General features: G+C 30.0%; 1 protein-coding gene across 2 annotated transcripts; it reads left to right on the top strand.

Annotated features, from left to right (window-relative positions):
- The first annotated feature begins 24,571 nt into the window (after nucleotides 1–24,571).
- Nucleotides 24,572–60,336, top strand: LOC129002817 (diuretic hormone receptor-like). Of its 2 annotated transcripts, none has more exons than XM_054430894.1 (12): nucleotides 24,572–24,660; nucleotides 39,219–39,293; nucleotides 40,295–40,469; nucleotides 42,858–43,050; nucleotides 51,274–51,367; nucleotides 53,142–53,235; nucleotides 54,301–54,381; nucleotides 55,181–55,251; nucleotides 56,870–56,989; nucleotides 57,729–57,908; nucleotides 58,215–58,372; nucleotides 59,114–60,336. In XM_054430894.1, the coding sequence occupies exons 1-12, from the start codon at nucleotides 24,658–24,660 to the stop codon at nucleotides 59,292–59,294; spliced, it is 1,425 nt and encodes a 474-aa protein (XP_054286869.1). In that variant the 5' UTR covers nucleotides 24,572–24,657; the 3' UTR covers nucleotides 59,295–60,336. The 2 variants fall into 2 exon arrangements, with proteins under 2 accessions (XP_054286869.1, XP_054286868.1); XM_054430893.1 differs by having other exon boundaries at nucleotides 59,105–60,336.
- Nucleotides 60,337–72,089: the final 11,753 nt, after the last annotated feature.

The following is a 72,089-nucleotide window of genomic DNA, read 5'->3' as shown; positions in this document are numbered from 1 at the left end:
TATATCATTACAAATAGCATAGATATAATACAATATCTTCACACACCACCTTTACTTATGAAATTTAATAGTTTAAAAGTAGACTTTAATCAATATTAATAATTAATATGGCTTAAAATAAATTGATAGAAACCAGTTAAATTCGCTAAACTAATATTCTTTACATCATCTACAAAGCTAGAGCACCCCAGCCTAATAAATAGTAAAGTGATACAAATAAAAGCTTCAGCAACCTGTGGTTATGGAAAATTAGATAAGAAAAACTTCAGAATACTTAATCTATAAAATTGAGAAAAACATTTTGTAAATGAACTGAAACAATTTGTGGAACAGGTAACGATATCAATCTTTCCCGTGAAAGAAAATTCCCTGTAATCTCGTTTTTGATGAAAAGGATCAAACCCTAAGGACCTGGTTTAACGTTCTAGGCTTCTGATATTGAATTTATAATTCACAAAAAAAAAATAGATAGGAATACATTTTGAAGACGTTTTTTAGATGTTTAACTATAGCATTGTGAGTTTAACAGAGGTTCACCTAATATACAGAACAATACAACTGAAAAAAAACGTATATTTGATACAGTAACGTATTTTTATGTTTGGGAGATATATTTGATGATGATCCAACCAAATTTGTACAAAGTCCAGTATAAACTGGTTACTCTTAAATTATGGACGTGTTATCTTTATTCGTTGGCTACACGTTTAATATTTTAGATTAGGAATTTGAAGTCAATTATCGTTATGTGTTTATTGTATATCAATAAAGTGACCTATTACTTCGGAAAATTAAAATAGTGATTTCATTCGAAGTAGTGCTTCAAGTGGGCTCACAATAGTGGGCTCAAATCCCGCCTATCGCCACTGGATTTTATCCTAGTAATAATGCTACAACCACTGGGCTTATCACGTTACGTTAAAAATCCCCGGCTACAGCCTACTTTAAATAAATATTCGTTTTATGCACATATCAATAAATTCAATTTATTGATAAAAGTATTTAATTACAGTTTTAATTAAAGATACAGTATAATGTAACCAGTCTTATATACGTTTTATGAAATAGTTCAGTAATTAACATAGGGAATGTCTGTTCGATTAACTCTTTCAAGGGAAACCTCAAGACCGACGCTCTCCAATTGACTTTAATCTCCCGAGACTTAATTGCTTCCTAATGTCTGTTGTTCGCAACTTCTATAGGGAAACTATTGTTTAAAATTAATAAGAGGAATTTATACTTTTAAATTTACTTTGTTTATTTTTGGTACATATTGTTGTTGTTGATTGCTTGATAGACATTTCAAGTTTGTCTATAACTGACAACAGAACCTGTGTCTTAAACATTTCTCGTATACATAAATATAGTAAAATATATGCTGCAAAGCTTTATTTTAGATTTGAAATGCAGAATCCTTGAGCATAAATCGAAACATCAGTTGTAATACAAAAAACGCATTATCTTAAAAATGTACAAATTAAAAGATAAAAATCACACCCGACCTACAGATTAACACTGTCCATTCAAAAGTAAATTATTGAAATACTACCCATAAAATCTCGTGTACGTATATTTATGGATACAACTTACCTATTTAATGCGTAAATCAAGACACCAATCAGTAAGCAGAGAAGTTAAAGAAATATAAACCCTCATTAAATTTTTTTTTTTACGGAGAAAGGGTATTGAAAAACAACATATTAATATTCAAATACATTGAATTCATGCCTGATATACGATGGTTTGATTTTTCCACAGTAAACTGATTCACCAAGATTCGATATTCTGGAAAGGTTTTAGCAATAGCTTGTTTGAAACCAACGCGCTAACGGGAAAAATATAGTTGAACAGTTGGATATTCGACGTATTGAACCGAGCCACTTCAAATTGAGTGTTTGTAGAATAGTATCGTCAACAATACCAACAGGGCGCTTCTCTCTGTGGATATTTGTTAGCAAAGGTCGAATACAATAGGCGAATATTTACCAATATTTTCACTGTTGTAACTGAGACATTATATTTTAGAAATAAAAATTATCAGTGTAAGCTTTTATATTATTCCAAACATTGATAAGATAATTTCTCATTAGATTAGTAAATCAATAACATATATTCTTTATATATTTGTTCATCAGTTTCTTTTTTACCTTTTCCTTTTGGTATATTCTATGAGATGCAAAAATATTTGAATGCAGAATTATCTTTTGTTTCTCATTTTAAAAAGCTACAGTCTATACTCTGACAATTATGAATGATTCACTTAATATGTTTTTACTATCGTGATATAGTTAACTTCTAACATAGTACATAACTTCTTTTGCAGTGCCCAGGATAGAGTGGTTGTTACTACAGTTGTCTACACAGTCATAAAGCATCCCCTACACCACGCCATAAACCACCCTTATGGACGACACTCTGAGCTTGATAACACCCTTAAATCCCATCCTAAACTTGACTAGAGTTGATAAATATTTCCTTAGTTGTCCCCACAACTACAGTCTGTTATCCCCATAAGACTTAGGGCATGAATTTTTGTCAAGCATGTTTTGAACATAATGGGTGAGGTGAATAAAAGGTAGTATTTGGTAGTACGTACATCTTTTCGAAGTATTTACTCGGTTTTCGGTGAATAAACATGCTAGTTGGTACTAGCCCCTAGTACAAACTACGACTTGCAGGTGAATAAAATGCTAGTTCGTACTACCCCTAGTACATACTACATCACTTAGGGAATAGTTATTTGTGCAACTAGTGAGAAAAGTGAGCAATTGACTCACTCGAGAGAAATCCCTACTCACGAGCCGTAGGCGAGTGAGGAATGGTTTCTCGAGTGAGGCAATTGTACTTTGAACTCGAGTTGCACATTATACTTTTCCTACAGTTAACATAAAACAAATAAATTTATGAAGAAACATAACCTATTTTTGCACAGATTTGAACTTTTAATATAACATTTAATGTGAAGTGACAAATACAACAGTACAACAGCTGACCAGCTGATTTACAGCCAGTGCTGCCAACGTATTTAGCGCGCATACGACGTTGCCTGCATGATACGCGCTCACTATTTCGCGCCTTCACGTTGCAAATCTGGAGTGAGACAAAGTAATTAGAGTGAACACTGATGAGCGAATTGGCCACTTTGCTTTCTCAAATGAGTGAGAGAACATGTACATTGTTAGGTAACTGTAGGAAAAGTAGTATTTACTAGGCTTTTTCGGTGAATAAAAACCAGTCCGCATAGTAGTTACTTCATTTTTATGTAGTACGCTCAAGGACATGCTTCAGTTTGGTCGTTTGCGAATATGGCGATGTTTTTACAAGTCCGTAACAGGAAAACATACCTTGAACGAAGAAATATTGGTAACTGTAAGCAATTACTGCGATTTGAGAATGATAGTGTTGATTTTTTTGACCAACGAGTTTTTGCCTGGCAATGGTGAAGTTGGGAGAAAAGGAGGGGTACTGTCATCTCGACAGAAAATTGAAGTTTTATTTTGTTATTTTGGTGATCCAGGTAAGTTGAACTATTTTTAGTACAAATTAAAATACCTTCTTATCGGTCGTAAATAAGATTTAATTATATAATAACAAAGTGATTTAAATAAACGATATTTTTAACTGGATTGAATATTAATTGCATATTAGGAATTATGTAAAATTGCAAATTAATTGTTTTTTTTTCTCGATAGGATTGTTGCGTTTTGTTATTTTCTCTTTTTAGCGAATTTCCCTATAAGGAAGTAGCTATTACTGTAGGTGGCATGGTAAGACCTAGGCCCGGGATCGATTTACTTTTTCATTTTGATGTCCCCAGAGGCCAAAAACACCACCATTCGTTCAAATTTGTAGCAATGCTACTTACTAGTCACTCAACTAGTAACTATGTGTCATACAACTGCAGGCGCTGTCGGGAATGACCAACAGAATAACGACAAACAGCTGATTATCGCCACGCACCTGTTTTGGCTTGTTTATTAGTGAATCACTCTAGTAAGTACTAGGGGGTAGTACGTACTAGGCAGGTAGTACTTACTACATCACATAGGGAACCCCTAGTACTTACTACCTAGTTCTAGCTAATTCTTATTCACTTCGATTTGAGCAAGTGTAACTATGTAGTACGAACTATGTAGTATGTACTACATTTTATTCACCTCACCCAATATTCAATAATCTGTGCTGTCGTGTTACGAAAACAATTTTAGGTGTTTTGTGTGTTTTTGTCTTAGAGGTTGTATCCAAAAGCTTTTGAAACAACGGGGTTAATTATGTACAGTAATATACGGGACTTTTGCACTTATTTCAACAGGTTTCACCGTTTTCGTTGAAACGAATTTAATGCGATCACCTTTTACCTTTCAATGAATATGCTTGTTTAAGACAGTAGTTATTTGAATAATACTACTGTTTTAAAATAAATGCCGTATACTGTACGGTGAATAAAAATACTAATTTGAATATGTTATATATACACTAAAGAGTGGTTTGCCTACCTCAATCAGTGACAATGATCAAAACAGTAGCCTATTACAGTATATCCATTTTCATTAACTGATTAGTCTCATGATTACAATCTGCCTGTGGTTAAGCATTCAACTGAAGGATATGCTATCATATTGAACCCGTTTAAAACAATTAGGTCAGCGTCACTGGATCTTTCAAAGCGAGTCTCTTAAAGGATTTAAATGCCAAGGTAGTAATGAATTGAAATTGCCTTAACACTTAAATGAAATTACCTTTTTCGTTACCATTCGTCCCTACGCCAGTTAATAAATTACCCACCAAACGTATACATCGGTTATGCAGAACGGCTTTAAAAGTGGCGTAACTGAAAAAATCCTAGCTATATGGATGAAAAAGTAGATCGATATAATATCGATATTTTCTAATATTTGAAATTTATGGTTTCTTTAAATGTAAATATTAACATGTATAGTATCAAATACCATCCACTTAAAACGTAAACATATCCAGCCAAGAGGCTTCTAACACCTTTTAGTTTAACGAAGTATTCGATTATAGGTGCTCAAAACAGGAAATTAAATAACTTTGTATCCAATACTTTAAAAAAGAAATTCCAATTATTATAGTAATACTTAGGTGAGAAGTTTCACCTCTGTAGTCAATGACTGGTGAACCACAAGACTGCAGTCACGCCATGTCGAGCCTATATAATTAATTACAAGAGGTTTTGTGGGTTGGTTCCAGAGTATCTAACGCACCTCTAACCTCTTACATAAAAACTTTACAAACAATCTACGCGGGCATTTTAATTTATTTTTAATAAGGTTTGCACAAGACGATTGCTACACTATCAAATGTCCTTTTTCAGAACACTTAGAACTTATGATAATTAATTCGGTTTGTGATAGTAAAACCAAACTCATAGACACTTGTATATTAAAATTATAATTCTGTAAACAATGTGATAAAACACGTTCCACAAACATTAAAACAACATACAGTTTTATAATATTATAATCTATTCTATTCCAAGTCAAGTGCTCCTTGAGACAAAAAATATGTTTACTCATTATGCAACTACTTGTAATGACCACAACACAATAGATGTGTATTTACGTAAAGAACTATTTTACTTTGGATTTATATGTTTAAGAGCTCAATATTTCCACATAAATATAAACTCTTGGTAGAAATCTCGATTTGATTGAAATCTAATATTATCGTCTTGATGGTAGCGTATCGCACGGTCCTAATTTAGTGTCTCCAGGCAATATTGTTCTCGAGGCTTCAATTTGAGGGAAAGTGGCTGAGATAACTGCTTATTTTCATCTCAATATTGTTGCCTTGGTAAAGCATATTAAAGTTACCTCAGAAAGTGGAAATACAAAAATATAATGGTAATTCTATGTCCACCCTTATAAAATGTGATGTTGCTTTGTATTAATGTCAGCAAGTTAAAATTACAATGATTTTGCATTAGCATACAATAAATATACTAGAACGCCTATACATAACATATTGTGGGCAAAACAAGGCAATGAACCCAGTAAAATCATTCAAATTGTTGTAGCAACGAATTATGAAAATAAAATACGTATAGATTTATAAATAAATATCATCAACCCCTTTTTGTAATACGCCTCAAGAAATCCACCGTATTTCTGGAATTTGATTAAAGGGATAACAATAGGTAATGGAATCCATTGTTCCCCTTTGGTATTGGTGTGAAATTTTCAAATTATAATTAGAACTAACTGGTTTAAGTAGTCGAAATTCCTACTATTTTTAAATAATTATTCAACCACACTTTTCTTTTTTAATTTTATTCTACCCAATCAGACCATCATAAAGTGAAAAACACAAATTCCAGTGAATTAAGAAAATAATTATAACGCTTGGATGGAATTTTAAATTTCAGCTAATTCAATTTATTAGTAGAGCTCGTTCAAAGACTTTATTATCAGAAAAACCTTTTTTTAGGAAATTAATATTAGCAAATGTATTATGTGTAAATACATTAGGCTAGTTTGGTTTTAGTTTTGTCTTCAGCTAGCTTCAGAATGTAATTTGTACATGCTACTATATTGTAAAGACCTTTTTTATTTATTTTTTGTCAATTATACATAGATGAAAGAAAAAAAATTTAAACCCACAAGTGATTTTAGCGATAAAGAGTTTATCGAAAAACTGTAACTTTTCATTATAGTTTGACTTATCAATCATTTGTTCTATTTAAAAACATGTTGATTTGCCATTGGTTGTTATTTTAGAACTCTATAATTATAATTGTTTAAAAGAGAAATAGTTAATATAATATTAATATAGTTATAATAAGTTTTAATATAATAATATAATAATTTAATAAGTTAGTAAAACTGTGATCCAGCTTTAATGCAGCCAACCAATGTGCAATGATGGTAAGCAATAACCTGTTTATTAATTAACTGGTAAAGTTAGGTTATTGCTTGGTCATGGAATTTCAACAACAATTAATTAATTTACTGCAGCGGTCCAGTAAACCTGATATTGAAATATTCCATTTATTATTATATTTCACGTAAACAATCGATCGATGTTTTAACATTTTAGGTTATGTCGAGTAAATTGGTGAAAAAACTAGGCTCTATTAAAATTTGATGACATACACGCTGATAGCATTTGGCTCTTAAAATTGGGTAACAGTGCCTATGATAAACATTTGATTGAAAAATCTATTCCTCGTTCTTATTCCCGTGAGTAAATCCGTTCTTTGTATACTTACGTACTGTTAATATGATATGGCTGGGTTCTAATGGCATATTAAACTACATCATGTTGTGGTATTTTCAACATAAAAATGTAATTGCAAATGGATTTTAAACACGGTGAAATGGTTTGGGAGGAGACAATAAGAGATGTGAGCATATAATTTAGCATCAGACTTGAGTAGTAACAAATGTTATGTTTAGGAAGATATTTTACCTTTAAATATTATCTTCCTTGTATAAATCTTGAGATGTATTGAGTTTTAAATTTAGAGTTATTAAGAACAGTTCTAGTGTAAAGAGAGGAAAAATTTCTTAAATAGTTTGAGAGAGAAAAAACTACTTAAAATTATCAAGAGCAAAAATAATTAAGTACAAAAGTTTTATATCTCTTTAACATGAACACAGTACAATAAAACCAATAATAATACAAATGTACATGGAGACAGACTAAAGGCAAAATAAATTATTAGAATACTTAGCACTCGTGCCATCCCGGATAAATCATTATTTCCACGAAAATAAAAAAATAAAAAAATTTACTTTCTACTTTAAAGTCTAAGATAAAGCTTGACATTGTTTGATTAACAATAAAAAAAAACATCAAAACCGGACCAAGTCGTACGAAACTTTCAAATAATTCGTAGCTTTCATATCCAAGCATTCTCGATGCATTTATAATCTGTTTTTAATGAGTGTTCTAAACATTCTTGTCTTGGTGTTCGGATCAACAATAGAACTAGAAATATTACTTGTAGTTTACTCTACCCTTTATAATTTAATATTATAAAATCATATTTTTTTTAAGTTATTTTAAAACATACTTCAACAATATTTTTAATAAAAATAAACTGTTTTTCTCATACTTTTTTTACATTTAGTACTTAAGTACTAATGTTATATGTTTGAAGATTCGTTACATACTATTTATCATGGTATTTATACTTTTACATAATCATATACTATAGTTTACCAAGTGATAATAAAGTATGATATTTAATTTCAAACGTAGTTTAGTAAATAACTACATAAAATAGACTCAACAAAACATAAGAGCTTATTTTAATCTAAATTGCTCAGGAATAAATATTTTAAGTTACCAAAGGCGAGTAATTTATATACAATTTAAAAGTGAAAGTGACACTTGTACAATTATTTTAATATTAAGGTTATTTTGAATTTTTAACGATGATCTCGTATTACGAAATACACTGTTGAGTTATTGTGTAAATGAACATCAGTTAAAAGTATTGACTTTTTAAATTGTTTTTATAGTCATTCAACTCAATTCACAGCCTATTGGGAAAACTAGGGCATTGAGTTTTTGTCAGAAACGTTCTGGAAGTCGACAGCTGTCTAAAAGTTCAACTCTGTTTTTAATTGAGTTGGGTTCTTTTATTTCCTTACTTACGATTTTATTTTTATTCAAATACAGCATCATATACCAAAATGCTGTTGTATATCCATGTATGCCAACTTAATACGATATTTATACTAAAGTAAATATGATGTTTAGACTATAAAAACAAACAAACGGTAGGAGATTATAATTTTTGAACGTATTCTTTAGCTTAAAGAGAAGTGTTTCTTATTTGTATGTAACACTAATATGTGGTTAGGTTGTGTGATTGTTACAAGTTTATCTGTCAAATGATGCAAACCATGTAGATATCACCTTACTGACTCTTACAAAGGTTTACTGTTCACCCTCATCAATAACACTTAACGTCAACGACTTGATGATTATTGATTGGTTCAGTGTTAGGTTTAAGACATAGAACTAAATTAGACAACTTGCTTTCAAAACTAAGCTGTGATGTTATCAGCAAAACATGGCATTTGCAGATAGTAATATAAGGTTCTAATTGTTGATTGGAAATTCTTTAAAACCAGTTTCATTTTATTTGAACAGCTAACAAAGTATGATAAATAATTAAATTTAAAAAAACCGCGATTTAAACATAAGTTATATGAAAGGTATTTTTTAACATTTCTATTAGTTTAAAGATGATATCACAAATCTTAAATAAAACTCTAATAACTAAGAGTCCACGTAAAATGGAAACAGCTAATCGTCCAAACCTTAGTTTTATAGCTACTGTTAAACAAATGATTTTTAATGAATGGCTTAATGTATTGGTTACTAATTTTTCTTCTGTGTTCGTTGAGCTGTTGTATGCTGGTTTTTAATTATAAAATACTGTAGCAGGGTAGCCGTCCTTCGTACGGGGCTGGGGTAAAGGTAAAATGTCCTAGTAAAATCCTGTTAGTTAAGATGTATATAATGTTACACGTTTTAAATCTTACTATATAATGCAGAGTAGTTATGTATGGCCCATAAATCTGTAGAGTTACTCCATGGAGGTTGACGATTAAAGTAGCATAGTTGCAATAAAAATATCTACACAGGCTTAATTTATACAATGTCAAATTTTGATTTCAACGCCAATCACATGAAACTAAATACATTTAAATTTACAACAATATTCAATGAACTTCTCCAAAAAAAGCCTTCAACATTATTAGTGCACATCAATAAAAACTATCGATTCTAATTTATGAAAGAATATAGTCCTAAAAAGGTACAAAGTACCAAACAAACAAATCACTTCAATTCCCATACGTAAAATAAATGCAGGTCGTTTGCGAATTCGGCAATCTCATTGTACTCCATTTTACAGGTAATGTATTCCATTTCCTTTCCCAACTCTGTATTTCTCTTCTTATATTCATGAGATTGAAGAAACTCAATCCTACAGGTTGACACATTCACCTTAGAGAGTGTGAAAAGTAGAACTGACATATTTATACAACTAGGGAATATTGTTACTCCAACTCAGAAGATTCTTAAAGCCAATTAGTACCTCCATTTTTTTTTTTTTTTTTTTTTTGAACGGACTTTTATAACATCTTTACCCATTTCAGTCATTGCTAGTAATAGTATATTTCACTACTGTGACGAGTATTGTATTTTAATGTAAAATTAAGCTGTTTGTAACTTTGTTCATGTTAGGCAAAGTATTGTTTGTATAGCGAAAGTAATGTACATGTAGCGAAAGTTATGTTTAAGTCAGGAAAAGTCAGCTGATAACTATTTTCATTTTGGTATATGGCGATTGAAGATTTTTGAAGATCTCAGCTGTACGGAAATGGGCTATTTTCGAATACAGAGTGATGAAAACTATGAGTTAATTTAGTGATTTCAGTACCACAATGTAGGTTTAAATTTATTCACTTGTTGAGGAAAGGGTGATTAGCAAAGTTGAGCGTAAACATGAGGTTGGAATAATCTAGGTGCAGAAAGTAAATTTTATATGTCTCATAACACTTATATTTTACAATAATACTTTTGACTCACAACACGTTGAATACATATAAAATATGGTAAGTAATGGTCGATTTTGATAGGACAATCCAATCATTGTCAAATTCAATATGGGATTGTTATATATTTCAAATTTAATTAGACGTATTTTTAATTTACTTTCTGTAGATATGATTTCACGTACAATGTTGATGTAGAGGTCATTTATCTAGGTAAAAAAATAATTAAATAAACAAAAATATCGCTTAAAACCTCGTTTTTGGCATAAAACCTCAAACAGTTCAAAAAACTTTAATTCCACCTCTATATTAACACCCTCCCTTAACCCCTGCTTCGTATTAACCTTTACCGTAACATGATCGTAACCATTACGAAAACAATAAACTATAAACACAATAATTATTGTTTAAAATTTTTTTAACAAAAATCAAAAAGCCAAACTCCTGAAAATTTTCTTATGCATCAATGTAAAACCAAAATTATCACTGTTAAAAAAATAGATCTCGCTATCGATATATCCACCTTTTTGGATTTTATTTTTGTATTTATATTTATATATTTAAAGATTAAAGATATCTCTAACAAAGACACAAGACATAACAAAGTAACACGTAACAAGTACATGTAAAGTAACAAAGACATCTAAAACAATAAACAAACCTTTTATTGCAAGACAAATAATCACGAAAAAAGGCATATTTGACTAATTGTTTGTTTACATCAGTTTAATATATTTTTGATTACGTGCTAATATGGTATGGAGTTTTGCATCTACAGTATATGAATATTTAAAACGATTAATTAATTAACTAATCACCTGGTCTTAAAATCATAATTCGACTTATAAACAAGATGATACATTGACATTTAGGATTTATTTGATTATTTTTTTTTTGAAATAAAATTGTGGAACGTAGATAATTGCTGTCTTGAGCTCGAAGGATCAATACAAATCGTTAGGTGTTATTTTCATCATAAATATTGGTTTTCCGTCACACCAAAGACTTTTCTCATAACTTAGTGTTGAAATTAATCATCTATAAGAAATCAACTATAATTCCAACTCCATAGCCAAACGTTCGGTATTAACAAAATCACGATACATTACTAATAATGAAGGGTAAGAAATTCATTTTTGATAACATGAAGCTTATCTATATTGAAATATATTGTACTTCAGTTTACTGAACAACATGAGGAAGCGCCATGATGCTGTTCGCACAACGACTGATATAAATTTAGATAGTATCTCCAGAACATTAAAGACAAAAATTTTAAATATATTTGCCAATCCGCCATAAACATATTTTCATTGAATTGAGATTTCCACATATTAATAGAATCTGAGTAGATGTCAGATCAACTCATTCCTAATTTTCCAGACTGTCAATTGCTAATCTGCTCAAGAAAACCTAGACTAAATTTACAGATATTTTATATTATATTTATTGCCTGTTCAGTTCTCCAGCTACTACATGTATTTAAGGACGTACGATTTAGTAGCCACTAAATGTAATAGTTTATATCATAATATTTAGCACAAGTATAGCATATTTTTACACGTAAGTATTAAAAACTAATACTTTTTATCGTACATATAATTTTATTGTACACCCTACCTAAAAGTGGTTTGGCATAACATTCACAAGTCAAACCTCGAAACCTGTAAAACTGTGAAATTTATTTCCCTGCCAAATCAAAATTAATAGGCCTATGATAAACATCTTTATTTTAAATACTACCAAATGTGTTTTAAATTTTCATTAATTTGTAATTCTTTAAAATTTTGCATTCATATTCATGAAATATTTTGTTATTTATTTTTATTTTTATTTTTTAAATACGAATTTACAAACAATGATTGTGTTTGTTTAACTTAGAATAAAAACGTTTTCACAATATTACATTTGACCTTGCAAAACGTATTCTCTGAAATATTCTTGATTAAAGTGAAAGCTTGGCTTTGTCCGGCAATCCGACTGTCTTTCAGCTGTAAACGACTTTCATCCACGAAAGCACTTTTGTGTCGACAAACAAATCAGAATAAAAAAAATCTAATCTTATTATGTGTAACCATACGCAATGTGCTAATTTTAGAACAAGATTTATTATTCATTTATAATTTAGTTAATTTACAGTTGAATTTCAACGCCAATTGCTGATGTCTATGTTATTAAGCTTTATTTCACATTCCAATTTCGATACTTTAAATTGCCCCGCTTGTTTAAGCTATGTGAGAGGAGTTTAAATCTCGGCAGTAGCTCTATAAATGTAAATACAGTAGTATAATTCGATAAAGTGGGTAATTAGTTTTGAAACTTGGACTACCATAATATATATCGTAGAGGCCAAATTTAGTGAGCGTCCTCAAAATTAGTAATACCTGTAACAAGGTATCTCAGGTTCAAGAGCTTGAATAATATTAAGAAAAATATTACCTATTTTGTTTTTTGAATTCTTTAGTCGTGGTTCTTATTACCTTTGACTATTGATAGGGTTTTGATAAACGATGGTTGATATCCCTTTATCCACACCAAGAAAAAAACATCCATATTACGAAGATTCTACCTTCACAAGCAAAATGTACTTAGGGTAGTATAGAACTAATACACACAAGAAAATACGAACAATTAAACAGTTACTTTAATATACAACTGTGAGTAACAGGTGTATTGTTTTCTAAAAATTGTTAATATAATTCAGAATGTTATATCTAAAAAATAACTCCATATGAAAACTACTTTTTGCAAGCATTACCAGCATATTTTAGATCTTCACCAGGGGACGGCCCATGAGGAGTAGGTGCATAATCTTTAACGTAAGCATAGGTTGGTTGATATGCACGTCATTTTAAAGGTTTGGTCGAGTGGAGTTCATTGCCGGAAACCGCGTCAAAAAAGGTTCATCCGTTACAAAATGGCGGCAGCCCAAAGTTTTTGCGAAATACCTGCAGAGGCCTTAGAATTGGTAAATACTCATATTCAACATTAGCCGGGAAATCTGAAACAAGTTTAAATTTGTTTTGAAGATTGAATAATATTAGTTTATGAGCTAGTTGACTTTAAAATACAGTTTCAGCTCTCGAGCTAATGTTTAATACGAGTATTTACCAATACTACTGCCTGTGCAGGTATATTCAACAAGAACTTTGGACAGCCGCCATTGTGTAACGGATGAACCTTTTTTGACGTGGTTTCCGGCAATGAACTCCACTTGACTGGACCTTTAAAATGACCTGCATATCACCCTATGCTTACATTAAAGATTATGCACCTACTCCTCATGGGTCGTCCCCTGGTAGAGGTAAAAAAATTATAATTCTTGGAAAAAGTAGTTTTTATACATGTAAGTTGATGTGAAAAGTTTGACTTTTCTAACGGATTTTGTTAAAAAGATATTAAACCGTTTCCAGACTTTTTTGTCACCCTGTATATGTTTAAATGGAAATTGCATATTCAAATGTGTAGGATTACGTTTGAATATGTACTTTCCATTTAAACATTTACATGTTTTTTATTTCAATACAAAAATTTCTACATTTCAGAGTTTTTTAATTATATATTATGGATAGAAAAATTTTTTTATCCTTATTAAAATGTAAAACGAGTAACAAATACAAGAGTATTGACATAATGATTAATAGACGTATGCATCCATTTCCACACTGGTGTTTAACAATTTCAGTTTCATTAAAGGAACTTTTTTTCAAACTGGCTAATTAACTCTTTATATTTATTCAACAACAAAAAAGTTAAAAATCATAACAGAAATTAAGAGAACAACCAAAAATACGTGAGAGGGATTACCTGCATTATATCGCAATCCTCCTCTAAGAATTTAATCCCCATTTATCAAGATGTACACAGTTTGGGACTGTGTCTTACAAAGCACTATCTGTTCTCTTTGAAAATTGGAGAACGAATTATAAGAAAGTTTGTTGAGTATTTGAAAAACAAATCTCACATTAAATGCGTTGAGCAACGTTTTCATGTAGATATTCACTACATTTAATGTAGGCCAAACAAATTTACTTTTGAAGTACTATATAATTTTCCCCTTTTCTCCCTTTGTTAGTATTCGTGCGTTTAATAATGCAATTTCTATGTAAACTCAAGCTGAACGGTTAAACTATACAGTTTAAAGGAAATTCGTAACGAGAGATTTGCATTTGATAAAAAATATTTGAGCAAGTTAATCTTAAGCAAACACATATTTACTAAATTATGACAACCTTTTTTACTATTTACACAACTTGGAAAAGTTGTGTTTGAGTACAAACCATAATCTTTCAAGCCCAACTTTACTCCAGAAAGATATATGCCGAAGCTTTTAACAATTTTTTACACTTCTTGTAGTATTTTAAAAACAGTATAAATCATTCATAGAATGGATATTAAAATAATCGACATATCGTATCAAGTGCAAGAGTCTAATTGAATTTCAACTATAAAATTTACAACGGAAAACTTTGAGATAAGCCTTTAGCGAATGTAGACAAGTCCGAACCGTTACAAGGGATGGTTTATGACGTTTTAAAGGGGTTGGTTTATGACTGTGTAGAGATATGTAACAACATCCCCATCCTCTAAACATTGGGTTTGGATCTACAAATTGATAAACAATCTAAACTGCCTATAGGTTTATTTTTGTGTCAAATTGAATTTCCCAATTTTTAGGTGGACAATTGAATAAGTTAAATACTCCAAAATAGAACGTTGGCCCAATATTTGTTTAGGTTGCATTCGAAGATTATAATAACCATGTCAGCTGAAGGCTCTTTATATTATACAACAAAATCTCAATAATATGTGTATGGGTAACACGTAGTTGAAATATTGTTTTTTTTTATTTGGAAATTTAAAAGCACCAATTAGACTCTCCATAATGTTAAAAAGCTTTAGTTTCCATCCAAAATCCTCAGACTACTTATCATCTACATAAGATTGTATTAGAACCAAAGCTTATTAAAAGCAAAATATAAAAATATTTACAATATTTGAAAAATATAAACTAGCCTAAATGTATGCTTTTATGTTAAAACAAACCATTCTTCATTGCCTTTCATAAAATTACTAACAATATCAAGTAATAACTAAAATTATAGCTTGTTTAATTATCACAATACTTTTTAACTAAACAAAAGGGGACGGATTAAAATACCTAGTTTAAAATATTACAGTTTAACATTTTATTGCAAAGAAAATCATCCAAGCTATAAAAAGGTTTCCAGTAGTATTTCTCAATTTTAAAGGTTTTCAGATTCATAATATGAATAAATTAAAAACTTAAATAGTCAATAAAGTTTGCGTTAAAAAAGCTTCGCTTCAGTAGAAGAGATTTGGGATTGAGTTTTAACAAACCAAGACAGTAAAAAGTCCCTGTGAAAACCGCATCTTTTATTGAATCCCACAAGTCACGTATAATTAATTGTTAGGTTTCCCTTTGTTAAGTAAAACAATTTTTCATGATGACAAAAATATATTGTAATCTGCTGCAGTAATGTGAAAAAGTTTTTTTTTCACAAAACAATATTTTTTTATTATTTTACATTTCGGAATCATTATTGCCAGTAATTACTGTGTGTGCTTTGTTTTTATATGCACTATTTGCTTTGTACATATTATGAGTTTGACTGGGTACCATATGAGTATTTTTTACTCTTAAGGATATTTACTGCAAGAACTAAATGTAAACTAAATGTAAATGTAAACTTGTTTATGGGACAACTTAAAATACCTTTATAATTTACCCTTCAATTGATGAAGTAAGTTTTTGAAAGTCTGAATCCTATTATTTCATCATTTGTTTGCTTCCTTTTATTGGTCAAAACTAGAACATAGTAAGCGATAGTCATTATTTTAAACAGACAATCATTACATAATAAAAACAATATTAATTACGACATTAAACAGAAAAATATTTTTTTAGCATTCAAAATTAATGTACAACTTAATACCATATAGCTATTTAATAAAATCCAATATAAAAAGCTAGAGCTATCCAATCTAATACACAGCAAATTAGAGTTTATACACGTATTTTGTTTTTAGATTATGAGTCAAATGTATCCAACTTTTAAAAGGCAATAACATATTTCCTATTTAACTTAAATTTAATGTTTAAGAGTGTCTATTTTAGTATATTTTTTAAATGTTATCATATTTTAACATTTACAGTATAAGACTTGGACTTATAATGAATGAAAGCTTGCAAATAGAAAAGTTATTGACAAATACTACAGGATCTTATTGGACATTATAAAAGCCAGTGCCCAAAATGTCATGTCAAATCATATATACTCATTACATTTAGCGAGCATCAAAAACAGTTCATGTACATATCCAGACATGAGATAACATCACGTAAACGTTTTAAAGTAAGTCACATAAACTCAACCTTGACTTTGCGTGACCACATCACAGCTGCGCGTGACGTCAACATTCTGTAAAGGCGATCTCTAACGCTGAAACATAATCTTCAAACAAAGGTGTTGTAACTTAACACTACCTTGGGTATGTTTTTGTGACATTACACTGCTGATTTTACTGTTTCATAGGTTTAAATATTCTGGGAAAATATTATGTTAGCACGGTAAAGTGTGTATATTATAATATTAGTGAGATTACAGCATAGCTGAAGATACATTATTTTACGGTAAGAAAAATTCTCCAAGTAAGAAAATTAAGATACACAACAATCATTTTTTTAATCCAATCTATATCAAAGCTGTGAAAGCTAATTCAGTTAGTATAATGTGCTATTTATAAGTCCGAGGTATGTATATGGGTCATAAGTCAGAAGCAATATTCTATACCATGGAAGCTCTTTTGTTACATTGGGTTTTCTTTAAGTCTATTAAACAAATTGGTAACCTTATGTCAACAGTGCAAATAAAAAAAATAATAAAAACACACCAAAGTCGATATTATTTAAACGATCATCTATATTCCTTCAATCTTTATATTTCTTAATGTTAGCTCAGTACATATATTGAAAAGTAGTTTTATTTCATTTTATTTAGAAAAACATAGTTAGTCTCTTTTCATTTTACCATTTATTGTTCTGTAGCAACAAAAATAGAATATTATACAAAATTCGCTTATCATATTTAAATTAGCATTAACAGGAGTTATAGGAGAATTAAGTAGGCTAATATCCCTCGTTCAAGTGTATTTAAGTTTTAGAGTTTTATCAGATTTTAAACCTATGTGGCTTCTTTAAGCAAGCATTTGTATTTCTAAAATTAATTGTCTTACATAATATTTAATTTTTACTACACATTCTTTACCCTATTACTTACTAATAAAAATAAAAAATATTTGTAAAATATTCAAAATGAAATACGATTACACTAATGCCTTCATAATGGTTTCCGGCCCATTTGCCAGTTTTTAACACTCCATTACATTTGTTGATTTTAAAGATAAGATATTGAGATTAAGAATTTTCTGCGCAATGTAATGAAATAAAATGTGACATAGTTTAGTGAAATGCATTCAATCTTTTCGAAGTGTTATGCAACAAATATTCAAAGGCGATTCTTTCATAATTCGTATTTAGTAGTCAGCCCAAGATTTCATTGAATCAAGGTTATCTAGCAATTAAAATGTATTAATTGACAGATCAGCTGATATTTTTCGTCAGTAAGGTAAACATTACGCATAGTTTGCCTTTAAAAGTCCCATCTATGCAGCTAAGCTTCTTTTCTTCTCGTTATTAAAAATAACGAGTCCAATTTACATCATGCTTTTGTAATTATAAGTTTTATTTAATTCATTAATAATTTAAGTTAAATAACAAACAAAATACTGGAGCACACTGCAGTGTGTTGTAGTAGCATATTTGTGTAACGCCAGCATTTTCTAATTTGTGTATCCTACAAGCCTCATCATTTTGCATTAAATCTCTTCTTACTTATACTGTAGAGATACAACTTGATATGAGAATGTTACTTTTCATCAATGTCAACAAACTAAAAAAAAAAACATTTCTACATGTTTAAAGAATTTAAATTGGTGTACCCGTCTCTGTTAAAAGATGGAAAATATACCTCAATGTAGTTTTGTAGCTTGTAATGTTAAGTGTTTCTTGTTTGAATAATTAGCATGACTTCAGTTACTGACGTATCAAGTTATTTGCCCTAGTTATCGTTTTATTAGTGTAGAGAACGATACCTTTTAAAAATAATAGAGTTTAAACACTGCAAATTAAGGTAAAACATTTTAATTTTAGCCTCTAGAGGTAAAAAGAACTACTTAAGCTCCAAAACATGTATTTTAACTTCCATTTCAGTATAATGAAAGAACACAGTACTTAAAATAAATTTATAGAAATCATTTAGTTTCGATAAACTAATATTCTTTACATCACCTACAAAGCTAGAGTACTCCAGTCTAATAAATAGTAAAATGATACATATAAAAGCTTTACCAATCTGTGGTTTTGGAAAATTAAATAAAAGAGAAATTCAGATTTTTTATCTGTAAAATTTAGAAACACATTTTGTAAATGAACTGAAGCAATTTGCGGAACAGGTAACGATATCAATCTTTCCTGTGAAAGAAAATTCCCTGTAATCTCGTTTTTGATGAAAAGGATCAAACCCTAAGGACATGGTTTAACGTTCTAGGCTTCTCATATTGAATTTATAAATCACAAAAAATTGATAGGAATACATTTTGTAGCCGTTTTTTAGATGTTCAAATATTTCGTTGTAAGCTTAACATAGGTTCACCTAATATACAGAACAATACAACTGAAAAAAACGTATATTTGATACTAGACAGTAACGTATTTTTATGTTTGGGAGATGTATTCGATGATTATCTGGCCTCGTGTGTACAAAGTACAGTATAAACTGGTTACTCTACATCATGGACGTGTTTCTTTATTCGTGCGCTACAAGTTTGATTTTTTTTTATCAGGAATTAAAAGTGAATTATTGTTATGTGTTTTTGTATATCGTTAAAGTAACCTATTATTTTAGATAGTTAAAATTATGTTTTAATTTTTAGCTGTGTCCCACTACTACACACACAGCACAGCACAGCACAGTACAGTTGCACAGTAACTATCGATAATATACTGGTTTTAAAAAGTGAGCTGGTCTAGTGGTAGAGTACGGGACTCCGCTCCCTCAGGTCCTGGGTTCAAATACCACATATCGCCAATGGTTTTATCTAAGTAATAATGCCCTGCCTCTGGCTTAGCCTAAAGTTATGTGGAAACAAATCCTCGGCAATAGCTTAATTTAAATAAATATTCGTTTTATGCACATAACTAGTAATTTTTTTAATTTGATAAAAGTATTTGATTACAGTTTTTTATTAAAGAGACAGTAAAATGTAACCAGTCTTATATACGTTTTAATGAAATAGTTCAGTAATTAACAACAGGAATGTTTGATTAACTCTTTCAATGGAAACCTCAAGACCGACGCTCTCCAATTGACTTTAATCTCCCGAGACTTAATTGCTTAATAATAATTTCTGTTGTTTGCCGCTTCTATAGGGAAACTATTGTTTAAAACTAATAACAGGAATTTACACTTGTTTTATTATTTTTGGTACATATTGTTGTTGTTGACTATTTGATAGACATTTCGAGTTTGTCTCTCAAACCTTTCTCGTATACACAGGCACTGTAAAATATATGCTGCAAAGCTATGTTTTAAATTTGAAAGTCAGAAACCTTGAGCATCAATCGAAATATCAGTTTTAATTTTTTTTTTAACACATTATCTTAAGAATGTACAAAATAAAAGATAAATGTACACACGTCCTTAAGATAAACCCTGTCCATTCAAAAGTAAATTATTGAAATACTACCTGTAAAATCTCGTGTATGTATATTTATGGATACAGCTTACCTATTTAATGCGTAAAACAGGACGCCAATCAGTAAGCACAAAAGTTAAAGAAATATAAATGTAATAAATATACACATACATCAAGTTTTTTTTTCTTCTAAAACGTAAAAAGGGTATTGAAAAACAACATATTAATAGTTAAATACATTGAATTCTTGAGTGATAACCGATGGTTTGATTTTTTCACAATAAACTGATTCACCAAGAGTCGATATCCTGCAATGGTTTTTGCAATAAATTGTTTCAAATCAATGCGCTAACATGAAAAATATAGTTGAACAGTTGAATATTCAACGTATTGAACCGAGCCACTTCAAATTGAGTGTTTGTAGAATAGTATCGTAAACAATACTGACAGAGTGCTTCTCTCTGTGGATATTTGTTAGCAAAGGGTGAATACGGTAGGCGAATATTTACGAATATTTCCACTGTGTGTAACTGAGAAATTATATTTTAGATTGAAAATTATCAATGAAAGCTTTTATATTATTCCAAATATTAATACAAACAATTTTCATTAGATTAGTAAATCAATAACATACATTCTTCATCTATATAATTAATACGCTACATGAAACTTTGTCGGTTGAACTCCTTCGCCATTTCTTAACCGATTTTATCCATTGACGTCTCATTGGAAAGAGCGTGTCGCGTAGATTTGCAAACTGGCCTTACATTTTCGAAAAAGCCCCTTGGGCTCTGCCCCAGTGGCTTTGAAAGTTCCCATGTTATCCTTATGAAGAACATAATTGTTTACATTTTGATCAGCTGTATAATTTAATTGCTGTTATTTATTTTCCAATTCAACGAAACGCATAGGTTACATTTACTGATTTGGTTGAAATTAAATACAATGTAAAAAATCGAGAAAGCCTGGGCAATTTGATATATTTTACCAAAAAATAAAAATTAATTGACAGGGCACTGAATTTTTGATCAATAATTGAAAGAACCGATTTTTTACCATGGAAACATAGGAGTCATAGAACACCACCAAGTAGAAAAAATAGAGATTAAAAAAAACATTTACAATCGTTATCATCCTAAATAATGAAGAGCATTTACAAGATGAAGATTCCCACAAACAATGAACAGGGATGTTAGCCAAAGTGTTACTATTTTGTAGTAAACACTGACTTAACTTTATGATGATCGGCAAAGGAAAACACTCTAGGGCTGAATTAAACTGGTACGGCAAGGACATTAAATATATGTTTTAATAAAAGTCAAGTGATTTTAAAATAATATGACTACATCCAAGAAACCTTAATAAAACTTTCACTGAAGGATTTGCATTATTCACATTTAAGGGAAACAAAAAACCATCTGAACGACATTTGGCCTTTCAATTCTGCATTTTTTTCAGGTAAATATAACTTACGTTATAACAGTAACTAGGTAGCCAAAAATTGAAGCAAATAAAATTATGACAGAGAGGTTATGCAGAAAAACAGGCAGTTCTTAAGTAATGTAAACAAAATGTCATCGCTATAAAAAATTACTGAAATTTGTAAACATACTAGCGACAACGGGTAGTACTATGCAGACTACATCATCATTGACGAAGATCAACCTGGACCACCTAATGCGGCTATAAGTGGGAATGATATGTAGAATACACTAAAAAACCAGATCAGCTTTTGAAAAATGATCAAATATTTACTAGAAATGTTGATTATATGTAACTGTTAGTCACGTAATCTATGAGCTGAGTCTTTTAAACTCATCGGAAATTATGACTTTTATTCGCTTTTAAATAAGTTAATTATTTGTTTTTAAATACTGTAATTACTTTACTTCTTTGCAATTGCTCGATTTCGAGCAACATGTACACTAGTAGGATATTATTTCCTTAGTTACCTTGACGGACAATGTTTCCAAACTAACATTTGCAAAAGTTTTTTTTTTAGTTCAGTATTTCTCAGTGCTGTAAATGCTTTTAAAAACTAATTTCAGCTATGAAATTTAACATGTTTTTCAAACTAAACAAACTACAGTCTTAAAAACATATAAACTACAAAAAAATCGCTTTGGCAACTGACTATTAACGACCTTATCTTTGAACTCAACATTTATAGTGATTTAAATTATTTGTACTTCCTCAAAAATATAAACAATAATATGTTTTTAAGCCTAAAGGAGGTAGTAAAATATAATTTGAATACTACTAAATACTACTTAAATACTACAAATTATTGAATTCTTCTTCCAAACAATAATTTAGTATCACATCTCTGTCCTTCATGAGGCTCATCTATTGTACAGAATTAATAGAACTTAAGATTAATACTTACAGTACTTCCTGATCAATTCTTTATCCACTTCATTTTAAGATAGCATATCCAAACATAAGTTCTTTAATAAAACAGTACAACAAATCGTACATTAATTTAATATATCCAACATGTTCAATGTATTATTATACAAACTCAGTCCTCCAGATATTGACTTTTTGCAGTACCGACTTAAACTTTGTAAAGTTCTTGTTATTGAGATGATATCCTCTGGTTGGCAGTGTAATAACTCCAGGACTTTGATGAATGACGTGATCGTGGCCTGTACGCTGATAGGCCGGTCGAAGTCTTAGACTTAGCTGAGCTTAGCGTACTAAGATCTACAAACTTAGCTTGTTTGTAATCGATTTATGATTGGCAGTGCTGGCATACTAAAGATATAGACATACATTGTATTGCTATATTTTATAGGTGACAATTCATCTCCAGAGGACCAATTAATTAGTCTACATATTGGAATAAGCTGCACATTGTGTGGTTACTCAATAATTCATGTGTAGAATGTCATCTTGATGTATAACATTCTTTGTCACTTTTCCTCCCCAGTTAGATACTCATGCTTTTAAAAGTAAGCTGGTAATGATTGTGAGTGAATGTTTATTTGGGAACCTCTTAATTCTCACTACAAGCAAAGAATAAACACAATGATACATAGCGATGTTACATAAGTGTGTGATATTTTTTATGTTGATATTTAACGTCTCAAAGTTAGTAACCTTACAATTATGCTGTTAATAATTCTGTGATAAAAAAAAAAATCTCTTTAGCCCAGTTATTAATAATATAAGCTCATAAAATTACGAAACAATAAAATATGCCCAATAATAATAAACTAAACCGATGTAATATGATTATTCAAATCTTTCACACCAAATACAAACCCTGGTTGTCAATTGTATCCAAAGTATTAGGAGTTTACAGTTAATTGCGTGATATAATCCATACACCAGATGTCCTCAATAAATTATAAAATTAAATATTTGCAAATGTGTTTAGTTAAAAATGAACAATTATGGCAATCGATTTCAGTTTTTAAGTACGTGCCTACATAATGTAAAGTTAATGTTAAAAAAAGAATGATGGACGAGGAATTTATTTTGGAAATTGACTTGACAATAACGAAGAGCAAGAAGCCCCAGGAGAAATATGTTATGACAAACACAGCTGCTGCCAAGACTGTCATTGCAGTGGAGATCCCAATGGTTGTTCGGTACTTTACAAAAATTAGCTTTGTACATTTATGTAATGAACAGTTTTAATCTGTAAATAACGTTGAAGTTATAAATTGTAAGTTTTAAGTATGAGTTTTTAATTAGTAGGTTAAATTAGTGAGGCCCCAACGAATTTCATTCTTATTTCCTCATACCTCCAGGAAATAATTTAAAGACTCAACATAAAGAAATCTTATAACAAAATGAAGCAAAATCAATCGTAGTGAGAACCAAAACACAATTAATCTTCAAAAATACTAGGACTTTTAAATGCAATCATTTAACATTTGATGTACAAACTGACCTTAAATGTTGATGATGCGGGAGGGCTTACAGGATTCTATTTTCAAAGTGTACTACTAAAGGCAAGATAATTTATCCTGGATTAATTCTCTTTTTTGTAGCAATACCATTCAAAAATGTTAAAATTGTGAATATTTGTATCTGTTAATGATGGAATCCTCACAGACGATTCCAAATTACAATTGGATTGAATTCAATTCATTGTGTCAAGATGGATACGTGGAATACGCGATTAATTTTCACCCCCACTTCCAGCCCATGTGTGCTCAGGTCAGTTTTCAGTAGTGGGGCTGATCAGCTGATCTATTAGTCAGTTCTCGGCTGGTCCACCAGTGAGCGCGCGTGTCGTGTTGGTTGTCATTCGACTGTGCGACTTCGTGCTTAACGGACGTGTTCGGTCATGCCGCTGCCGTATTAATTTTATGGACCATGGCTACATATTAATATGGTAATTATTTATAAGAGATTGCATTCGTAAGCTTCCAGTTTATTATAATAATTACTAAGGTTTTAATGTACGTCTAGTTTATATGAATCGGAATGTTTTTTAAAATATATTTAACAATGATAAATAGGAAATTGTGTAGGCCTATATCTTATAGCTGACATAGATTCGTAACACAATAATTTACTTAGGTTTTTGACTAGAAGTGAAATTGTTGCATACATTTTGTAAAATCTATAACTTCATTAGTAATTTAATGTGTGATTAAAACTTAACAGATACAATTTTTATTGTGGACCTATTTATATAAATAAGTTTAGCCACTAAACTTGGTCAATAAATACGACCTTAAATTTCTGGCCGCCTGAATCACAAAAATTTGTAATTATGTTCCCCACATTTCAATGATGAATATAAAAATATTAGCTTTTCCTCAACTTATAACGTGACACCGGTAGCTAGTTCATCAAGTCATGATAGACTAACATTAAACAGCAATTACAAAATAATATTTGCTTTAATTGTACAGAACAAAAATATCAACAGCTTTCAAATATCAGTATTTTTTTAAATTTAAGTAGAATATTGAAATTCCTTAGTTCGATCTTAAATTATCAATCTAAAGGTTCACATTTTAATAATTGGCCAATATAACAATACCTACATCGTATTTTGGAAAATTTCTAAGAAGCTGTATGTACAAATTCACTTTACTCTTAATATTCAAGAAATACTAATGTCCAATAACACGTTAGATTAGAAACGAAAAACATTTCTCCAATATATGTAAATGAGAAAACTAATTCATTTATATTGTATTCACTTGTTTTCACTACCGTTAGGGATTGTGCTCAATAGCATTATACAAATAATTCATAGCTTCTTTGGTAAATAATATCCAGCTGTAAGCTAATGAATCCATCTTGCTAGAGGGATAATTAAGCACTAATCCCAATCCCAAAGTGCGTCTATGAAATAACAATGTAATAAGCAATGTAATAACAATGTAATAAGCAATGTAATAACAATGTAATAAGCAATGTAATTATCTATATAAATATGTAAATAATTACTTCGTCATCAGCACAAAATGTGTTGTTTTTTGAACATTTTCCAATTAATATTTTTCCACCTCAATTTCCTTAAAATTATTTTGTGAAGCAGGAAACTGGCCATAAAATAAATAGTTAGCAAAGTTGGGTGTGGCGACAGGCCAAAGTTTCCGTCATATCGACGATACTTGAAGCTTAAATGGCATAGTTTACTTCACAGCTGTTTTCAAAGATCGTACTCATGAAAATATACTTCTGGACCTTTTACAAAGAGACGTCTTCAAAACACAGGTTAAAAAGCTAACTGTTTTGAAAATGGTGGTCAGCTTTAGTTATTTATTTTATAAGGGTTAATCCGTATCACCCATAAATATAAAATATGTTACAATATTTTCAAACAATATCAGGTGAACCCCTAAAACATTGAGCAAATAACACTTCATCATCAATAACGCATCATCTTCGAAAAATCATCCATACATCATCTATGAACGAACGTTGTGGTAGATTTTTTGATTAAATGTTCTTTTCCTAACCTGGTACCAGTTTAAGACTGACTGCTAGCCTTCTAATTCTACAATTTATATTCCCCACTGGCATTTTACTTTGACGAAGCTTTTAGTGAAATTGGGGGTTCATGGAGGAAGGCCATTTCTTGACATTTTTGTTTGGTGTACATTCAATTGGTTCAAAGAATATATTGATTTGGGTATTGAACAATTCCTAGTGATAGAATTTCCATGATAATATTGTTATAAGATTGATAGGGATGTAGTATTATTTAAACTAAACGTTTAACTGAATGAATATTTAAATTTCAAGGGAAAATAAATAAACACTTTTGGCCTTAAAATACAGTATATTTTAAAGCCTGTTATATACTTAAACAATCACAAACCAAAATCGCCTAATAGTCCACAATTAAATGGAGGATTACACGTTTACCAAACAAACCACTAACCTAAAGTAAAAGAATAAACAGTCGGTATCACAAAATTATAAATAAATAGATTCCTCAGCTACAAAAAAATAGCATTGAATAGAATAATACATAAACAGGAGTCCTTAGAACTTATTAAAATTAATGTTATATTATTTGTATGAAATAAATTTGACTACTTCAAGGGAATATTTAAGTGGAAATCAGGCCGGATAAAGAAATTTACTTAGTCTGCAGGTTTTCTGTGACGGGGGTATTTTAAACTAAATGATTGTGAAGAGAAATACTGTATTGGTTATTAGAGTATTTAATTTTTACTCAACGTAATGATTAGTAACCATACAAATTGAGATTTCTAATTAACAATGACAGCTAGACCCAGATACGAACCATTGAAAAGCACCTGCATTGACCAAAGAGATACCCTTTGGATTACGAGGCGAGCCTTGTTCAGTCCAGCTGTGTAATAATAAAAAAAGTAATAAAAAAAATGAAATTGGAATTTATTATGATTATGTTTAGGATTTAAAAATATTCAAAATTTAATTTGAAGATATTATTTAGTATCATGTATTTTAGTTTAAAATGCAGTAGTAGAAAATAAATGATAATGTGGATATAACTTCAAAGCTCTTGCTAGATAATGTGGCCATAAAGGTTTGGTTGCAAAACTAGGTTGACTTATGGTTATGATCGATGCAGTTTTTGGCAAGTTTGGATGGTAGTGCTGTTCTAAAACGGTTCTGCACTCTGATCATCTTTTGTATAATAGATGAGTAAACATTTTAGATATACCGGAAGATTTATTCATTTATTTCAAAACGCACAATTTTGATTGGCCAGTAAATTGAGTAATGTAATGTAATAACCTGTAAAACAAATAAATAGTGTGGATAGTTATACTCAATAAGTGAACATCGAAAGCATAAGGTTTCGTACACAAAACACGTGCCAATTTTATTAGACTGGTAAATGTCTAAATGTAAAAAAATTATATCCCTTTCTCAACTTCAATTTTTGTTAAGTACAAACCATTTAATTAAATTCTAAATGTTATACGTGGTTTATTCTGTATTAATTCTTTTGAGTTCTCTTTTGATACATGAGATTGAAAATTATTTGAATACTACTTTTCGTACACATTTGCCTTTTAATTTGATCTATTTGTTACATTTGGTTTGTTTTGTAAACAACGCTGCTATCATATCTGCTACTTTGGTTAACTGCCTGAAACTGAAAGCAGAATTTCAGTTGAAGTTAAACTGTTTAACTCCATTAATATATTTTCGTTCATCCTTAAACAATTGTGATTTTCCCAGAGGTCGAAAACACAGTTTATTTGAATTCATACATAGTATACATACATGCAATTAGTTAAAAACGTGTAAAACTACCTCTATTCCAACGAGTTCACGAACCATCATGTTTAGGCTACAGGAACGGGTTTTTTGGAGGTAAACATTGCTTCTTCCCGATCTAGATGAAGCTTAGCTATAAAGCTTAGCAATTTCTTTCCAAACCATTTTGTGAAGCTTAACGAAAAATTTAATTCAGTATATTGCCGCGCAATTGTATGAGTCGTGGTTTCATATAAAAATATAATGATACAAAATATCTTATTAACATTTTAATAAAAACTATTACTTACCTTCTCTGTAGCGGAAAACTTAATTACTTATTGACATTCATGTTATTTACGTAAGAAATCAATATATCATTATCATTTTCAATGGAATATTTTAGTGGGCGTTTTATTATTCAGCAGATTTGTTGCGGCGCGGGTATTTTTATTTTTCAAAGTATTGAATTAAAAATGAACATAATATGTATATCCGAAACTATTTTACTTCCTTCCAGAAGGCAGGCCTATAACATTATTGTAAGGAGACATTATCATAATCTTGAAACATAATTCTTTTTCTACGCCAGTGGCGTTTTAATTCAAGTAAAAGATGGTTTAGGTCAAATACTTTCAAGGGAATGCGGTTCAAATCTATTAAAGGTTTGTGGATGCGCCGAGAAATGATCCCGTCCCTCCATCACCGAAGTCCGAGGCGCTAACCACTGGGCTGGCAACGAACCCAATTGTTTTTTATATACACACAAAAAAACTTAATAGAATATACAAATATGTGTGTTGTAAACTAAGGGTAAGTTTAAGCGAAGAACGATATTCAGGCCAAAACTACAAATATCATACAAACTTTAAGAAACAACAAAATTTAATACGCAATTGTCAGAGTTGCAAGCATAATAATACTCAAAGAATTGTTTTACTTGTAATATTAAACTATATAACACTTATCTACAAACACTATTTTTATTAAGTTAGTAATGTTTGAAGTATAAATTTAAAGTCAGAACGTCACGTATATTTGTTTTTATAGTTCACTGATGATTTAGGATAATTTTTGCTAGTAGAAATATTGAAACTGGCTGCATACAGCTTTCTACATTTATACTGAGTTGTAATGTCGAAGAAAAAACTTTGTATATAATTACAGTATAAATAATAACTTTATTTTTAGCCTACACGACAAAAAATACAAATGCAAATAGCAGAATTATTTTTTATAAAGGTGCAAAATGTGTACGCTGCCATACAATTTGCTCTGTGATTATTTTAAAGTATTCATTTGATATCATAATAAATATGTTTTTCATACACAAAGTCGCAAGCAATTAAGAAAGTTCTTCAGCATAAAATATTCAAGCTGAATTTGCATCCTTGTGTAGGGAAGGAATTTCAATATTTCCCTCCCGGTGGTCCATATAAGAGATATATTTAAACCAGCCTGAGAAACTCGTATAAATCATTTCCTCTTGTCGTCAAGTTAAAAATTTGTGTTGCAGAATTATGGAAATAGCCTTAACTTGTTTTTCAAAAGCAGTAGTAAATTATATTATTTCATAAAACTCATCTGTGTCCCTAACTTTTAATCTTCAATAAATATGCACTACAATATGCTTACTAATTTGAATATGCTTGCAAATAAGTAAATTCCTTTAATCCAAATAATTCTTATCATTTTATCATCCTGTACATCATCGTAAATCTTAATTTTCATACAATTGATTGCATCGTCTGACCCCATAAATTCTCCTGAATTAATTTAAGTTAATGCTTTTTTGAAACAATAAAGGATTCACTATACATAAGATAGAATATTGAAATAGTTTAGTTTAGTACCCGTAAAAAAGTAACACTCATACGTTTTACGAAAACCCGTAAAACCTTTACAAGCAGTAAAACTGACCAAGACCTTTGGTAAGTTTTTTACCTCTTTCAAATTAGATTACAACTATGTGCGTATTTCTGCATTTATTTCCATACTGAACTTAACATTGGAGTTTTACACGTTCTAATCATTTCAAGTGCAAAATAAGTCATTTGATATGACCATATTCTTTTAACATGTGGTTAAAAATGTAAGTGCACTAAGCTTTTTACTACTCTTAAACATATTTTTGTAATTATTTACAACTTCAATATATACGGTAGGGGCTTCTGACCCCGCATACATAAATAAATGCGGTGTGACTGACAATTAATTTTCAAGAATAACAACATTTTCTGATGAGTGAGTTAAAAAAAATGTTCAAAATAATTATATATAAAACAAAAATTTGTTTCTCTTTTATACTAACTTGGTTATACATGGATAACTTGAGGTGTAAATACAAAATAACACACGTAACAAATCATTGCAAGTAAGATTCTACCAGACACAAAATATACTAAATTAAATAATCAATTATTTGCTTACAACTAAGTAAAAATGCTTACAAAACAATAAACTCTATTTATTCTTAATAAACGGAAATATTTAGGGAAAAATTTAGGGCCTCACATGCAAAGCCTGATTTTAGATTCCAGCACCCACAAATTAAAAGAAAAGACTAAAACAATACAAGGAACGAAAAAATTCCTAACATGTATTTAGATGTTGTTCAAAGATTTATTGCGGACATTTTCCATCAGGATGGTAAAAGCAATACACATAGTTTCGGGATCTGGAATCTGATCCCGTCTTCAGGTGAAAAAACTTAACTGACACATTACAACTAGCAATACACAAACGCCCAACCTAAGTTGGAATACACTACAGAGAGTAGCAGTAAAAAAATATGCACTATATAGCAGTCAAGTATATACAATAACATATATAATATACAATACAATATACAATAACATGCAAATGATAACCAATCACAAAACACTATAGTCTATATAAGGTGATGGGTAAACAGCTCACACAATGGAACACTAATCGCATAGTTCGCAATGACTCCACCAATGAGACCAAAGCATCATGGCCGACCAATCCGAAACACGGAGACAACCGGAGATGACAACGGTGAAAATGGGTGGAATGGAGGACATATTTACATTTATTTTAATATTATTAACACTCAAAATAGTGTTATTCTAAGTTGACGATAGTAACATAATAATACTCGAAATGTTGTGAATTATGGAGAGTAAAAACTAACTATTTAAATTTATTATAATTTAAACATTTTTTCCAGAAATTATTTTATTTCAACCTAGTTTATAGGCTGTTTTTTACAAATCTGACACAGTTTATTTGTTCATTATTAAAAGAAACAATAATAATATGCATTATTTATATATTTCATATGCATTGTTTTACAGGTTTGATTTTTATGTCCTATTTTACTTTTAACATAATTAATTTGTGTATTTCATAATGTTGTCTTGGAAGCGTTTGGTTAAGTGTCGGAAGGATGTAGGCATAACGATAAAAGCTTTGGCTCTTATACCTTCGTAAAACGTGTCGAGTACTTTCTAAGTGTAATAAAGGCTTCTTGCCAAGTTTCTAAAAAGATTACTAATTTGTTACTCAATATCATAAAACAGTACTTTGTGTTTAGGCTTTATTTACAAAACATATTGTAAGATTACAATAAGGATTGATGGAATATTATACGTTATAATGAATGTTGTGAAAAGTTTATATTGATTTGATTGTAATGGGTTGGGTTATCAATTTAGTATATTTTTACATAAGGACGTTTGGTAAGGTTCTGTCATTAAATAAGAGCGTTTTTCTGTGTGAATACTGTAATAAAAAAACCGGTGGAACTCCTCGAAACAAGACCAAGAACCAGTGTGTAAGTGCATAGCTTCCATGCTGAGAGTCACGACCATAGTCCGATGATTCGTTCATAGTCAGGCCACCAGTGCCGATCGTGTCGTTTGGTTTGTCACTAGTGTCCCTGTTGCTCGAATTCGAACAATTGCTAAGTATTACAGGCGTTATTTTAAAACAAATAAAATAATTTCTGATGTTTTTAAATGATTCGACTCAAAGATTATGGAAATACTCAATATGTACATAACAGATCGATATTATCAACATTTCTTGTAAATATCTTATTAATTTTCAAAAGCTGATCTTGTTTTTTTAGAGTTTTGTTTAAATAGCCTAACTCATAGCCGCATTAGGTTGTCCATAATAACGATTATAAATATATAAAAACACATTATTGTTATTTCTTCTCCTTGGTGGTGTTCAATGACTTTCCTATGATTCCATTGTTTGCAAATCGGCTTTTTCAATGATTACTAAGAAATGCATTACGGTTTTAATTCAGTTTTCATTTTAGTATATAAATTTATCCAGTCTCTCTCGCTTTGTCCATTGTAATATTCACGCCAACCCAAATCCAAATAATACATATTTAATTTCAACCAAGTAAGTTAATGTTTGTAGCAAACTATTAAATTAGCAAACTTATTGACTGTTTACAGTTAACATATATTCTTCTTCTCACTTTTGATTTATGAAAACAGCTGGAGTTTCATAACAAAGTTTGTTTCCCATGTTAATCTTATGGAGAAATACGAAACTTTAAAGGGCCCCATGGCCTCACTCTCTAATTATTTCCCTAAAAAGAAAGTTTCCTGCATAACTTCACGTTTCGCTCTTCCTAATGACACCAAAAACATGTCAATCGGTTCGGTAGTTTCGGAGGAGTAATTGTCATGAAAAAACCTGCTTGCGTATTAAATAAGTATATATATAGATATAGATTAAGTACAGTAATTTTGTCCTCACGTCACAATTCTGAATGGACGTATTCGGCCACTTTACTGCTGACTTATTATTTCATAAAAAGGTGTTTACCTTGTCAACAAAATAATAACTTAAGGAATTTATCAGACAAGCATTATTTATTTAAATTTTGGATCATGGTTTAGTTGAGAAATATAGCGTCATAAGTTCGAACATTTTAAGGCAATAGGTTAGTCTACATTATTTATATAGTACTAGTTAAGACGATGTAACGAATTTAGTTCAAATCACTTAGATAACAAGTAAACTAACATATAAATATTTTGTGTTATTTAGACCTTTAATTAAAAACTATTTGCTCGACTTTCAAGAACTAATAATTGAGGAAATAAAAACAATTCAATTGCCCTAGATTAACATTAACAACAGGAAAAATCATAGGACCAACTATATGAATAACTTTCTGAAAGCATAAAAAAAATTAAATTTGTAATCAGTTTTACTCTTAAACAACTACATTCATAGTAATTTTAGTGAACATTAGGCCAAAAAATAATATTATTAAGGATTAAAGATTATTTATTAATGATTGCATTACTCATTATTTACCAGCACAATTAAATAAATTTCATACCTACCAAGTTCTTAAAAATAATTGGAAGTGATATTTTGCGAAATATGAAACTATAGATTAGAAAAAACTACCAGATTATAAAAGACCTACACAACGAATAAACAAAGGAGGGAATATCATCTAACTGTGTATAAGATCCTTTATCTTAACTACTTAGACACTTCCGCTTCCGTTGTTGCTTGTAGTTGAACGCTGATTTCGTGAGCTGCTTTACAAATATAAAATGTCTGCATTAAGTTTACGATTTATGTTCCAAGTCTAGACGAAAATTCAATAAATAAATTATATAAATAAAACATCCATTCAAAGTATGACGATAAAGACGTTTGGATCAATACATACACACCAATCCAATTAGGTAGTTTTACTCCAAAGTTCAAAATGCATAAGCTACAATTATTAGAATAAATGATTTCTTGGTTAATGTTGAACTTTGAGAGATCATTTATTAATATTTTTGAATCTTTTGATATTTTACAGTTAATTATCTTATAATAGGAGGGTTATGTGATTCTTTTACCTGGTAATGTAGCTCAGTTAGATAGTTAAGACTAAATTTTTTTTTTAATTTCTTTATTTGTGCTTTGTTTCTGTTTGATGGGGATGATTTATAAATAGGAGTTATAGGGGTTATGGAGATGATTATTATATTTTTAGATTTATAGTTCTGATTAATCGTGTCGAGTATCATACATATTCACCTAAATGGATTAATATTGGTTTGTTCTCTTATGTTATTAAATCTACAAATAAACAAATAACACGACTTTTAAACTTTAAAATTATTCCAAGGATCTATTTGCTTGAAATGTATGTATTCAAATATTCATTTCCCCTTTAGGTTGAACAAAACTAACAATTATGTTAATTATAATCTATAAGTATATAACATAATATATAATATATACGGGATTTTAAGAGTTTAACATACATAAATTCTGATTCATAATAATAGAGAATTTTATTGTCTGTTATTTGTAAAATTTGTATGACACAAAAATAGAATCTATATCCATGCAAAATTAAAAATGTATTTATTTAACCAATAAATTGTCAACATATTGTTTCTATTATCTTTTAAATTTAAATATTTTCTGCATAACAATTTCCCAATTCTGATGAGGGGAGGAATTGATCAAATAAGTTCTGGAATTTTTTACTATAACGCAATGTTTCGATGAAAATTACCCTAATTACCAGTGGCTGCAAAAACTTGGTTCATCGCACAATGATTACGGTGATGATTAATTAGTCTATTTGGATATTGAATTACACGTCCTAATTGCATTTAACTTTTTTAGTACTTTTAATTTACTTGCAATATTAGCCTTTCTAATAAGCTCTTTTTTACCTAATCGAAAACTGTGGTACGTATAGATCTGACATGTAACGTAAATTGTTTTAACAATTTATCATTTAAAGCATTGCATAAAGGTTAGATACAGAACCCAGTGCATTAAAGCTGCAATATGCAACAACATGCAGATTAAAAAGTGTTAACAATATTAGTAAAGTCAAGGTTATTAAATATAAGTTTAATTTCAAGTCATTTTTCATACATAATTGTATTTGGGATATTTTAAATAAAAAAATTTTTTCTGTAACAAAAAAAAAACTGTTGACAAAATAATAAATTCCACATCGTATTAAATCACAAACACTTGAAAATATGTGCAAATGTGTTATAGATATTTTTATGTTCTAGGTTTAAGCTTCAAGCACCAACCAATATAATAATGTCATAATGTATTAAATTCTTATTATTTATGACTAAAACAATTGTGTAAAATGGGGAAAACAATTCGATTTTCCACTTTCAATTTTTAAGTGTGCTTAAAGCATCGTAAACAGTAGCAACGCTTGATTGGCGTTAGAATGGCTAAACAGAGCTTTTACACATCAACCATCGTCTGACAGAACCGAACGTTTGATGGTCATTTTGTGAAATTTGAATGATTTATGTGTATTTTAGCATTGAAAATGATGAGACAAGTCAACTTAAGACAAAGCTGACTTATTACCATAATTTGAATTCATGGTATATAAATTCTTATTACAATGTTGGAAAGATTATGAAAATATGTTTGTTCTTATATCAAAACAAGATTCCCTAAATATCAATTCATACACGGGATAGGTAAGTTTAAGACTGATACTGTCCTGTTAGCTTGGCCAAAATGTAATTTCAAAAACCTTTGAAGATTACAACGCATACAAAATAATTACATATTTTACTGTCATTTAATTAGTTTTGTCGCTAATTAGATTGCGTATGAGGTTTTGTATTTCATAGCGATGCAATAAGAAGACACTTAGCGTCAAGTCCATTATATTTTTGTAATAATTAAAGTTCTCTATGTAATAATTACGATCGTGGTACACTCTTTGAACATGTTAGCTAATATAATTAATCATAGTTCCGGGGATGTAGTTATTTACAAATTAATACGGTATGGTATAATAGATGATAAAAAATATGGCTTATCTACATAAAAACTGACTATAATGTTTGTTATAAAAGATTGATGAAAAATTTGAAATATTGTTATCAAGATTCTTAGTTAGATATGTTTTGATTAATGTAAATGTGATGGTTATGTACTAACGCAATGGAATATATAAAAGCTTAAGTAATACTATGGATATTATTTTAGTCTACTCCTGTCTAGAATGTATCTGGTTTGCCCTTAGCCTATCAAATTATTCAATTCAATGTTTCTGATGGAGTTTTGGATTATATTATACATTAAGTATATATAACATGTTTTAAGAGATCTTAAATGTTATCTCCCTCTCTAAACCCCAGTGTGCTTATCGATATTCCAAGTACAAATCAGAAAAGTCAATATAAGTTGTTGTGTACTGATTTGTTTTCATTTGATAATATATTCAAGTATTTTCTGCCAATAAAGGCCAAGTAAAATTCTAAACAGACTTCTCCGCCTTCCAAAATTGACATGTTAATCCCTTAGACAAACAAAACTTTCAGCTAAGTTAGCTTACATGTTCTTTTCCAAAGGATTGGATAATGGATATAATACGTTTAACTAATGAAGTATTTGTTTTTTATCAAACCACTTAAGGCTACACTTATTGATGACTATGATTCACCTATTTATTTATCACGAATAATGCGTTAATTGTTACTTTCAATCCACACAATCATAACAAGTAAAGATACAAATATTGTTTATTTAAAGTAGTCATTTTTTCTCTTTAACTAAAATTATTAGTGTCAATTTTTAAACTATAAGGATGATATGAATTTGTTGAAATATCCACAACGTTCGGTCTAAAACCTAATATTCATAAGAAAGTGAGAGTAAAGAAATATATTACTGATCTCATTTTCATGCGGTAACATAAAAGCTTTACTTGATGGTAGCATAAACGTTTTTATACAGATTGAAAAACCTTACAACCTTGTTAACCTGTAAAAACCTGTGTGGTACGGACCAATAAGTATCCTATAACAACATATCATATAACAGCCTAGCTCACTTGAAATTTTATTTATACAATTGGAGTGTTATACCCAAGGTACACATTCCCAAACAATTCATCTATAATTTCTAAAAGCACCTTTTTGAAACGATTTGTCATTTTTCAAAAGAACTACTATCTAGAAAATAAAATTCCAAATATATTAAAAAGTAATCAAGACAGTGCTACGCTCCCCCTAGCATAGATTCTTAAATGTCAGGATAGATTGATATGCAGACCAAATTAAAGGTATTTACTTTTTAACTACCTCATATAACTAACCTCATATAACCTTTTGTAACTCAAACGGACAAATGGATCAACAATGACAGCCGTTCAAAGCAATTTGATTCTGTCATTTTTGACTCGGTTGTTCTTTTGAGCTCAAATTTGTGGCATTGTACTCTACTCATAAAACCCTTTAATTAGATATGCATATCTAACAATGCCTACATTAATGATCTTCTTCCGACTTGTAGTGGGTTGCCTTCAGAAGAGGGAGCATTGGAAAACAAGGAATCATTGAACGGCTGATATTTTAACTAGGTTGTCAGATTGAATTCAAATTTGCGGCATTGTATTTTACTAACAAAGACCCAGTTAGTTAATTTGATGTCCATATCAATGAATGCTTACGTTAGAGATTTTCTGCCTCCGGGACTTAAGAGGTAGCATATCACTAAATAATATGTATAAGAAGATTTTAATGCCAAGTAACTTAGTGCCAAACTAACTTATAGCACTATCTTTATTTTATAATATTTACTGGGAATTAATGTTCACCCTGTATATCATGGTTTAGAAATATGATTAACTGTTTAAACATCTCCTTCGTGGTCATATCACTGCTACAAAAGAAATTTCAATTAATTGCCCCATCACATTACTTTTGTCTTAAATAATCTAACATTTGTTGAATCTTGAAAATATAATCTTTCATCGTATTATTGGTTTTGTATTGCTAATATTTAATTTATAATGCGTAAATATGAGTTTTATGATATGGAACACAAACACACACAAAATAGTATACAATGAAAAAGAAAATATAAATAAACTAAGTGTAAACTTATAGGGCAATACTTGTGGTGGCAAGACAGCTTCAAGTAGATTGGGCGATCCATCTAGCAGGCGCCACGAGTGGATCTTGCTGGACTGGTTAATTGAATACATTTGTTAGCTCTTCTTCTCTGCTCTTGGATCCAATAAAACCAGCAAACATGGTTGGGTCCAGTTATCAAAACCATTAATGAACCCATGACTTTAACTAAGTATTAGACATAGTTCGTTTATAATTTTTTTTTTTGAAAATGTATGGTACAGTACTTATGCCGTAAAACAAGTTTTAACATATATTTAATGTATCTGTACTATTTCTACAATAAAGTAATCAAGTTTTGTTTCATTTTATGTCTGCAACTTGATTTAAAGGTGATTAAAACTATGGAACATGACATTTATAACCAATTTCCCAACTTTTTATTTACCTGAAAACGTGTGCTATTTTATGTAAACTGCTGCTGTAAATCGTCTTTTGATTTTGCAAGTAACGTTTTGAAAGCTTCTACCAAACAATTTCTGAGGGAAGCCATGCGAAGTATATAAATCTCTTCCGTTCTTCACAAATAAATCTTCTCATCCCCTAAAGTTGAACTTTCTGATATCTATTACTTTCTCTCAGTAAAGTTCTGTCAATGTCCGTGTTATTTTAGTCACTACACGAATGTGAATACGGGACCTAAGTATCTTATTCTTTTACAAGTTTTTCTTCCAAACAAAAGCGTTGTCTATTTCTATTTATTTTATTTACATAACATCATGAGTAAAATGTGTTGAATGTTGTAAAAACCTGCTCATAATATGTATCGACTAAATATACATAGTGTAAAGATAAAAACTAAACACATAGGGTAACACACAGGGTACATTGTGACAACTTGGCCGGATTCCGAATAGTGTGCAAGATCCATATTGTAGATGCGAGATACAGACTATAATATTAAATATGGTTCAAGATTAGCAATAATTAGAAAAAATGAATGTAATCACGCAGTAGACAACAAAGAAACTTCAGGACGTTTATTTTCATCTTCGTAATTATTATCTATGAATGGTATATTTTTATAAAATGTATTCTTATCAGTATTTTTCCAGCTATTAGAATTACATTCTTAACGAAAGACTTTAAAACGTCTATAAACCGAACCTAACTATTCACAATCACTTTGAAAATAACTGAATTGTTCTTCGTCAAAAAACCCCTATTATATACCACAATGACTGAAATACTGTTCCACTGTAACCTCCCATGTATCGTCGCTAGAGACCCAACTATAATCTTGTTGTGCAATTTCAGCAAACTGTGCTAGATGTATTCAGGTAGCGTCTGCAGTTACCAATCAATGTTTCAGGAAGGCCTAATGGATGCATCCAGCTACATGAACCGCTCTCTGCTAGATTTGGCGGGAAACGGTACAGTTTCGGAGGTAAGCAGCTTTATTTAGCAAACTGGAACATGTAGAAAAGATGTAAACTTTTTTCAGTTTGTGATCAAGGGTTCTGTTTAAACCTAGAAGATTTACAGCAATTGGTTTAGTTGAATGTAAATAATGCGTAGAGGAAAAAACAAAGGCATAAAACACACAACATGTAAATAATATACAAAAGTATAACCACTAGTGGCCTGGATATTATATATACTGTACCATACATTCTACTCACTACCACTATAAATAATATATTTGTTTTGTTGTTGTTCCCCCTTAAGGTATTATTTAACTTAAAAAAAGAAGCGTGGATAATTTACAATCACTGTTATTGTGAACCAACCATAAACCTTTAAATGTAAATGAGATTGCAATATTTGAAATCTGTTGTTGACAAACTATGATGCTGGTTTCTGTACTAATATATTTCTTACGATGAAAATGTTACATGGATATACTCGTAAAATCAGTATAATAATGATAGTTTTTACCCTGTCAAGTTTCAAATCTTAAAAGCTTAGTCTAAGATCCACCAGGTTGGTATAGGTTTTAAAAATTATTTAGACCACTAAAAATTCGTTTATATATTGCAATACACGTAATGTTCTTTATTTTCCTTTCTTTATAGCCGTTTGATATTACAGGTTTTGCATTAATGCGTTACGTGTGAAAAAATATACCTAGTACAATGCATGATACAATAGTACGTAATATAATATTTTAATAAGCTATGAAAGGAAAAACAGCCAGTTTATTAATAAAAAATGTATATAAAACTTTGCTGTCATAAGTCATCATGTGCCTAAACTCTGTGAACGGAGTATAATAGGGGAGTTCCACGGTAGCAAGTTTTCAAACAATGAGGGTTGATTTTATGCTGTTTTATTATTTATTGTAACATTTGTGTCATATTAAAATTTAACTAAAATTTAATAATTATTTTATCACATTCTCTAAAAAATAGTAGTACGACAGATTGTATATTTGATTTCTGTCTATAGCTGGTCATCAGAGAGATAGAGTGCCTACTACAGTCCCAGGATGACGTACGAGACGGCAGAAAGTTATGTCCCAGACTATGGGATGGTCTACTGTGTTGGCCTCCCACTAAACCTGGTACTCTAGTCAGCCTACCTTGCTTCGAGGAGCTGAATGGAATCAAGTACGATACTTCCAGTGAGTTTGGTGACAAAATAACTTTTACTTTATCAATATTTTCTGTTGCAATTGCCATTTCAAGGATTACCAAGGTGAAGATTTTTGTGGGGGTTCATCAAAGTTTGAAAATTATGGGTAAATAAAAATTCTTTTATATCCAAGCTTTTTTTTCACTAAGTTAATTTGGATCTGTGAATTAAAAACGTATTATAAAAAAGTTGGAAAACTAGCAGTATGCATATTTGTAAATAACATATTTTAAAATATATATAACATTAAATTTTTAAAAACGTGGTACCGTACCTCAAGTTAAAGATGTATAGTTTACTATTAAAAGATTTACATGTTAAGTGTAAAGTGTAAAGTGGACCATGGAATTTCGTATTTTTGCTGTGATTCTTTTTATATTTTTGTTAAGAAGATGTGGGTAAAAATTAAATACTGCTCTTAGTAAATAACCTAATTTCTTATCCTGAAATATCATTAAAAATATTTAATTTTGAGAATTGATGTATAATCTGCACACGAAAAACTGGTACTATTGTTGGGGTGCGTTTAATCATTTTAAAAAGTAGTTTGAAAACATAAAAACATTTTATGAATAAAGTATCTCTTATTTGTGCTTCTCATTTTAACACAACCTCATTATTACACAAACCCAATAATGAACCACACAAACTCTAGAACCTTGTAATAAAGATGCATGAATCAAAAGTATGACATTGATGAAGGTAACTGCAATAACTACAAACGAGAAGATAGTTTTAATTAGTTTGAAACTTAGTTAGTCTCGCAGTACACAAAGTAGACGAGTGTAATCTTACAAACGACTTGTAATAAATAGGAGCTACTCGCGAGGTGAGTAATTGCTGAAGAGCAAATTGTAAATGTTCTAGATTACACTTGAGTGATGAAGCAAGAAAGACGAGAACCTACCTTATAACAAGCAATTTCGTTTTGTTTTGTTGTGCGTTATAAGTGCATAAGTTTATAAAATACACTCCTAGTTGTATAGTACTATTTATGATCAGAAATTATAAAATATTGTAAGGAGATTCTTAATGAAAAAAATACGTAAAGAGGTATATAGCCTTGTTTTTTAACAAACTTTTATCATACAGGATGAAACTATAGTTATATTGTAAAACAACCAAGGAATAAACTTTGCACCACGTATACATTTTGTATCAGCAAAAGAAAGCAACGCAAGTAAAATATTTGCATGAACTTCCTGTTTGAGGGCAAATGGCAACAGTGCGCCTAAAACAAATATTAGGCCCAAGATAAAGGTCTACTGTTGCTCTTGGCCGGCTTGAAATGATAATTCACGTTCTGTTACTTAACTGTACTGTTTTGGAATTTACTAAATGTTTTTGTAGTAACTTATAAAATGACAATAAACACCAGTATTATAAAGTTTTTGATTTTTAAAATGCTGCCTGGATTCTGCTTAGAAATATATTAATATTAAAAATTGTTTATAACTGATAACACCTCATTGAGTTTAATAGATAGCCTACATCAAGATAAAATAGTAGATGTAAGATATACAATATAGACAACAGTATAACCCATGTTCACATTAGCTTAATACAAATTATTTAGCCGCACATCTACTATAACTTGAAAAATATTAAACATGTCAAGCACGATAAGGTATTTCTATTCTAGATTCGATGAGAATGTTGCAACTTACTGTTTAGCAGGATATTTTACCTTATAACTTTTTCCTTGTTTTTAATCTTTGTAAGTTTTTTTTTTAATTAGTTAAGACATTTATCGACGTTTTCAAATTGATTATTACATATTTTAGTAAAATCAATGGTTTTTGAGTTACTTAAGAAACAAAATTTTAATTAGCCACCGGTTTGTTTCATGAGTTTGAAAAATGTTCATAGTTATTTTTATAGCTTTGTCCACTTAGCATAAATGTTTGTGCAAAGTTTCAATTTCGTATCTTTAACCACTTTTAAGAAAACAATTTATAAGTGAAGAAAATGGTGGCTGTGTGAGTAACTAAGGATTTCCGGACAATTTATATAGAATATTTAGATATGTTTCTTAGTCAGGGAGAATGCGATAAAATATTGGTAGAGGGTTCCGGGACATTCTGTATAACCGAGCCAAATCTATTGGAAATGCGTCATTTGTGACCGACGTTTTTAATTTGTACGTGTAAGACTGTTATAATTATGTTCTATGATATCAAATATGTCACCATCAATTTACTTCACCACTTGGTTGAACCAAAGCTTAGTTCTTTGAACAACAAGGCTAATGTAATTAGACAAGCCGATAGCTGCTTGGTGGTATTCAAAACTAGTAGTATAGTAACTAGTATAGGCAATCATGGAACGAGTCAAACTGTGTACATAAAAATCTGCATCTCCCAATTTTTCGTTTCAGAAAATGCAACTAGGTGGTGCGAACGAGATCTGACATGGGACAACGCTACCAACTACACCGCTTGTCACAACCTAGTTGTCCCACCTGATGAGGAACTAGGTGGCGTGGAAGTCACCACTGCTATATACTTCGTTGGCTACACTCTCTCTTTGGTAGCTCTTACTGTGGCCGTTTGGCTCTTCCTCTACTTTAAGTGAGTATCTTTTGAGTGAGCTACCTTTCGTTCCCAATTTATGATTTTATATAGTGTAAGAAAGGGAATTGACCCTGTACCCACGGTGCTGATGCTACTGTTTAACTCTTTTTACACAAACTGGTTTAGTGTAATGTGAAAAGAGTGTCTGCGTAGATGATCACCGTGGGTACAGGGTTAACTTCCTTTCTTACAATAATAATATACATAATGTCTTGTTTATCCAATAGGAAGTAAAGTTGGATGAGTAAAATAGTGATTGTGTAACTAATATTTCTTGCAACCCCTTAAATAATTCAGGATATCATTCATAGTATCCGTCAAATGATAAACTTATTCATTTATCAAAATAACAAGGTGTTTTAAGTTCCTTTTCATTGTTTTCAATACAACCTACATAGTAAAGTAGTTAATGAAAATCTATTTAGGAAAAACCTTGTATATACAATTAGATGGATTAAATAAAAATAATATAAAATATTTACTTTTAAAAATTTTCTAGTTATTGTACTTGTATGAGAATCTGTAATGGAATAAATATGCGACCAAATATATCTTTCATATATCAGTTATATATTGACAAAGCCTTTATTAATACTTTGTTTGATACGAATTCCTTTGAAAAGAAATTTGTCTTCTTATGCAACAAGCGTTATGTTATAAAAGAAAAACTTAATGAAAGTCCGCATTATATGAAGCATCATCTCTCTTTGTTACTTTTTCACAAGAGTTGATCATTTTCAATCAGAGTTATTTGGTTCCCATTTCTTATACATTTCATAGAAAAAAAACCTAAACCAAGCAATTAATAATCATATTATTTTATACGTAAAATAATATTTATTTTCAGCAATGGTACCATCGAAGTATTCATAGTGTATTATCCAATTAAGCTAAAAAAGTTATTGGTTTTGAAAATTGTTCTATAACTTTGTAAAACAAGCAGTAACCAGTAGGCGTAAATTAATTAAATTAATTAATTATTTTAATGCATAAAGCCAACACCACAAACCAACCCAACTAAACAAATAGTTTAATAAGCAATAAAAACAATTATGTTAGATTTACACTGTTACTAACCTTTAAATAATTAGTAATAATTTTTTTGCAAAAACTAATAAAATACCAATTTTGTCATGTAAACTGTCAATGGCACTATTTTATCATATTTTAGCACGAATAATAAAAATATCCAGCGACAATATATTTAGGAAGGCTTAAAATCAATGTTTAAATTAAAACAATGTTATTAACTTGCAATTTTACCAATCCTAATACAATAATTACTTAAAAGAATTCTATGCAAGGATTGTCCAGAGGTTAAGGTTAGTTGTTTGAAATTAGTTTGAACTTATATAAACCACAAATATAGGCCATGTAACGGAAACTAAATTAATTTATTTTATTGGAAAAAATACCGACTGAATTTAAGGTAGTAGCTTCTAAGATTATAAACAATATTTCCATTGGTTTCTATTACAATTTGGGTAATTAATATAACATCCTTATTTTATTACTACCACATTAATCCCAAGGAAAAACGTCAAACAACAAATAAATATATACATTGTAAATTGAAAAACTTTATTTGTTATGAGAAGAGGAACCTTTACTTAGTCAGTAATGCGTTGTTGCTTCAAGATATAAAAACTTGTCTTGTTTTAAAACTCTGTTTAACCATCGTCTTCAAAATCTGCTTGGTAATATATTTATAAGGATTTCATCCTGGAAAATACGGCACTCTAAATTACTAAACTTTTATTACTGTCTGACCCTGTCCTGTCAAGTTAAACATCCCTCAGGGGGTACGAAAGTATTTCTTAGATAGTTTAAACAATAATCTTTCTGGGATGAAATTAATATTCACAAAGAGTACGTGTCAGCTTTGATGTATAACGAAACTAAATATCTAATTAGTAATTTGTGTATTGTATACTTAAATAGATGGAAACATTTTATATTGTTATGATAAATTTCTTGTAGGACGTAAAATGTAATATAATTTTTAACAACTTAAGTAATGAAAATTAGGAAAAATACCTATTCCTGTAAGGTTTATTTTTATTCTGATTTAGTGAAAAACAATATTTGTAAACGAACGTCCACCATAATACTATTAGCTTGTTACTGTACAAATACAGTACTATACATACATACTACTCATTATAACATTATGTGTAAGTTACACCAACATGTACAACTTAAAGCCCAGTAAAAAATATAATTCATGATATAGTATCATCATATCAGTGAAGTAATTGTAATGAAAATACTTTTTTGTAGAAACATCGAGTAATCAATATTGCAATATTGTTTTCTTCTTTTTCAATTATCATCTGTTATACTCACTGTCCTGTATATTGAGTATGATATGGAAGCAAACCCATAATAATGCTCAGTATCTCTACTTTGCCCGGGAATTCTGGCACGTTTTTATCTAGATTTGGCAGTTCTATAACATTTTTGTACTTTGTTAATACTGCCAGTTGAAACCAGAACTTTAATATATTGACTTATGATATATATTGACTTAAGAAAATGTATATACCAAATGTACAATGATAAGAACATAAAAATCTAAATTATGTTCATGTCTTGGAATAATAAATAGTACTTGTTTTCTTTTGCATCTGTGGGCGTAAATATTGTGAAGCCTATACTTATAATAACATACGTTTTATTATAAACAGAAGAGTTATTTTTTTTTGGATTTGTTTAAGAAAGATTATGTTAAATAATTTCCCGAAGGTTTCTCTGAATTAAGAAGAAAGCAGAGATCACGTTCTTAAAACAGTTTCAAGTTGAGTTTTCCCCATTGTGTTACTTCTCGGTGTTAAAACTTATAAAACCTATCTAAAATAGTGGTAATTTTATTATTAAATACAAAATAAATGTATACAAAGTTGGTACTTTACCCCAAAATTATGTAATCTAGGTATTCAAATCGGCCTTGTTCATGGTTTATGAAGTATTTAATGAAAATAAATGTACATTTACCATTTGCATTATCGGTATGATACCTAAGTTGATCATATTCGGTACCAATTTGGTCAAATGTCTTTGCATGGCAAATTGAACGTTTTCAACTAACAATTGTTAGCTTTTCATTCATGACGAAGCAACTATCTTTTCAAAACATAATACATTTCTAAAACATGTACACAAGTTGTTTTATAGCTGCTCATATTTAATTCTAGAAAACGTTTGTGCAAAAAGATAAAGAATTTACATAGCTCGTAAAACCAGAACCATAAACTTTACAACGCAAAGAATTTACAACATTCTTCACGAATTTTGCATGCTACAAGGTTAACTATTCCGTACAAAATGTAGTTGTTTATAAGTAAAAACTATTAATATGAACGGTTCAAAAAGGTTCTAGTGCGAAGTCTTTGTTGGTAAGAATGTTTGTTGAAAGATAAAACTGCAATATAATTGTGAACAGATAGACTTTGATAAAGGTATAAATGCGGTGGTTATATACCATGTATGTAATAATTGACATGTAGCAATATTTGATATGTCATACTAAGTATATTTTACGTCCGACATTGGCCCAGTTTGATCCAGTTCATCAATAATTAAAATGGCAATTCTCATGTCACATCCATCCGTCATGTGTATCGAACAGGCTTTATTCAACTGCGCTTCTATCCATCGATGTTCTAAAAATACTCGAGCAAATAGTGAGAATCTCATATGAATTATTAATTCTTTGTTTATTATCTAAAAATATCCAACATATTGATTCGAGCGTTGTATTAAGTCTTCGACATGGAAAACAGACTAGTATATAACGATGAAAGATTGAAAAAGTGAAATGACTGAAAATTGCGAATATAATATCAATTTTTTTACATATTTTATATCTAATTATTATTTCCAAATTGAACCTATTTTGAATCCAAACCGTCAAATGTCAGCTTGACATGTACAGTAATTCAAAATTAAAACCTTTAAATTCTTTATGTAATAACACATTATTATCACTGTATAGGTAAAACTTAAAAACATTTACACTTTGAAACATTGGTCCTCCACCTCTGCTTTGCAATATATTTATAAGATTTTACCCGAGCGAAATATAACGACACTCTAAATCACTAAACTTTTATTATTCCCCAACACAGTGCCGTAAAGTTAAATATACTTTAGGTGTTGGAAATAAATTGTTTGTAGAGATTTGTACCAAAGAAATTATTTATGTTAAGTCACTATATGAATTGAAATTATGTGTGTTATGTCCATTGCAACGAGAATAATTTTATTAAAAGTAGTTAAAGAATACCCATAAAGAAAAGTTTTATTTTTCAAATTGAAAAATTGTTCTTGCCATACAGTTAAGTATCCTAATACATAAATTGCGTAGACATTAATATCAACGAAAGTGTTTAGTCAACCTTAATATACTATGTGTGAAAAAAATCCTTTGTGTTGTATAGCTTTATTATAAGTCAGTAAACAATACATTGCAATATCATTTTTATTATTATAGGTATATAGGAGTACAATCAGTTTATTGTTTGTCACATTTGATTTTGTCACAATCACTAAATACAGGGTGTCCAACGAAAAAGGTTTAAACGTTTAATTTTATATTAATTGCCCATTTACGCACCAGATATTTTGAAACTTTACACATTTAATGAAGCAGGTTTCAAAAATATTCTTGAACATTTTTAGCTTTCTACCCCTTGTAAAAACAAAATGGTGTCATATTGAAAAATTATACTTTATAACATTAAAAGTTGTGTTTTTTGTTTTGTAAAAGATTTGTATTATATTCTAGGGAAATAAAGCTTTCTCACGAAACTAGAACATAGCTTAATGTAAAACCTATAAGAAAAGTCAAACATTATTCAAACTCTGATCCATCACTACTCGCTAGTTTAATAAATGATAATAAATTAATTAATTTAGTATAATTAGTCAACAATTCAATATGCCTTCATTTTTTCCCACGAGGGTTAGGGAGCTAAAAACTTCCCAGAATATTTTGAAACCCTACTCTATAATGGTGTGGAGAGTTTCAAAATATTCGGTCAATAAATGGGTAAGAAATATGAAATCAAACGTTTAGATCTCTTCGTGGGACACCCTGTATATTTAGCAACTGGAGACATCGTTAACAATGATTACTTTTATACAAACTAACCTAACCTTTTTGTTTTGCAATGAGTATTGAAAACGATAAGTCAAAATTGTAGAGAAGTTCGGACACATTTATTTATCCAATCCAAACAACTTCTTCATTTAGCTTTATTTATCAATTAAACTCCATCAAAGTTGAAACACATTGTATGTTAAACGTGCGATGGAAACGGAATACGTTTACTATAACTTGTTACGTTTGTTACAAACTTGAAAATAAAGTAACAAGACCAACAAACTGCAATTATGGTGATAATTTTAATTTATATTCAAAATTAATTAATATTTTAAAATTTGATGCCATTATCAGATAACTTAAGATATTTAAATCAAAGGTAGAATAGATAAAATGTTATTACCTAATCAAGCAACTCGTTTTAAAACTATTGGATTGTTCTACACCATAAATACAACATTGCATGTATGCTGTCATTAAGCCTGTATGCAGCCTTTGTGCTAAAGTGTATTTGCGTTTTTGGAAGAGGGGTGAATGTACAAACAAACATTGAGTGTTTAACGATCTGACATTTCCACACATCGAATATTTGTTTTTCCCTTCTACTGTAAATTTGAAAACGCCGACGTGCCAGGTTGTATTAGTTTTGCGGCAATTATAGTATTGACTTTTTAAACACAAACTAAATAGTTTTGATGATAAATGTATAAAATAATATTCTTGAATTTAGTGTTTTAAAGGATGGACAGTTTTGTTTAAAGTATACCTCACAATGTAATATTGTTACACAATGTTATTACATTGTTCATTTTGTAATTTTTCAAAATTATCTACGGTGTGTACACAGCAACAAAACTTGAATTGATCAAGTAAATTAAATAACAAGCTTAAACCACGCTATGCCATATGTCATACACGTTTTATAGGCCAGTTAGAGGTTATATATATATATATATATGTGTGTGTGTGTGTGTGTGTGTGTGTGTGTGTGTCTGTGTGTGTTCATAATATATGTAAATATTTACCATAGTGTATGTAGAAATATCTCACGGTAGACATTTAATGTTGTAACATAATTAAATAAAGAAGTTTTTTACAACATAAAAAATTACATTTATTTTTCATACCACCTAATGTATTGTATGGTTATAGTGCTTCTTATCGCAGTTTCTGGAAGGAAATCCATATTTTTACCAACGAGTAGAAAGTAAATACGGTTTTGACAAATATAGAGGAAAAGGTTGGTAAAATATAGCTTGATAAGGGTAATAATACGATCCTTTGAGAGGGAAACTTTGTGATCATACGGTTATTTCTGTGGGGTAAGAAATGACCAGGCGACCAAATATAGGATGTTACTTGTGAAACAAATAAAATACATGGATAAATAAAATAGTTATAATTTTTCAACAACATGCTCTAAGCTAGCAATTAGTATAATCGATCATATAAATTAAATTTTGAACTTATGACGACTATTTAATTCAAAAATATTATACCATACAAGCTCATACTAAGTTATTTGTTTAAGACTTTGAGAAGAATATAATTATTAGTTCCTTATAATTGTGGAATAAGGTATGGATTCTAGATAGCATAGTCACTCTACAGTTACTTTCTCGTGATTATGAAATAAAATCTTTTAAAATGTCTCATAAACATAATAATTCTTCATAGGATTTTTATACATACAAACAGAGAAGTAATTTGTTAGGAGTCGTACTGATTTCTCTTGCTTGTCATTGTTTGTACAAACCAAATTATATTCTTGTAGGGTTTCATGTTATGTTGGCTTTAAAGGTTTCATTACACGATACATTTATTTATATACACTGGAACTTCACTTAACTTACTGTGTTGTATTTAAACTTTCATGAGGGGTTTCCAAACATTGTCAACATGTATTTTGTTAATAATTACGAAATCAAACTCGGAAGGATTGTAACAAAACGCTATGTTATAAGATATTTCAATAATATTTTATAACATTAGCTGTTCAATGTTTTAGAAATATAATAGCTTTTATAGATGAAAATTTTCGTCAATAATTAAATAAACAGTAGTTATCAATATTATCTATCCACAAACAGTTTTTGCTTGAACGATACTCAAAGAACTTGGTTTGTATTTTTTTCAATTTTTATTAAAGCCATAGTGAGTAGTTCAACGTAATATTGTCAATAGTTTAACAAAAATATCTGCAAAACCAAGGGCTGTTGTTCATAATCAATAACTTCATAATACAAGGATCCTACCTAGAAGAAAACTTACATATTGGTAGCTCAGTAGTATTGATCACTATACCGATAAATAAATCACCATTGTAGTCAAATAACACATAAATAACCTTATAATCATGTAAATATTTTCTTTGTTTTATGTCAAAATAAAAAAAAAAAAACTACTATTTGCTTCTGATAGTTCACATTGAGCCACGGAATTATTGAGGATTGAGGACCTGATTTCAAATACGGTCAAAATCATTTATACAATTATAAAAGTTGTTAAAATAACTAACCAGAGTTTGAAGGATTCAACAATGATCTTATTAACCAGTTTCATTTTACAAGCAGTAGCAATGACACTCCATATCCATTGCAGTGTAAGTGCTAATAGTACTCTAGGCACACGCTAATGGCATCGGTGTATAAAGAGCATTTAACCATTAACATAACTTTTACACATTACCTCGGATTAATCTTCAGTTAAAACAATTAACAACAATAATAATAAAAACACTTTAGGTGGTTATACTTTTTCTAATTTGACCAATTTAGATTGTTATTTGTCCATGAATGTAAAGGTATTGATTTAAGTTCACCCTTAACACGATTTAATTTTCACTCTATTATATTTTATAAACGGTTTAAATCGCGAATTTTATCACTCAACATATTGTTTGTCTCTAGTAGATTAGCCAATTGGTCAAAAAGTGAAGATGCTGAAAATTGTAGACAAAGCAATACCAGATATATTGTGAATATTATTCATTATTATTCCTTAGGTAAATAATATCTGACTTAATTGATACGTTGTGGTATTGATAATTTCTAGACATTAATTGTGTATTGTGTTCTTATTGTGAATAATGTTTGTTATCATTATTATGTTTTCAGAGACTTAAAATGTTTGAGGAACACGATTCACACAAACCTGATGAGTTCTTACATTCTAGCTGACTTCATGTGGATTCTCACTCTGCAATTACAAGTAAGGATATTTTGATTCTTAGCTTACTTTCTAATTAATGAACTTTATATTTGTAATATATTACAAAGATATATCAAAATATTTAGTTTTTGACTGTATAGGAATTGAGAATTTTGAACAATTTAAGAGTATTGTGATACATAACTGTCGATCCTATTCATTGAAGATGTATCATTGCCCACAGTGAAATCAGTAATGAGGACTTTCTGAAATAGCGATGACGTTCTATAACAGGATTTTAAAGATTGTTTTCTTGGTATCAATAATTGAATAGTTGACAAATTTATTTTAATAACCTTAAAAATTTATAAAGTATACACAGTTGGATCTATAATATATAGATAGCTCTGCCACAGAAGACCTGCAGATTAAATTATTTCCAATTCGTCTGACTAGATTTTTAATAAAATATTTCCTTAAAAATGGCAGGTTTGTTCCTTATTTCAATAACATAAAATATAAAAAATATACCTATAATAAGGCAGACTACAACAGTTTACTTATTCTCCTTAAAGACAAAATATACTGTAAATATTTAAATGTACAGTTGTTTTAAATTCCATCCTGACCTATAGTTGTTCCACGACCCTTTTAATGTACAATATTATTTGTTTTTGAGCTCTACAATATGGTTGTAATAAAAAGTGGGCATTTTTATGTTTTAGGGGTCGAAATGGAAAAAACACAATTTTTGAAAACTTTGTTAACTTTAAAACACCCAGTTTTATAACTCGATTCTGCAAGTTCGTGATTTCTTTCAAGGTTTTCTACTAAGAATTAAATCAATCCCGGGTCCAGGTCTTACCATGCCACCTACGGTAATAGCTTCTTCCATATGGGCATAAAATGTAATCTATGAAATAGGGGAAATTCTCCATAAGAGGATCGAACCTCGGCTAATACTCATCTCGCTGCCGGCGTTTTGGTGTTTGCGATCCAGATTTAATCCGATAAACTACGTTTATCTTGGGGGAATAAAAACAAAAGACTAATGAAATTTGTTTTTGACATAAAGTTAATCCGCTTTTGTTGACGCGTGACTAATCGTTGTGTCGTTTTCATCAGCTGATGGCAAAAAGGTTATTAATGGTGAACCTGATTAAATAAGGTTTTATTGATATTGGTTACTAGAAAATGTGATTAGTTTCTTTAAATCGTTTTTGAAACGAAAATCAGTTTTTGAAAATATTATTTTAAACGAGCATTTATATAAAAATAGTCTATTGCTTGTGTCATGGTAATCTTTAGATGTTTACCTCACACAATTAGTAAGATGATTGAATAAAATGTTACGCTTAAAAAATAACGTCATCATTCCTTTTTTTTAAAGGAATTTAATTGTACAAAACAGTAGCCTATAATAGCAAGTATTTTAACGTAAGGCAAAGACCGTTTAAGATTATAATTTTAAGACAACATCCATTCCACAGATAAATACCATGTAGACTATGTTATAGGTAGGTGTACAGAAAATATAAGAAGATAAATTTTCTACGTCGTCTTAGTTAAGTTGTTAGACGGTCACAGTTTCCGTGATTAAATAAAAAAGCTTCTTGATTCAACATAATTAATCGTAATAATATTCTGTTATAGGCACTTTTATCAAATGGCAAACATTCAAACAAAATAAAGTGATGGACAAAAACAAATATTTAATTAAATGAATTAAATCCACTATAAACATTTCTGATTTATCTTAAAAGCCATCAAAGTTAAAATTGTAAAAGTCTTTTGAAATAAAGTTTTTTTACAAAATGTGTCTACCACTTTTCAGGTATCCGGCCAATCAAACATTCATTTCTGTGCTGTTCTGATTATTCTGCTTCATTACTTCCATCTAACCAACTTCTTTTGGATGTTTGTCGAAGGTATTGCCAATTTATTTATGATTTTATATAAATTAAAGCTTAAGGAAAGTAACTAAAAGCAGCATTAGATTAAGCTACAACATTTTTAATTATAAGCACCACGTGTATAATGCTGTTGAGATTGTAGCCATTAGATATACACATTACATGTACATAACATGCACCTAAATGTGGAATAAAATTACGTACATTTATAAAGTGTTTTTTTTTTACGACTGATACTCCTACAAAAAATCTGGATCGAGTTTTAAAACGTTGGTTTTCATAAGCCTAAATCAACTTTCAATATTTTCCACCTTTTGGGAGTATCGTTCATTAGAGAAAGTAAAGTAGTTTTCCTTTAAGCATTACACACCTCCTTAATGGGACTTTGTATTAATACAAGTAAAAATGCCAGATCTCAATAAGCAAAATGTATCTTTCAAAGTGGTAAAGTAATTAAACTTGATTGTGACACAGAATACAAACATAGTTTTTGAACAAAAAACTAAGCACAATACTTTATATTAGTTTGCTAAGATATATGTAAAGCACGTGTTTATGATATTGTAGTTTGAATTCCAATAAGTACAATCGTGAAGAAGCATTTACGTTTCTTGGTACACTAAACGGAATTAACTAAAATGTATTAAATTAAGTGCATAAATTCACGAGTCCACTATTACATGAAGTTCTGGCCAGCCCTCTCAGGGGCAAGTATGTAATGGGCTTTAGGAAAAGCAGCTTTCAATCTATCTGCTTCCTACAAGAGGGTTTACCGTTTGTAGGTGGTTTTGTTCTTTGTAGCCCTTATGTTGATTCAAATTAATATACCAATCTTCTATTATATGATGTAATATTTTTATTTTTACATGTTGAACTTTTTATAAAATAGTCTATTAATGTGTGTATATCATAGACGCTTGCTTTACAGTAATTAATTTTATGGTTTTTATTTAGTCCTCTATTACCATAAGGTTATTTTTTTCTAATTGAAATTCCTCTTTGTAAACTTAACCTTTGATACAGTATGAGTAAGGGTCTAATTTATATTGTATATAAGTGTTTCTGATTGTTTTATTTCAGGTTTATACCTCTATATCTTGGTGGTGGAAACCTTCAACAGAAAACATATAAAACTGAGAGCATACATCTTCATTGGCTGGGGTAAGCCATTTATAAATTTCACTAGAGATTTACTGGCTAATCTATCTATATATTAATAGGCAAGCATGTTTCTTTAAAACCTTTTTTCTCAGCTCGTGTGCATCGTAGGGAAAATCTACGCATACTGTTAGAAAGCTATTTTCCTGTAGGTGTGCAGAATCCCTTTATAAATTTAAATAGGCTCAAAGATAAGCGCAAAAAATGAGTTTAAAAATTTGAAAAAATTTACATGGATCTTATGCGTTGCCATGCTGGTGACGAAATAACAACGAAATATAAACAGAAAATCAAAACAAATGGAAGAAACTCCAATCACATGTTTTATTGTGGGGTGAAACATTAACATAAGTGAGTACATTACATATTTTTGGTCGAGTTTCGACCACTGGACATTACTCGTATTAGTAAATAGCCTAATCCTGATCTCTCAGATCTTAATAACCTAAACAAAAACAAATTTTCTTAAATCGTCAATAATGTTTTTCTATAGAAAATAAAATCTTTCCGATTTTTAATCAATAGGCCTATGTGATACCAAGTTTAGTTATCATTAGTTCCTTATTCTATTGAAATCCAAAGCTTACTATATACATGTTATAGACATTAGAACAATTTCTCAATGAACTGTTACCACATTTAAACAATGTTTAAATATTCGGGATGAAAAATCGTTTTCCATTATATTTAAGTAATAACGAGTACATGCATCTTTCCCGATAACATTTTCAGAAGTTATAAATCTAGTTTAATTTATTGTGGAACCTCTTTAAAACAGCTCACTCTCCAATATTTTTTGCAGGTGCTCCCTTGATATTCATTCTAGTGTGGGCGATAGCGAAGGCTGCGGATGAGTTCAATCACAAGATGCACGTGAGTAACCTTATTTTGATTGAATAATTATTCATTACAGCTGCTTTAAGGTGATAACGTTTTTCTATAGTATAACTGTATGATACCTTGTATGCTTGTGTTAAAACTATATGTATCTGCAACGAAAATCTGGAATATATTGTCATCCAGGACTGAGCCAGGGGTGTTGGACAGTGAAAAGTCGTTTAAAAAATATATAACAAATGGCTTGAAGAATGGTAAAATAATTAGGAATAGAGAACATATTTTAATTTTTAATTAGCCTAACTTAAGATTTGAAAGTTGCCTTTGTTTTATATTATTTATGTTGACGTGAGTTGTTTTGAAAAACATATGTTGTAATATGAAAAACGCTCAAGAATAAAGACGATTTTCATTTCATTTCATTTCATTTCAACGTAAATAAACGTCTCTCCATATAATATGATCAGTATAACCTTGCTCTTGAGATTTACTAAAAATGATTTGTTTGATTATTTTATTTATTACTTATAACTACGGACGCTATTGACCGTGGCTAAATAATAAATTTAATCTATAAATTGGCTTAAACTAAATATGCTTAGCTTAAACAATGTATTGAATCCATTGTGGTATCAAATATCTCATCTCTAAATGCACCATTTCAGGAGACTAAATACACAGATTACAATTGATTGCATGTTCTCTCTAAATAGGCCTACATGTCAGATTATGCCGTATAAATTGAATTGAACAATAAATTATTAACTAATACAGTACTATTAATTGATGAGGAGCCTAGAAACAAAGGTCTTTCTTTCCACATTGAATGGACATATCTTTGCATGTAAATTTATTGCTATATTATGCCTTTAGTTATATGGATTTTATTTGGTAGAATCATGCTTTAAACGGCCCTGTTAAAACAAATCTGGCCAAAATAATTATTAACTACGATCTTTAAATAGGCCTGAATATTGCACCTCCACACAATAATCCAAGAATTTTATTTCATTTTATTTTAATACTACTACTGTACGCTTATTGTGGCTCTCGTAATTTCCATGGTTCACTATCGTATTTGTATTATTTGTGTTATTTTTATAAGTTCATTTAAATGTACACAAAATTTTTTTATTGTGGATATTTGTTTTTACTGTTTGGAGCCTCACATAAAAACCTATTTTTTAGTTATTCTATTTTAAATGGTATCACTATTGCCACTACTTTAAGACAGTGACGCACACCCAGGTATGTATTTTGAACTGAAAATGAATTAAGGATGAGTGTAGAATGGAGTGAGATAATCTTTGTAGCCTGTTACTGACTAAGATCATCCATTTATTTTGGCAGTATTGTTAATTTATCACCTGATTATCAGGATTACAACACAGGACATTAGGGGACATTAGGGGATCAGGGGACATTAGGGTACAGTTTTGAGCTATGAATAATCTACTTTTTTAATCAAACCTGCAGCTTTATGATTGTCAGATCAACTCTTTAACCACTCATCTTCCAATTTTTTACAGACATTACAATAATTTTTATTTTATGGGTATACAACTCAGTAATAAAGAACTTATTATCATACATAACTAAATAATAATAAGCAGATTACGTTAGGATAATTTTAAAGAGCTTTGTTCCAAACCAGGTGGAGGGAGATCAAAGGCATTGTCCATGGATGACTCAGCATCTTCTGGATTGGATTTTCCAGGGGCCGGCTCTCGCGGTGTTGGCTATAAACCTTATATTCCTGGCCATGATAATGTGGGTAAGTGAGATACTCGACATAACTACAAACTATTTAACCAACCAAGTCAACTATGTGAATATATGCCTGAATATATGAAACGCTATAGTTAAACAATCTAACTAATACACAAATATTTATTTAACATACAGGTTTAAAATAAAGAAAATATTCACATGGTCAATTCATTTTTATTTATTAAAATAATACTTTTTTGTCCTAGGACACTAGGCATGAGCCTGGAATTGTTTTTTTTCACATTACTTCAGGCTAAACCTAGGGGTTGCGGCATTATTACTTAGATAAAATCCATTGGTGACTTAAGACATTGGTTGGCGGGGATCGAACTGGGGACCTCAGGGACCGGAGTCCCGCGCTCTAACCACTACGCCAGGTCGCTCCCCAAAATAATGAAACAATACTTTAACATATAGTAATTCAATAACAAATAATATTTGATTTTATCAAGAAAAAAAATAATAAAATAAGCACGACCTTGAAATACTTTAGCTTGCAATGAAAAACAAACTGAAAAAGGGGCAAATAAAACTGTTTGAGATTAGATATATGTAGTTATAGGCATAATTTATTAGACATTAAGATCTAAAATAAATTTACATAACAAAACATTTAACCAAACCTTGTATTTAAAGGTAATTGTTCATAACTTTAACACGCCCTACTAAAATCTTACCTAACAATATAATGATAACTATCAATGGACTTAAACATTTTTGTATCCTAACTGTTCTATTTGCAGGTGCTGATCACCAAACTTAGGTCAGCAAACACCCTAGAGACCCAGCAGTATCGCAAAGCTACTAAGGCGCTGATAGTGCTGATACCATTGTTAGGGGTTACCTACATACTGTTCATAGCTTGGCCCTCAGAAGGTGTGGCTATCTATACATACTGTCGGGCCCTGCTATTGTCCTTACAGGTAAGCTAAAGCTAATTAAAATCATACAAAATATATTAAATAATTTATTTTAGCTTGTCTTGACTCACAAAATTATGATTCATCATGCGGCATTAGTATGAATATGAAAAAAAAAACACAATTCCCGATACTGCAATATAGTAGTTATGTGTACTTATACTATTAATTCTAGGAAAAGATATTATGATTGATATTCTAAGACAACCATGGCACGGACACCTCACTGTATAAATCGTACCAATAGTTTGCAAAGACAATGTGCTGAAGTAAATTTATATTAGTAAATGTATAAATTTATACTTTCAGGGTTTCACAGTGGCGCTTTTCTACTGCTTCCTGAACACAGAGGTGCAGAACACAATACGTCATCACTGGGAGACTTGGAGGGAAAGCAGAGATATTGGCGCCAACCGTAGATACTGGCCCAAGGATTGGTCCCCCAACACTCGGACTGACAGTATCAGGTAATAGTAATACTCCTGCAGACAATCATTCCCTAACGATTTGGAACAGAACCTGTACCCTCCATGGATAAATGACTCTCCATGTTATTTTTCAGAGCTCCTTTGATTACGTATTTATTGACATTGTCATTCTGGCTTGCTATTTATTATGATTCTAATCAACCCTATCCAGCATGTTTGGTTGATCAGCTGTGTGCTCATTCCACTACCAGCTAAACCCATAATTCATGAGATCCATGCAGGTAGTAATAGGTTGATGATATCCTTTAAGGTTTGCCTTTGAATCTAATTGTAGCTAATCGATTACCGTACGAGTAAGATCGTACATAGAGCAGATGTCATTTGCCATTGGGCTACAGATTGATAAAACTATTCATCAAAATAGCAACCTTAAATTGCTATTAGACAAGCATTGGAAAAACCTATTTAGAGCTTTTTCAAAATCGTAAAAATTGCCACATGCAGATATACCCACAAAAATAATGCAAATGTTGGGTAATGGCAAGGATATCCTTGGGCGTATGGGATGTATTTTGTATTACATTGTGATCAGAACATTCGAAATGCTAAATTGTGTAAGCATTTTTCAGAATTAGTATTCTACACCAACCAGAGAGTTTTACAACAATAGCTAAACCAAGTTTGTATTACGACTTATCGGATCTCCTTTTCAATTGAATTTATTAATTCTACAAATTACGTAAAAGAATCAGCTGCGACATGTGGTTCCAGGTTATACAGCAGTCACCACGTAGCTCCAATAAAGCGAGAATCTACTGCAAGTGATAGTCACTTGGCTCCACAACACTACAACAAAAGAGAATCGACAATCAGCAACGTTACTACTCTCACTGTCTACAACGGGTCAGGGCTGTCACTCAGACCACCACTGAGTCCTCACAGAGACGTGGAGATATTGTAGACAACACGGTAGCATTGACTTTAGAATACTGAATCAGATATGTATATTATAGAACAGCTGTTACCGATTATACAAACAGAACATAGTCGAATGAGCCAGTCACAGGGTCAACATAAACATTTCTCTTACCTTATATGCAACTGAGAAAGTTCACGTGGCAAAAAAGATGCTGTAGCTCACAACTAATGTTGCCTTGGTCAAAAAGTTTGCGTATTTGACACAAATCAGTAATTTATATCAGCACGATTCTGTGGTTCAACTCAACGTCCCTTTTGATTTATAATCTGGTGACAATTTAATATAGGGATAGAATGTCCAGGTGTATCAACAGTAAAATATCATATTCATCAGTATCATTTACCTACTTCAGTACTATACAATGAGAATTCACAGTCAGAAATGTGACTACACTTATGTACTAAAATCTTCTGAATAATGTGAATCATGGAACTACTATCTTACTACAGAGAGATTTTTTCCGCGATTCAGATTATTTAAAAAGAAAGTAAATAATGGACTTATTTTCTAGGGAGAAAATTATGGTACCCCGGTAATGTATCTATATAAGACATATCATAATTTAAATGTGATCCAAATAGTGTACCTTGTAAAGGTGCATAAAAAGGCATCATTTTTTGGTGTAAAACGTAAGCTGTTTCCTAAACATATGATAACAAACAATGTATGTAATATATTTCATCAACACCTCTTTTTATCAAAAAGAGTTTAGCATTGAATAGAACATTTCGTTGAAGGCATTTGATAAATATGCTTTGAAACATATTGTAATTCCTACATAAGATCCATAAATCTGTATCTGTACCGATAAATATTCTTTCTCCTGATTGTATTACCATTCTCACTTCAAATATGTTGCACTAAGGTTATTTGAATGAAAATTCTTTAACGGCTTATCGTAGATGATTGATTGAATTCTTCTCGAAGTTTGTTTACATAAAAACCTCTAATGCACTGGTAACTATTATATAAAAACCTAAAGGACTTGTAATTCAATTTAAAACTTTAAATACATATTTGAAGTTTATAATAAGTTTTTTTTCGGTTTCCATTAAAAATGTAAGCGTATGTATACTTCATCTATATTATATAGACAATTTTAAATGCTGATTATTATTAGGTACCTACCCAACTTAAATGAGTTTTTTTTTAAATTATTTATTGAAATATTCAACCTAATAATTAATATGCAATCCCAACTATATTCTATAACTAAAAAGTAAACCAAAGCATAATATTGTTCCCAAAACGATGCATACTATAGTAAATGTAATGTAAATATGGCGTTACTTGTGTAATGTAAAATAAAATATCGTTATATTCTCTATGCAAAGGTGAGTCATATGAGGATTTTTATGGCATAATTTCAAAATGACGTAAAAATAATGTACTTCATACATTACTCATACTTACATACTTCATACTTATACTTGATAAGTTTTAGATTTTTACAAATTTCCCTTTACTAGACCTTTTTTCAAAAGCTTCACTATCTGCTTGGTGACAAATCTGTTTTTGAATAACACATTCTTTAAACAAGAAAATGGTCTTAACAAACTTTAATTTGTTAATTCTAAGATTAACATACAATTTAAGTATTTACGTAAAGGTAGTGTACGGTGTACACCATCGTCATTAAAACATTTAAGAGTAGTTTTAAACTAAGCTCTTATGGTTTTTATTAAATGATTAGAATAAGTACGTAAGAAATTTCAGAAACTATACGAATTTAAAAACTACAATATTTCAATTGTACTAATATTGTTCAGCCCTTTACAACGCATAGAGGTTTATCTGTTTGTTTAATCAAGTGACTTAAAACTGTTAACTCTTGTATATTTTAACTACTATCAAAAGCCCTTGCTGTACTCTTTGCAAAAAGATAAAAATAACATTGTTAGTTGTTAAATAGATGTGAACAAAATGTTTGCACGTGGACATTTGTGTCAAGTGTTTCCCTATGTCCTTGCAATGTATCCATTTCAACACAGAATATTTGTAAACAGTAGTATTTAAGTATCAGTTAGTTACGACGTATATCAAACTACGAGAGGAAAAGACACCCTTATCATGTGAATAGTATTACATTTTTTATAAAATTGTATGATTGTACATAGGTGTACATAACATATTTCTGTAGAACTCGTGTAAATGTAACCTATATTTGTGATTAGGTTTTTAAGTGTTAATTGTAGTTTTTTTAACTTTATGAATACGTTGAATTGCATCAATTAAGTAAAAAACTATATTATACTTTTAAAATGAGATATTGAGTACATTTGATCGTCCTTGTCCACTATTTCCACCCATGTATATGAGTATTGATTTATTATTTAATATTAGTATTTTCATAATTTTTAGAAAAAATATACCTGTTTTTTATTTATTAGTCGAATTTTAGTTGTATTTTATCAGTCGAACTTAGTATCATTTTACAGGCCTTGACAAACTAGACAATTGACATAAAGAAAACAAAAAAACGGACCACTTATAACAAAATGACGCCCCAAAAACGTTTCAAATCCAATATTTCAAAAGTTAAGGGGGTTGCAAGTTAATTTTCAGCCACCCTCATGGTTATTTTGATTCAAGACGTTTTAGGGCCCCCTTTGTTATTATTGGTCCGATTTTGGTTTTATTTATGTCAATGGTTTAGTTTTGTCAAGACCTGTAAAATGATACCAAATTCGACTATACTTGGCCATTGAAAATGTTGAGCTACCTCCTACCCCTGCTACCCCTAAAAGAATTTTCAAAAGAAACCAAAACTATTTTAGCCCCTCATTATTATAGCCCCTCATATTATAAGGTTGTCGCAAACCGATTTACTCTCAAAAGGTTTAAAAGTTAAGGGGGGTGCAAGTTACTTTTCAGCCACCTTGTATGTTGGTATCTCTATTTCCTCTACTTCATTGCTGATCAGCTGATATGCATTGTTTTAGTACCTATCAAATCAAATATTATTGACATACAAATTTAATGAAACTGGATCCGCGGTTATAAAAAACGTACACCTACACACCTATAGGCAAGGAAATACGTTAATTAGCTTTATTAGCTTTTTTGATGGATTAAATACACAACACATACATCCAATAAACGACACATAGATAAATACCTTAAACTTGAATAACATATTACAGAATTGGAACATCACATTTCAAAAATTCTTTCATATGTGGGATTAAATAAATACATTTGAGTACCTAACCTGGAAATACATTTTAAAATCTAACATTCACTTAAATATTTAATCTGTATAAAATAATATGTTCATTTTTATGGTTTTACCGTTAATTTCAAAACCAGACTGCCTGATGGGCAAAGCCTGTACAACAGTTTGTAAGAACCTCAAACACCGTCGTATGAGCCCTGTAAATCCAGGACTTGTGATGACAAATGTGACACTTTGGATCATCCCCATTGTCAAGGGGGCAAACCTTGATGTGTAGACCACGATGATTTACATTACTTAACTTAAACATACACCCTGTATAAAACTAACTTTACTATGTTTCTAATCAAGCGTTTAAAGAAAATTTCCTGAAACTAGATTAAATGCATCCTCAAAAATTTAATTGATGAAGATTGTTTATGACCATAATTTCTATGCCATGAATTGCTGGAGGTCAACACAGCTTCAGGTGGATGGTTTTAACGGAATTTTGTTTAGATCCAATTAGTATTATTTCGTACAAGAAACTATATATTCAAACCACTGCTTTATACGTAAGACAGGTCTGGTTGGGTGATTAAACATCATTAGTTCATTTTATTTACAGCATAATAGAAAGTCGTCACACCAGTATTAAGTTTATGACGAAATACGATGTCCACATAAAATGTAATAATATAGTAAGGTTTAAATAAAAATTTCAGAGTTCTAACTATCATAAATATAACGATCAAAAGAATAATAATAAAATCATTTATTATTATTATTATTATTATTGTCATACTTTATTGCCTTGACAATTTGCATTGTATCAACATTGCAATTAATAAATTCTACGATTTAGTTTTAATTTAAACACTTTATGATTTTATTTTTAATTTTTATGAATTTTTTCATGTAAGCCTTCCATGGAATAGATTGGATCTTCAGTGAGGATAATGCCAGTAAAGCAAGTAAAATATAGTATATTTGGTTTTATCCAGGGATATTTCTAACTAAATCCATCAAATCCTGCAGGTAAGACGTTAACTAGAATAGACTTTCACACCTGCAATGAAATTGAGTAATAATGTATTCTGTACACACAGGCAAACATTTTTTCGTTCAAACATCTAAGACATACAGTAACCAACGAATTAGGACGTTTGAAAAGTGTACGTAAACTCAAATGTATGTAAATATTTCTAACCAAGGATTTTCATTATAAATGGTCATTAGAATTTAACGTGAAATAGTCAACTCTGAACGTTGAGCTGTTGATTGCAATCATTAGTCTGGGAGAGATCTGGCCTCGTTAGCCCCAGCATTGCTGATAAAATGTTCACCTTTAGTTGTTAAATACATCTCTTAATGCCATATCATATTAGAACAACCTACCTAACAACGTATAATGTAAAAACTTCCACAACTAATGTTTAATAGTGAATATTCTGTTCCATGTCTCTAAAACGTTTTTTTTTACTGACAAACAGGCATATTGAGTAGTTTTAAGAAACGATAAATATTAAATCGAATATGTCTAGTAAGCATATAAATCAGTATTTATGTTCAAAGTATATGACAACGTGTGATTTTGATCATTTGAACTAGGTTATGCTGAATCCAAATTAAACAAATTTAGGTTGTATTTTTTTGCTTGCAACTCGAATCGACATTTTGTGATTTTTAGTTATAGTTCCTGTGCTGAATTTGTTATTAGGCAGTTCAATATTTTCTCCAGTTTGACCATTACGAGTTGTATACAAAATGTAAAATTCTAGCCCATCTGAGTATACACTTTATTGAAAGTTCATTGTTGTAAACAATTATTTTTGTAACTATTCACAAATGCATTTTCTTTCAATTTACAACTATATCACCCAGATGTAGCGAATTGGCCCTTAAATTGATTCATCCAATCGTTAGATAAGTAAGTATTTCTTGGTATAATTTGTTTAATCTTCACATTAGCCTGTTACTTAAATCACTTGCATAAAAAAAACCCCGCGAAAGATTCTTATGTGGATTTTTAATCGAAAATTGATTACGATTTTTCGAGCTAACTGAACGTTTTAAATCAAAATACAATACGAATTAAATAGTTTTAAGACTTTATTCAAAAACATAACATCCCCACAACTAACAAGCTACGCAAGGTAATGTCGTAACCCAGGGTTTCTGTGGGATGAGTAATCCATTAGTTTAAACAATGTATCACTGAGATTGTAGATTAGAGCAAAGGCAAGACCAGTCTCGGTGTGTAAATTATACTGACTCTACTTGTTTCCGCCTAACGAGACCTACATTAAATATAAATAATGGAATATTTTATAAATCTACTACTCAATATCAAGAATAGATAGATACATCAACCTATCTTTCAGAGGTATGCCTTTGTAGCATAGTAAGTTAACTACGGGCAAACTGTAACTCTTAATTGATAAAGAGATCGAAAACACCCTCTCATCATAATTTTTCATTACTTAATAAGCCACGTTTATGTTAAAAGTAGGTCTATAAATCTATTTCTTATTTAATTTTGAAGTTAAAGTAATATATTTCGTACTAGCTAAATCTCATAACTAGCCCACGCCATTTAATCTCAATAATTTAAGTTTTTTTTTTATGTACATTTAATATTTTTATTATTGTGTCTAATTTTCTAAGCTCAACGGGTTTACTGTAATTACTTAGAGTGGCTGTATGTGATCAGTATATAAACACGAACCTTAAGTTACTGTCACTAAAGTACAAAGGAGTCTTGGTGTCTATCAGCAGTTCATGCACCAGTAAGTAAGCAATTGATACTGGAATTTAGTAATCTACTCTTGCAGAAAGCAAACTGCAATTGAGTTAATCAGTCATGGAACCCCTTGTTTTTTTTTTAATTGAATAGTTGCTTTAAGTGAAGTCTTCTTTTTGTCTGAATTAAACTAACACGTATCAGCTGGTAGCTCAAGCTCATGTTTACTCGAAGAAAATTACCTGCAGTTTGATGTATCGAGTTGTTTCTAAGAGCATCCAAGTAATAAAATGATTCTGATAATTCGTGACATACTTGATTAGATTGCAGGCAATTCAAATTATAGAAATTTAATTACATAAAGTTGATAAGATTATTACAAAATCCCCATTACCTAAAAAAATAATGGCATTAATGTTACTAATTCGTTTTTTAAATATTAAAATAATGATTGAATTAAATGTTATATAAGGGTAGTTAACAGTAAACTAGATTTTAAGTTTAATTAAAGTTATGTAACAAGATGAAAATGCAATAACTTTAATTAGTTTGCGGCTTGTGAAATTCTTGTGGGAAAGATGGATGTCTTCTGTAACTTTTAGTTTGAAATATATTACAAGGCTGGTAATAACACTCAAAGAAATATATTACATCAAATTACATAATAGTAAACACATGATTTTAAGCAATAGCAACTACTATAGTGAATGTTAAAGATTTCATTCGAAAAAAAATTCTGCTGGTTTATCTTAACCTAATGTGGTTATAATCATATAAATACATTTAAATCGAGCAACAGGATAATTCATGCATCAATCGGCTGCTTCTAAGTTAATTACTTTTTAATTTCAATTTAATTCCCTTAAAAGGAACATTTTATCTTTTCAGGTATCTATTAAATAAGTATTTTGCAAAATATTTAATAAAATTATAATTGTTTACGCTAGATAATAAAAATAAGTTAATCAACAAAGGTTTATTTATTAGATGCACGGCAAAAACCATTTTACAAGAGAGTAGAGATGACATTGATAATTTAATGTAACTTAATTTGAAATATTTATAGTGTGAGCAATAATTAAATTATAGTGTGAAATACGATAACAATACAGTTTTGATGTATATATATATGCATGGGTTACGGGACGTAACAGCTAAACAAGCATTTTGAAAGAAAAACAATATTTCTTTATTATCCAAAAATACTTTGATCATATTTCAATAAATCTTTTGAGCCAATTATGTCTTGCTTCCAAGCAAACTAAAATAGACGTGTCAAAGCTAATGAAAAACTTTTTCGTTTTTGTGGCAAAGATTTATCGACAAACTTTGGAATTTCATTAATACTTTAACACCATTTATTGTCAGACCGGACAAGCCATCGGTTGGATTTGAGTTCCCAAAATAAAATTCGTAAACTAAAGTACTCACAATTGGGACATTAAATTTGTTAATTTTAGGAAACATGACAGGTTTATTTTCGTATGTGATCAAGCTACGGAGGCAATTGTAGAACAACAATAGAGATATTAATGAGTAAGTAAGATAAAAGAAACTACCAGAAATTTAAAAGTTTGATCGAATCGCCTTTGGCAACAGTAATATTATGATTATATTATATGATAAAGAGTTTTACCTACATCTTAGGAATAACTTTATCCAACCTTATGATCGGGATACCACAGTTTTTAGTTTAGTATTGGAACAGATCGTGAGGTTTTTCCAAACATAAGGTTAAACACGTACATCGTACAAGCTTACAAACATTATACAGCATTCTAAGTTAGCGTGTTTTTGACATAATTGCTTTAGCTAAAAGAAAATGTAGGTTAAGTAAAGTGTAAGACACCCTGCTGGGTTTCGACCATCAACAGATTGGTCATTAAAAGCTTGTCTCATCTGCCGTGAACTCTGAGGTAGCGGGGTTGATGTTAAACAGAAGTAACTCAGTGACCTAAAAATACTTACAATAATTATAGTTAAAAATATTGGAAAAATCTTTAAGTGTTAATACGCCTAAGGCCACACTAAAAAAAAGGTTTTTTAGTGTGGCATTGATTTAGACTTAGCTTCGAGATTAAAGACTTTGACTGATAAAACGGTAACCATAAACTCAAGGCCGGAGTTTATGGTTACCGTTTTTATCAGTCAAAGCCTTTAATTTCGAAGCTAAGTATTACCCACCATAACATGCTATTCAGTTGACAACGTATATATTTTTTCAATGACAAGAGTCTTCAGCTAAACAAAATTCAGTACAAAAACAGGCTGATAACATCTTAAATGAAAAACTCTCATTCGAGTCGAACATTGTTTACAATGCCGCCATACACATCTTAGACCACAATAGATAACAGCTGATAGTGGGGGGCTATCACTTCCGGCACACGACCTACCTTCTAGCGGCGCCGTACGTGTCCGATGCCTATCACGCGTTTTTCGTATTTTTGTGTTGGCCAATTTATGTTTAATGTTTTCGTGTACGTGTATGTGTTATTTTTGTGAACTTCAAACCTTGACGACCATTCCATGGATTAAATCAATGTATATACGTTTGACCTGAAGATGTGTTTTTACAACATGAAACGGCTGTAGTCAATCAACTACAAACCAGGATCACTTGACGGATACAGGTAATTTAAACCTTTTATTGTTAAAATCAGTAATCCAGAGGCTATACAATAAAAATGAAAAAACTACTTGTTTGAAAAGCTTCTATCAAGTCGGTGCAAAGATTTATGATGTTTAACACGTGATTCGACAATATTTTACCGACGCTTCGGTTTATTTTAACACAGGTCATATTTTATGAAACGTTTGGAATTGTTTGATGCTTTTAAAGGACGTTCAATCATCATGAGTCCCAATAGGCGAATGATAAAAATAACATTCCAAGAAACATACCAACATTTTTATGTGTGTGGGTACACATATATTTATTTTTTGTTAAATGTAACTTAATGGCTTGTTTTAGTTTTTAAAATAAAATAGGTTTGCACATTCACAATCGTACGTACTTAAAACAAATCAAAATCAAACCAATGGATGGATGTGTTTAATATATTTAACACATGAATTAACTAAAAGTAGGTGCCATTGACAAAGTGAATTGGGACATACCACCAACCCTTTCTCAAGCATAAATCAATAAATAAATTGGTAATAGTTTGTATATTTATTTTATGTTTGTTGTGTATATTATGATGTACACTTCCAGACTGTTTAACGTTTAGGTATATACCATCTTAATGTACAAAGGAGAGTATGTGGTCTACATCAGTGGGGTACTTGTAATTAGAGGTGTATTCTCAAAAGGTAAGTTGCGTTTTGCTTCTTTCATCTATAATCCAACAATACCATGCATATCAGTCTTTTTTAAGCGATACATTGGCTAAAAATAATTAAATTCATTGCGTGCGTGTGTTGCGTTGGTAAAACAACCGTGTCATACATAACACTTTCTTTTCTTGTTATATCACACAAAACCGTCTTATATTTTCTCTTGTTTCCTCCGATGATGACTTAGCATTACTTACTGAGAACTAAGTACACAATTAAAAATTCCAAATAAAAAAGTATACGTTATATTTTTTTAAAGTTCCCTCAAGACATTTTCCCTAAAGAAATAAGCTGTTGTCAGATCTTTTAATGATGAGGACGAAGTTTTTTTTTTAAAACAATACTAGATTATAAAAACTAAATGGAGAAGCTATATTCTAGATAATCCCGAAGAATTGGTGGAGTTTCTTTCCCAAAATAACTACGCTTGCAACTAGAACGATAAGTAAACACTTAATGAAGGTAGCCTATTTAAAGACCAGGTGAAAGTCATTTTCTTTCAGTATTTGAATCGCTGCCAAATCACATAAATTTAAATAAGATTGTATTTCTTCGTTTGATTTTATTTTCTATACGCAACTTTGCAAATCGACTATTGGATTATTTAAGTACAATGTAAGATGATCCCAAACTACTAAATCTCATAATACTGTTGAGTTTATAATTTTGGGAACGGTAAGAAAAGTATTACAAAATATATAAATAAAAGTAATCACTTAATGTTTCCATTTACAGTTTTTACGCAAACGTAATAGTTTTATGACAAGATAGGTAGGTTTAGAGAGAATAACATACAAATTTCAATTAAGAAGCTAATCAGAAAAAAGTAATTTTTATTTTGTAACCGCAATTTTTTTTTTTTTTTTTTAACTGATGGTCCCCTGGAATAATCTAGGTAGCATAGTGAACGAATCACTGAACCTTAATTTTGTGAACAGCTGACATCAAAGGTTCCATGTGACATCAAAGGCAATGTCATCCTCGTTGAATGCCCTTCTCATATCCCAGTTGTGAATTTGGTATCTTCCAGTAGCATCAGTTCAGTCAAATAATTAGAATAATAATCATGTACTGAATATTAACGTTATAAAGGCGAAACACTGGGGGAAGGGTGTGTTTTAGCCTACTGTAAATCTGAAATTATTTAATAATAGGGTAATAATCATATTTTTCCGTATATGTACTTTCTAAGTATTATTTTCTAAATCACACTTTGACGAATAAGAATATGACAACTTTGCATATTTTAAAGATAATTTTTTAAAAAAAAACATCATGTTTCTATCCAGTTTTAATTCAACGAATATCTTTTGTGTGGATTTGTATCAAACCAACATTCAACACATAACAACATAAAAAAATGGATTTCTACTGTTAACTACGTTTTTATTTTGAAATTAAATTAACATGTGTTTATTTTTTTAAAGTAGTATATCAAGTAAAATTGTTTGTTATAAACAACCGACCAAAGGATTGATTTGTTATAAGGATTGATTAGCCTACATTGAGTAAAAATTGTCATTAAATCTCATTTAAACTTATATTACTGATGAAAGAGAAATTAAATTTTATAATTTTCAGTTCCTTTCATATTCAATTATCAAAAATGATTTTGGTTATTAGACATCCCTATTAACTTAGTAACGTCACAGCGTAACTAATCAAATTATAACATTACTTTACGTTGAAATTGACACATCTCAAAGATTTTATCATAACTAGATCAACAGAATTTAAAACTCTACTTCAATGAAGCCTCAATAAAATTGAACGATAATTATATCCAATTTCTATTTTGATTTAATTTTGTATACTTTATTTAGTTTAATGTGATTGATTTATGTATACAATTACCCAACATAGAGTACCGAATTGTCAACCAAAGTATATTTTAAATTGCCATAGCTAGTGTTTTTGTCCAAAATATTTATATCTGGTGTTTGTTTGAATCGCAAATACGTATACTTTTATTTATAATTTATGAAAAAAATTTGCGTTTTATTTAAGAAAAAATTGAATTAGTAATATTTATTAGGAATTATAATATACGGTAATAAAATCTACAATTTACGAGGCACAAACAAATGTGTAGGATAATATAAATCATCATTTTTATTATTTAATAACAAAATTGATCAAATTACAGGTATTTTTCTTAAAGAAATGAGTACAGTATTTACGAGTTAAATTTATACATAAGGTGTTGCAAATGAAAGAGTAAGCAATCCTTCATTTATTTATATTTAATCGTAGGCCTGATTTAATTGTAATATTTTGCACCAATAAATTTAAGAATACCATAATCGTGTTTGCAAACTTTGTTATTATGGTACAACTGTCTTAGACCTAATTTCCGTTTGGTTATAATTCATTGCAAAAATTAAATATCTTTTCAATCTTTTTATATTTTTTTAAGCTAATAAAATAATTAAACGTAACATTTTATTTTATTCTTAAACTATGCATTTGTGATTATTTAAATAGTTAATTACAATGTATTTTGGTAATTGTATACATTTGACAAAAGTTCAGAATATTATCGCTTAAGCTGAACAAGGTCTCAAAAGTTTTCTTGCTCTTAACTTCTGGATCTTGGACATGTTAGAGTGAACTTGTCCCAAATTTCACGAGGTCAAGAGGAAGATATTTACTCTTTTAAAGCTTTTACTTAGGGACTTTCGTAACTTCGAAACTGCTTTGGAAATATGTAGATACAATATACTAAACTGATCAATTATTTTGGGAAATAAATTCAAATTTAGAAAACGAAGACCACTCATTTACCTCACACTTACATCCAATCCATCGTCTAGGATCCCAGATAATCTAGTGTATTAACTAACTATAAATGGTTGAATGCCTCATTTAACTGTTAAAAGCCGTAATTAGGTCGTTTGAACAGGTTTTCAAACTGAGAGTCCTATAATAATTATGAATAGAATGTTCAAGGGTGGATATACATACATAGCAGGATCATTAACACATTATGTCCAGACTCAAAAGCCACTGAGGAGTTGTTTGGTTCAGCTCTCGAACAATGCTTTCGGTCTGCAAACGTGGGAAAACTTTCATTTAGATGGCAATTTATAAATGAGCGCTTTGCTCATACAAAAGCAGAGATATCTTCTATTACGTTTGTAGAAATAGTTTTTGAATAACTGTTAAAAATCTAGTATCCCTAATAAGTCAACAATTTTACAAAACATTTAAATTTAAAATTATTTGGAGAAACCTTAATGGAAGTATTTAAGTAATTAATCACACTAGCAAGAAATATTTTAAAAACATAACTATATTTAAAAAAAACCTCAATAAATGTTATAGTTTTTAAGTCAAATTGCAAAACAACATGATTTTTTTGGATGATGATTTATTTAAAAAAATTTAATGATTTTGTTATTTTGCATGCAAAAAACAGGTTTTAAATATGTAACTATAAGCTTTTACATGCAAGATTGTATTTACACATTTTGTGAAAATCTTGTAATTTTTCAAACCAGACGCATATAATTATCGATTGCATGTGTCTAGACTGAAATGC

This window comes from Macrosteles quadrilineatus, unplaced genomic scaffold (genome assembly GCF_028750875.1).
Source record: "Macrosteles quadrilineatus isolate MER2022 unplaced genomic scaffold, UCM_ALF_1.0 Scaffold_9__3_contigs__length_116548681, whole genome shotgun sequence".
NCBI classification, from domain to species: domain Eukaryota; kingdom Metazoa; phylum Arthropoda; class Insecta; order Hemiptera; family Cicadellidae; genus Macrosteles; species Macrosteles quadrilineatus.
The sequence above is the reverse complement of the archived record's forward strand: the minus strand, read 5'-3'. Positions and strand labels throughout refer to the sequence as shown.

Coding starts and splice junctions, on each gene's coding strand:
- LOC129002817 (XM_054430893.1), top strand. Junction 39,294..40,294: donor GAAACGGTACAGTTTCGGAG/GTAAGCAGCTTT, acceptor TTCTGTCTATAG/CTGGTCATCAGAGAGATAGA. Junction 55,252..56,869: donor AGTTCAATCACAAGATGCAC/GTGAGTAACCTT, acceptor GTTCCAAACCAG/GTGGAGGGAGATCAAAGGCA.